We start from the raw sequence: 55,694 nt of genomic DNA on the forward strand, positions 1-55,694 counted from the left end.
GTAGTCTTTTCTTCTATTTTATTTGTCGTCTTTTTTTTTTACATCTCAAGTCACTTCACTTCTCTGAACTTGAGAAGTTATCCCTTCTTGAACTGAAAAACGTTTCCAGTTGAAGCTGTCTCCATCGTCTCGTTGGGGCCCAGATACAAAATCTTCTCCACTATAGACGCTTTGCACACGCGCCAGATTACAGCCGCCATAGCTGACCTTCTCTTGCCTTACCGATATGCCGATCCACTGAAGCAGGCGCTGACGAGCCTACACAAACGCCAATGCTACGGAGAAGGACACAGTGCAAACTAAAATGACAATAACCTGTCTTGCTGTGGTAATCATGAAGTGAAGTAAAGGGAATAAGATGAAACAAAAACGGAAGGTCAGTTATGGCGGCGCCCATGCACAGCTGCTGCAAAGCGTCTATACCCTACGGCCCACAGAAATTTGCACCAGACTCAGGGTTCCTTTTCGCACAAGAACAAGCTCGTAAGCTTTTGTATTGAGGTGTTATGGTCTTCTATTAAAATTTTGCTTTATGGTATTTCGGTACCTTTGTTTTTCAGCGTCTGTTTTTGGTGCTTCCTTGAGTAGTAATTGCTCTGTTAAACTCAGCTTGAGATCGACCGGTGGAAAGGAAACCTATCCTGCGGCCACAAAAGTCGGGCTACATCCCATGACTTTGTTTATTATCTATTATGGTGAAACGCAGCCGTTTCAAGGCGGCACTTCCAGCCTCGATAAAAACATAGGGATATACTGACGTATTGCTTGATCTCTCGAATCGCTCGCTGGGCCAAACCGTTGGCTGCTGGATGATACGGGGCAAGGACTTGAGCGAGATACCTCGTTGTCGTGCCCATTGCTCAAGCTTCTTGATTCGGAAGGCTGGTTCATTCTCCGAATTTTTAACCTTAACTTGAACATTTCGGGGTGTAGAAGAGATATTACGTTGTTCGCGTCTACTCTCCCTATTCTGGCGGCCACCATTCTAGTGCCTTAATCGATGCAGAGAAGAAAGGCTTACGTCTTTCTGACTTCCTCACACTTTTTTTTCAACTCTGCAAAATCCAACAAAACCATTTCAAAAGGCTCTTCAAGTGTACTCCGTCTTTGGCTTGCTTGAACGTAGCCCTTTGAAATTGACATTTGTGACAAGACTGACTGTATTGATTTGAATCCTGCTTCATTTTTGGCCAATTGAACCTCTTGATGAGCTTTTTGTAGGTTTGCCAGAAGCGATCATGTCCCCCTGATTTTGGGCTGTCATGGTTTTTTTGTACAATGGTAAGAATCATTGAAGGAAGGACTTGGAACATGTCAGCGGTAAATGACAAATGTTCAGTGCCCTTTATAGCTTTGTTTGGTTTACTTTTTTATGGTAGTCGACCTTAAGGGGAACAAGATGCTTTGATAGATGGTCTGCGTCGGTCAACGAGGTATCAAGAAGATTTAAAATATCGAACTAAATCTGCTGAAGCTCGTTGATCACCTCTCGAGCCAGCCTTTGTGTTGTATCAAGTAAAGAAGGCATGTCCGAGCTTGGTGGTTTGTGAGCGGCTTGCACGAACGTCTTCCAAATATGAGCGAAATAGCCCGACAGCCTTCAAATTTACCAGCGATTTTTCAGTTGCCGTGTAATTTAATTCGGACTTGCTGAGCGTATATAGCTGAAGTAGCCCACCACACGAAGTTGTGCATGAGAGGGGTCTTTCGAATTGAGCTGGAAGAGCAGTTCTCCTGTTGAATGATGTGAGGATCAGCGTTAGCTCGTACGGGAGCGTGTCTGGCAAATTGAGGATTGAATCTGATGAAATGGCTTGAACCATGTCACGGGATGCTTGCTCATACTCCTCCGTCCAGTCAAAATTCGCGTCCTTCTGTGTGATTCTTGATACATTTTTCTTCAAAGCGGAGTCACTCAATGAACGTTCGAAAGTGGCCGGCAAGACTATAAGGAGCTCACGGAAAGAATGTACGTCATTTGGCTTAACCAGTTGTGAAATGCGTGTCACAGACTCTTCCTTTGTACCCTTTGTAGTGACTGCAAATATGCGGCCGAGAAATAGCTCCTGGGGCAGAATGAACTCGCTCTTCTCAAAATTAATTTTTAGTTTTGCGGAGCTAAGTGTTGTCAAGGCTTGTAATAGATGCTGTTGGGGTTCCATCTCTGTTTCGGAATAAACGATGATGTCGTGTAGACGTTTCTCAAAACTCCAAGGTACAGACTTAAGACCTGCTTCATCATATTCTGAAGCCACGCGGGAGAGGTCTTCCAGCTGAGGAGGAGGCGGTTGTACTCATACAGCTCCAAAGGGGATGTAAACGCTGTGTATATTATTGTTTCTTCTTGGAGAGAAACCTGTCAATATCCCTTGAAGAAATTAATCCATGAAAAGTGACGGCACGTACCCTTTTGTTTGATCAATGTCGGTTTCGATTCGTGGCATGAAGAACTGAGTTTAAAGCACGGTAGTCCGGTGCAGTTTCTGAAGGCTTCATCTTTGGGTGCAATGGTGATAGGTGACGTAAACAGAGACACAGAAGGTCGGATGATGTCCACATAAAGCATGTTTTGAAGCTCCTGTTCCAGCCAAGCCTTCTTTCTGGTCGTGTTGTAGGGATATTTCGCATTACTGTCTTGTCACTGATATTAAAGGGCACCGTGAGTCCTGTAGAAGCTGGAGGGTAGGGGTCAACGCCGGACAATCCGCCTTTTTTCAAATATGTGCTGCCATTTAGACACGTAACTGGTTTCGAGGCTGTTCGACACCCAAAACGTCAGCTACAACCTGTTTGCCCATTGAGCCGCTCTAACCTAGAAACGGCTCCCCAAACATCGCATTTCTTCTCATCGTAGGTTGTCTTCGGTCCCGAAGTTGATACAAAGAAACCATCTTCCCTCTCTGCTCAGCCAGAAGGAAGAGAGAGAGAGGGTACCAAATTCATTTACTGTCGAGCCGATATTTTGCAAAAGGTCTATTCAGGATGCAACTTAGGAATTTCATCAGCGGAGGCAATAAGCTTTAACGGAGCGTCTAGGTGCTTGTCGGCAGCAGATCTGCAATCGGCCGTTTTCTCGACTGTGACTTGATTGTCCATAGGAGATGTTGATTTTCAACCGTTTCATGTCCTGCAGGGATAGTCTACTCCACTAATAACCAAACCCACAATTTCAATACTTGGACCCTTGGAGCTAACGTTAACTGTTGTCCATTCTTCATATCATGTTTTTTTGCCGTCATAACTGTGACCTTGAATTTGTTTGCCCATATAGTTTCTCAGAGTGTTTGTTTGGCCCTTTTTAATTATTGATAATGAGGCGCCGCTATCGACTACGGCACACGCCTCACGTCTATTAATATAAATGGCGATCTGTAAGAGGTCTATATAAATGACATACATAATATACCAGTTACCGAAGATTTAATACTGTATGCCGATGACACAAATGCATTTTTTTCTGGGGCCAATCTTAGCGAACTAGAGACCACAATATACAAATATTTAATTGAACTTTCATCCTGGTTGGTGGCTAACGTTTTATCTCTAAATACAGAAAAGACAGAATATGTAATTTTTTACTCAATAAATCGCGCCCACAATACACATATTGAACTGCAATTCGAAAGAGCTCAAATTGAGCGGGTCGATAATTATAAGGTTATTGGAGTATGGTTTAACAAACGCCTCAATTGGACACACCATGTAAATAAAATACGAAACGAAATCTCAAAATTAATAGGCCTAATTTCATCTGCAAAGCATCTTTTACCGGAATGGCTGAAGTACCAACTGTATTATGCGCTGATATATACCAAGGTTTACTACTGCTTTCTTGTCTGGGGTCAGACGACAAAAACAAATATCACACATCTGCATTTATTACAAAAAAAAAGCTGTTCGTCCAATGCACAATTCTGCCTATGATGCACATACAGCTCCGCTTTTTGAGAAGTATAAAATTTCGAGCTTTGAGCATCTCTACATTTATAAACTAGCACTCTACATATTCCATGACCATAGACTTCAACAACCTAGCTATCAATCTGCGTACACTAGACCCCAACCACCATTACAACACTCGAAATGACAAGTATATACTCCCCAAAATCAGGACAGACGTGGGCAGACAAACGCTCTCATTTTAAATTCCAAACTTCCTTAATACACACAGTTATCTTCATACACTTATTACGTCAAATATATCGCTAAACAGATACAAAAGCATAGTGAAAGAAACTCTCTTGCCCACAACTGTTGCAAACTGATCTGAAATATCTGGTTTTATCCTCTTTACTATCTATGTTGTTGTTGTTGTCGTTTTCGTTCTTTTTTTTTTTGTAGGTTTTTTGTGTTATGGTATTATAGTATAGTTTTATAGTATCAAAAATGTGTACTATTAAATGTCATTGATATGTATATTTTGTTATTCATTACATTTTATTTAAGAGCGCTTCTTGTTTAAGTGTGCTCTGCTGTCGACGAGCGTCATTGTCTTTTTAATATTTCATTTATGTAGCGGTACCAAGGCCTCGTCAGACCTTCTGGTTTTTTGCCTTAGTACTGCAGACAAAATGTATTGTCTGAACAGACTGAAATAAAAGAAAAAGTCAAGTACACAGTGTTATTTTGTATCTTTGGGTGAAAATGAAAACCCTGTTTTATTCGTTTTCATTTTTTTTTGTTTTTCGGAACCTTGCTGTTGCTCCTCGACATCCGTAAAGTATGCCGCCTGGTTCCGGTTGAGGTTATTGTCTGGCGTAAAGTTGCATGACTGTTCCTGTGGAAACCATTTTTGACGCTGTCGCTCAAAGTCGTATCGTGTGTTGCCTCGTGGGGTTGAATATTCCTGTCCTGGACATAACTGGAGTTCTGCCTCATAAGCGGTGCCGCTCGAGGTAGGAAGTTTCTCTGGAATGTAGATGGTTGAGCGTGTTGGATATTAATTTACGATAAGGAAAGAGGGACATTTAAGACAAACAGACAAGACAGGCTTAAATGTCCCTCTTTCCTTATTGTAAGTTTCTCTCCACGCTGTTGCTGGAGATGTCTTGGAAGTTTTGAATCAGTGTTACACTGACGTGGGATTGCAAGCTTGTACTTGCTTCTGAATTTCGCGTGGAAGTCCATGAAATATCAGGGATACCGCCGCCGACTCCGGTACTTTGGGTTCGGGAAGTTGAAGGAGCCTTTGCTGCTCACAAAATACTTAAGGAGCAAGCCGGTTTCGTACTTGTAGAAGATGGCTCGATCCCATCGGTTTTGTTGAGTTACTCTTGAAGTGGGTGAGGAAACTTGCCTTCCAATCACTTCAGCTTGCGTTCAGCTGATCCAGAAGGTGAATTTCGTATCACCTCTTTGCGATGTCGTTCAAGAAGATATGCGCATGTTCTCGGTGCTGTCTTGTCTGAACTTTCAGACTTTTTTTTATAGGAGGCGTACTCATAAAAGCCAATCCATCCTTCTGGAATTGACGAATGACCATCAACCATGTCTGAGTTTACCATCTCAAAGCAACAATGGCTCGCATCAACTCATTTTGCTCTTTTTTTTATTATTTGCAGGGCTCATCGCGTGTTTGAGGTCTCATCGGATACTCTCCGGCATGGCCATAGCACCATATCTCCAATAATTGAATGTTGTTTACCTTCACGAATCTTGAGTTAAGAAGTTCCACGGTCGGCTTCTTCGCCTTATGTTTGACCAGCTGGACCAAGTGTGTCGTGCTGACGAGTCGCGAAAAATCCGTCATGATATCGTCATCAGCATTGTAGCTCGAAAACACTAGTTCTTTGTGAGAACTGGGATCTATGTGAAAAGTTACCCACATTTTATTGATCCTGTCGGCTGCGCAAAATCTGTTGAAGTCTACAAATTATTACAAAATATCTTAACCATTCACTCGTTTGTTCTACTTCCTTTTTCGTTATCGTGGTCTTTTTCTTTCTTTTGGTTTCTTGGTCGTGTTTGTCCGTTCGAGTCACTTCAGCCTTATCGAACATTTTGTTTCGGTGGACATTTTGCCACGCGTATCGCGTGACCTATTGAACATTTTGTCTCTTCGGAAAGTTTTACTCGATGCGCATTTTGGCATTTTATCTCTTTGGACATTTTGTCTCCCTGGAAGCTTTGATTAGGCGGACATTTAGTTTTTTTGCAAATTTTGACAACAAGCGCAAGCCTATACGTGAGTGCCCCGTGCTTTTCCAGGCAGGTGATTGACAGCTGCGACGACACAGAGCGGATCGTGTCTTCCTTCTTATTCCTGGTGGCAAGCGGCGCGGAATGCCTGCTCAGCGCTTACCAGAACGAGCTGTCCGCCATCTGCGGCTGCCGTTTGCGCGCTGTTCTGCAGGGATCCATATTTAAGAAGGTGAGGCCCGAAGGGTGACCAGCTGGTGTATACACGCGAGGGCATACTCTAAGACCTCTGGAGCGTCTGCTTTCCCGCAAGGCCTTTGGGGCGCTAAATTCCGTCTCAACGTAAACCCGCGGCCATACAGCTAATTTATGATACAAAATACAGCCAGTGGACACTGTCTGAGACATATTACTTTCTTGCACGAGGTCCAGTTAAATTGATAATGATAAAAAAATGTCTTCAGAGATGTTCGAAACGTGCATATCTATGAAGAAAACATGCATAAAACATGTTTACGGCGCTTAACATGCTTGAGGCAAAACGTGCTCGAGGCAGGTAACGATGTCCTCGTGGGTCTGCAAAGAACACCCTGTCTCGTGTATGATGTACGAGCACAGCTTAACTGCGGCCCTATAGAGTGACAGCGAGCCAGACACGTCTCGCAGTCGTTGACCTCTCTCGGGCAACATGGAGTTTGACGTCCTCTTTCAACTTTGCAGATGACACTGCTGTCCCCCTCTGCGAGAGCGGCCATCTCGACGGGTCAGGTGCTGTCCATACTCGGTGTGGACTGCTACCAGCTTGCCATGAGCATCTTCAATTTCCCGTACCCGGTCTGCGGCCTTCTGTGCATGCCAATCATGCTCTACCTGTTGGCGTGCAGAGTGGGCACCGCAACACCCCTCTGCTGTGCCGGCTACCTGCTCTTCGTGTTTCTTCTTCCCATACCGATATCGAGGATGCAGAATTTCCTCTGGGTAAGTGAACGAGGCTCGCCTACAGCGCCACATCTCTACTTTTTTTTTTTTTTTTAGTTTTGCGAGGCGATTGATTATGGTTCTAGGGTTGAGCGAATAGTGGTTCGAACCGAATAGCGCTGCGTCATTCATAGCCTTGATAGTGTATGGGAAAACTAAGACGACAGGTTCATTCAATGGGGCAGAAGCTAGGGATGACGCTGTGATATTCGATTCGAACCACTATTTACACAACTCAGTGAGTATGGTCCGTTTTACTTTGAGGTCGACCTCAGCCGACGAGCCAGTCAGGCAGCGCCAAAAGTGCGTCGCCACGACGCTCGTTGTTTTTTTTGTGTGTGTGATATATCATCGGCTGAACCAATCGCGCACTTAAGGAAGCGCAGTGTCATGGTGAATTCACTGTGCATGATTGGTTTGGTCGATTAGTGCAAACACACAAAGACAATGAGGCCCGTGACGTTGTCTTTTGGCGCCGCTTGATTGGCTCTGTCGGGTTGTAGCGTCAGCTGCGGTAGGACCTGAAGTTAAGCGAAGTATAACGCCGAATCGTATGGTACCCCGAATCATCACCTCGCATTACAATAGCCAGCCGGCAACAGCCAGGCAGCGCCAGCAAAATGAGAGCCCACGGTTATACCATGTCTCGTTGTAACTTGGCAAAGGGTGGACGATAAGCCCAAATTGCGTGCTGACGGCTTCGATATGCGCTACGTATACGAGCGCAACGCGCACATATTGAAACATGACGCAGCGAAAAGTCTGATACTTCTTCGCAGTAAAAACGCACTCCGGTGTTACGTAGTCACGCTCCGATTGGCCGACCACGGCCTTAGCTTCCGCCGTACTGGCATGTTATGCGATCACAGCTTCCTGGCCTACCCAGTATTTCTCAAACTCCCCACAAGGTCCGCTTTTCGTCGTTCGACGCGCCACAGCGTATAGATGGCGCTTCACCGCAGCGTCCAAGAATGACATATTGGGTGACACCATGCTTCCACGTGACACTGTAACGTGGTGTCACGTGACACGGTTAATACCCGTCACAAAGTACCGTCCCTAAGGACTGTAACGTCACATGGCACCGTGACGTCTGCATGGCACCATTATGACGTCACCTTGACGTCCTCATGATAATACGATGGTGTCATAGTATCACGTGGCGTCACAGTCGTTTGTGACGGTTTCTCGATTTCAGCACTCCATTTCTTTTTACTAATAGTTCCGCCAGATGAGAGCGCGCGACGAGCGCCTCAAGCAGACCTCGGACCTGCTGTCTTCCGTGCGCCTGGTAAAGATGTACGCCTGGGAAGACGCCTACAAGGACAAGCTGCTCCGTGCCAGAGACGTGGAGATGAAGCCGCTCTTCTGGGTCAACGTGCTAGATGGGCTGATAGACTCCATCTACAGCGCTTCCAGCTCTGTGGTACGTAACACTCGTTCGATACGTCTATTAATGGTCAGACAATAGCAGACCTGTACGTAACGAGTTAATTGTACCCCTTTACTTTTTTCAGTAACGAAACAACGACCTAGTTACTTGTCAAGAGAAGGAACGAGTGACGTATTTCCAATACTTTTTTTTTGATAAAGTAATGAATGACGATATTTGGTTACTTCTGGAGAGGAATGTGTACGATACTACAGGTTTTCCAGCTCATTTTAATCCAAGCGACGACCAATTTAATCCCGGGGTCACTGAGTTTAATCCAAGCGCCATACAATTTAATCCAAGCGTCACACAATTTAATCCCGGGGTCAGTCAATTTAATCCACAATACATATATGCACTTACTGCGTTCAGTGGTCGTGTTTCGCTTACACATTTGGTCACTTAGAAAAATTGTTTATACAATTATATGTTTTGGGGGAAATTGATAATTTGATCACTGATGAATTACTTTGAGTTACTAGTCCCACTATTGACGAGGCTTCATTGATATGTTGGTTACTCTTTTTAGAGCGCAGCTCTTAGGCACCCATTTCCGGCTTGAGCGACGTCGCCGTCGCCGTCGGCGTAACCATGTGGTGCATGATGGGTAAATTCCCCCGCTAAATATAGCGGAAAAATTTCCTCGCTAAACCTAGCGGAAAATTTTCCCCTCTAAATCTAGCGGAAAGTTTTCCCCTCGAAATTTAGCGGAAAATTTTCCCCGCTAAATCTAACGGAACAATTTCCCCGCTAAATCTAGCGGAAATTTTTCCCAGCTAGATTTAGCGGGAAATTTGCGTCTAGTGGAAATATTTCCTCGCTACATCTTGCGGAAAATTTTCCCAGCTAGATTTAGCGAAACATTTGCGTCTAGCGGAAATTTTTCCCCGCCAAAATCTAGCGGAAAATTTGCCCCGCTATATTTAGCGGAATATTTCCGCCGCAAAATCTAGCGGAAGATCTTCCCAGCTAGACTTAGCGGAAAATTTGCCCCGTTAAGTCTAGCGGAAAATTTTCCTCGCAAAATATAGCAGAAAAGTTTCCCCGCTAAATCTAGCAGAAAATATTTCCCGCTATATTTAGTGAAACATTTCCCGCTAAATTTAGCGGTTAAAATTTTTGCTAAATTTAGTGGGGGAAATTTTCCGCTAGATTTAGCGGGGAAAATTTTTCGCTAGACAGCGGGGCACATTTTCCGTTTAATGTAGCTGGGAATATTTTCCGCTACATTTTGCGGGGGAAATTTTTCCGCTAAATTTAGCGGGGAAATTTACCCATCATACACCGCGCGGTTACGCCGACGCCGACGCCGCTCAAGCCGGAAACGGGTGCCTAAGAGCTGCGCTCTAAAAAGAGTAACCAACATATCAATTAAGCCTCGTCAATAGTGGGACTGGTAACTCAAAGTAATCACATTAGTGATTAAATTATCAATTGCCCCCTAAAAATTCTAATTGCATAAACAATTGCTCTAATTTACCAAATCTGTAAGCGAAACACGACCCGTGAACACAATAAGTGCACATATATATTGCGGATTAAATCGACTGACCCCAGGATTAAATTGTGTGGCGCTTGGATTAAATTGTATGGCGCTTGGATTAAATTAAGTGACCTCGGGATTAAATTGGTCGCCGCTTGGGTTAAAATAAGCGGGACAATCTGTAGTACGTAACCTAGTTCTCGCCCCGACTCGTGCATGTAATTGGCACAAGAAAAACAAAAAAACAAAAAAACAACCGCATCTCCACGTGGTGAATGATGTTGATTGGGGCGAAGCTCTGGTGGTGCTTGTCTGCGTAGACGCTGAGCCGCAGCATGCCGAGCCTTTCGTTCGTTTTCATCCCTGTCACGCTGCGGTCAAATGCTCGAATGCGTATATAACCACGTTCCATACACCACACATTCTCTTTCTGACATGGATGAAAACGAACGAAAGGCGATCGGCATGCTGCGGCTCACCGTCTACGCAGACAAGCACCACCAGAGCTTCGCCCCAATAAACATCATTCACCACGTGAAGATGCGGTTGTTTTTATTTTTTGCCCACACGAGCACGAAAGCACGTGCTCACGTGCTCGTGAGCACGAGCACCCGACGCCGGACATCGGACGGACATACGGACATGGCTAGCCCCTAAGGAGCTTCGCCCCTAAAACCCTAGACAAACCATGAAAAGATGTGCACAAGCTTGGTCACTATAGACCAGGGATGTGCAAATGACGGCTCCTCAGCCTCCTGCGGTTCTCCATGGGCCCACGTAGAGCTTTTAAATTCCTGGTAAACCTACCCCTGCAGGATGAAAAGAAAAGAGGAAAAAAGCAGCTTGCGTTTTGTCAACTTTGTGCCATCAGACGAACTTTGGACAAGGTCACGGATCAAACTCCCTAAAAGTGTGATTAGCTAGGATTCACCAACCATCTCAACGACGCGCCTCACAAGCACTTGTTAACAACATATTGCCTGCCTTTCATTGTTATGATTTGTTTTCTGTCTTTTTTGGTTTATCTTTGCCTGCCTTACCCTTTATACCTGAACCCTGTCTGCATAGACAAATAGATAAATAAACGCGCTTGAAGTCACGCTCTCCCTAGAGAATTCTATTCGTCGAATTAAAACACGCGCGCTAGCGCCAAAAAGTGAGGTACACGTGCCGTCATCCTTTCTTTTTCACGCGCATGCGCAGTGAAGAAGAGGGACATGCAAGGAACCGGGAAATTTGCTTGAGCCCACCTGTGGAGTGTACGCTGCGATGGAGTTAATTAAATGCGATTTTGACATTCGCAGCTGATCATCATATTCTTCGGGACCTTGGCCATCTTCAACCCTGGTGTAATGCTCCCATCTTCCGTCGTGTTCAGTTGCGTCTACATGATTTTTATAACGGATGTCCCCATGACGCAAACGTCTATGGCCTTGCGAGTGAGGAGTCAGGTAAGGTTTCTTCAAATTGTTACACACTCTTAAAATGACGTAAACAAATGTGTAATGTCTTGAACGAAGTTCTTGATCTCATTAGCGCCTACACTCTTAGAAAAAAGGGTATGGATAGTCCTCCCTTAGGGGAGGAACGGTCTTGTAACCTATGTTCCTTTAGAAAGGGAGAAACTTTCGTCCCTGAAGCAGGGGAGCAAAGTTCCTCCGTCGCTTGCATCTCAATATGGCGGCCCCGAATCGAGCAAATCGAGCCCAATAAGGCTTGACGAGGACGCTACGTCTCTTGTACGGGACGAGAGGAGCAGCAAATAAAAGCATAACACGAGCTTTCCGCGAACTGTGTTTATTTTCGAAGCCAGATTCCCGCCACAGGCGTTTCGAAAGCAGTTACTCAGTCTTCTCGTCGACAGCACTGCGATGTTAAACGGAGACAACCGATACCCAGTTACTTCGCGCACTTTGCGTCTTACCTTAGGTGTTCCTCGGTTCACAATTCCTTCGTCAACCGCACATCACTGAGAAAGGCAAACTCAATCCGCGAATCAAAAGCCGCTCTCGAAAGAACTAACTCGAAGCCGCTGATTATCGCGTAGCGTGAAAGGTTGAATCTCTAGCCACCAGATGGCGGGGTCGCGGGGTCAAGCAGAGTAATTGCAAGTAGATAGGCTAGGTGGCGCTAGGTACCGCCCCATTCATGTTCTACAAAAATAATTTGCTCTTCCAGGGCCACTACTGCACTTCAGAGCCGCTCTCCAGCGCTTGGGGATCCTCCACTATACACAGATTACGCTTATTACAAGCATCAGGTGAACATACATTGAGCACACACACGGCACACACAAATATCAATACAACGGAGCACCACACTAACCCGAATACTACACCCGCGTCAGTCAGTCAGAGTATTGGGAGGAGGAAATCAAAGGAAGTGTTGCTGAGCCGGAAGCTCAATATGTCACCTTTACTACACCCGCGCTCTGCGTTTCCGTCTTTTATACTGGTCGTTTTGAACGTACGGAACTTTTCGGTGACTCCCTAAGCAATAAAATATATTCCCAGCATGTTGATTTTTTTTCCAGCAAAGCAATACCCCTGAGTGTATTTTAAATGGCTCAGGGGATGAATCTCTTATTAAAAAGTAAACGCTCGATCATGCCGTAATTATTTGAAAGCCAATAAATCAAGCCGCTCGAATGCGGTTCGAAGCCATGAGTTTGTTTCCCCACACGGCACGTCGTAGCCTGTATTTCTATTGGTTTTTCTATTTGTGCTGTTCGCGCAAAGCTGCATTTGCCGTCTTCAATTAATCTCTGTAGAGCGGATATTCACTCAGCTGGAAGTGATGCTTCACGGGCTGAGAAATCGCTTTTCGATCAACTTGAATGCAGTCAAAGCTGCGACTAGCGGCAGGTACGGAGCTACGCCGTGGCGAGCTTGAAACCTTCTAGCGCTCATCCCAGCGCGCCACTTGGAGGGCAGTTTCTCCAGGAACCGTAGTGTATTTAAACAGCAAAATAAAGGGTAGCTTTTTTTTTCCGATTTTACCTACTCTTGTCTTTTAATGCTAAAATTAAACACAGTAAATATACGTACTTTCCGTCACGATTTCGTACTGTTGTCCTTTCCCCAGAGCGCAATCGCTGTCGAGGACGAGACAACCGACAGTCACATTGGCCACTGTACGATAGGAGCTTACCGTTCAGACCAGCGTTCCAACATGACTATCCGCACGTTGATCGATTGCACGTAATCCCTCAAGTGGTATTAAACTTTTTAATGTAAAGCGAAATGTCAACCTGCGACACCCCGCCCCCTCCGATCACGGCCCGACCAGCGGCATCAATGCCCGACAGTTTACGATCTCATCTTCTTGTTACACCACTGATACGCGAACACCCGGTCACATCGGCGATAATTCCAGTCTTCTGTTCACAACCCACGACACTGCCATCACGATGTTGCAGCTATGTTGTTGACACGCACAAATACAGAACCACGTTGAACGCCGGTTGCACTCGGCATCGGAAAACAAAACCGAACTCAGCACGGAAGGCACCCAGGCAGCCGGCAGCAAAACCTGCCTGTCTTGGACGCAGTTCCTGCGGTTTCCGTAACGTCGAAAACGTCGACACAGTTCCGCGTGGTTTCGCCAGTTTCGCTGGTTTCGCTACCGATGTTCCGTGCCGCGCGAGTCCCGCAATCCGGAGACAGCCATCCCCCAGTGTACGTGGCGCTGCTGGCACTGCTCCGGAACTTCGCTGTTTCTAGCGGCTTCGTTTGCTCGTTTGATAAAATTAGTGATAAAAACGTCAATGCAACCGAAATGTTCTGCACGTTTAGACTAGAAGACGGAATTACAGGCGGCCCTCGCTGCCGCTGAAGCTCAATCAACTCAAGAGCTCTTTATTAAACAACGTGCGCGGCCTGCTCGAAAAACGAAACCGAAAGAAGATGAGTCGGGAGGGCGAAAGCTTTCTCCCGTTTGCCTGGAGAAGGAGAAAAACGTTTCGTTCCTCTCTTCTTCTCGTGTCCGCTTGGGGGCGCGTCAGTAGAAGGGAGGAAGACGCGCCGTTGCTACTTTTTTCCTCCATTTTTTCTTAGAGTGTAGATGTCTCGCCAGCGCCCTCGCATGGTTTCCACCCGTAACGTCACGGCCAGGATCTGCCTCGCTGTGACGTCACGTGTTGTGATCCTGGCTACTCTCCTAATTTTTTCCACAAGTTTGATAGTGTGTATAAAAAGCGAGGCAGGATCTAGGAGGCGTCGCGTTCTCAGACTAACACCATCGAACTTGACGATCAATCAATTCTCTTATGCCCATCGTTTTACCAATCGCGGAAAGCGAGACACATATCGCCAGTTTTTGGTCGCGCTCATAGAGAGATTCATACCGATCGGAAGGCATTGCCGCCACATAATATGTAGTAAGCCGTAAATCAGGTATATTCGTCGCTGATAGAATGAGAACTATAGGAAGATTCTTCTGTTGTCTGCCGCTTCGGTTGGGACGAGAATCCCACCAACGATGACGTCATGTGCTGGCCTTACATTCTATACTTGTTTTAATTTCAAGAACCGTAGTAAAAAAAAGTCCGGCTCGTTGCGGAGCATTACTAATTTCAATCCTGATGCGAAGAATTAAGTTATATGTAGGAACATTTTAGATTAGACACATCTTATCTTATCAAGACGTACTCACTTCATCGCCAAAAAGCATCTCTTCTTCCACCAACAACCAAATATTGTAAGAACTACTTCGCGCGGCGTATGAACAATGCGCAAAACTTCCTATTAGAGCGCAGCTCTCAGGCGCCTGTTTCCGGCTTGAGCGGCGTCGCCGTCGGCGTAACCGCGCGTTACATCATGAGACGTTTCCCATAATGACGTCAGACGTGACGTCACGTGTGACGTCACGAGGGTCGAGAGTGACGTCACGAAGGTCACGACGAAGGTACCGACCTTCACAGTGAAGGTCATGTGAAGGTCACAACCTTTACGAGTGACGTCGCGAGGGAGGAGGAAGGGAGGATGAGAGGAGGAGGATGATGAAAATGAGAAGAGGAGGATGGGGAGAGGGAGGAGAAGGATAGAAGGGAGCAGGAAGAGGAGAAGGTATGGAGGAGGAGGGGCATACCCTTCTCTCTGTACCCTCCCCTCCTTCTCAAGAGTTACGCTCTAATTCGGCATTACAGGGAGTTGTAAACGTCTTTTTTTTGTTGAGGTGAAAACGAGTATAGGTGATATTGGTTGGAGGCCGGATATACGAAAGAGACGCCACGCCGTTCTCACCCTGTGACTACTGTTACAAGAAAGGTTAGATAAAGCGACAAAATAGACCTTTTTCAAAAGCCCGCGCCATCGCCTGTCCGCCATTGCTTGATCCTGTACTTTGAGCATGTGTTGGACACTAGGGTTGCGACAGAGTTCGGCGTGGACTCGGTTCAGCCCGTATTGGAAACGAGTGCTGCTCCAGCGCTCGGCGAAGATTCGGATCCAATCACACGCCACGTGTCCAAGCAATGGCGGCCGCCAATGTTGCTCGATGGTCTTTTGAAAAGGAGCGTAAATACACGACACCATGTAATCAAGTACTTACCGGGATCTCCTAGTTCGAAGGTAAATTAGTCAGAAAAGTAGCTAGTTGCCACCGAAGTATCCAGTTTGTTAGTTGTAGAAATTAGTAGAAACGTCGTGGTCTTTACTTTCCCTAACCACACTAAGTTCACCAAAAAAAGAAAAAAAGGAAAGTGTTTTCTAAAAGTTCTAAACAGAAAGCTATATGAATTTTTATATTATTTCACCAGAATTATTGTTTGGAAACGCGTCTCGGGTTCTTAAAAAAATTGGCGGCGACCTCTCTCTCCAGAGTCCTATAATTCATAAAATTCAGTATTTAAGATGCTATCGTTTAAAATTATTTAGAACACATTGAACCGTCGTTTTGGGCTGTAAAGGGAAAACTTTTTTTTTTTTTTTTTCTCAATTTCCCCGGAACATTGAGCGGGAAAACTGGGTTCATGGGCCGCCACGTAGCTTCAATTTCCCCTTTTAATTTAGCCAGGAAACTGAATTGATGTTAGGTCTCGTGACGTCAGGTCACGCGACATCAATTTCCCTGCCGACTTTGGCGGGGAAACTTAAAGGGGTCCATGAAACGATTTTCCTACTTCTTCCTCCTTAGCTTTAACCCTCAACTCAAATGCGAATTGTGAAATCACGTGGTCGTGACATTCCTTCGGCACCGGTGCGATGACTCCTAGCTTCCACCGTGTTTTTTATGCACACCATAGAACTTGCCATTCCCCAGTGACGATAAGCTCCGTCAGGGCACTCATTGGTCACGAACGCGAATCCCAATATGCGTCGACGGATTGATTGTTGACGAGCGCATACGTCCGAGTGACGCAGTTCTCGTGTCCACTGCGTGAGCTGGGCTCTGCTGACGTCAGTTTGGCGCCGGTGACGCGCTTTTGGAACCGCGGATGTATCATAGTGAAAAGGCGGAGAGCATTCGAAGGCAAGAAGGTACAAAATAGTCCGCTATATTTTCAAATGTTCGTACCGAAAAGCTGGCTTCTGACTTTCTAGCCTCTTTCTTTTGGCCTACTAAACGATATTATGCGATTAGTAAAGTCCCAATTTAAAATCATTCATCCCAAAACAAAATTCGTTTCATGACCCCTTTAATTTGCGTAAAAATAACGTGACGTCGCGTCACGTGACATCAATTGATGTCATGTGTCCTAAACTCCCATCATATGTTTTCCGCTAAATTTCTTTTGCGGGAAATGCACGGAAAAACAAACAAAATTCCGATATTCCGTTAAAAAAAAATCATGCTTTAAAAGTAACGAAACGCACTGCCCTTTGTAAATCCGTCGCAGCTGATAAAAACGTATAGTACTATTTAACAAATCTCTACGGTAAAGACAAACGCCCGGGCGCGTGAGCCCAGCTCAGCAGTGTGCTTTTGTTTGTGCCAGAGCTTGTGCATCAGAGGCACTTTCCAAAGCCACGCGCTCGTGCACATGCCTTTGTCTGCACTGCGGATGTTTGTGAGATGGAGTGTATATAGACGCTTTGCAGCAGCTGTGCATAGACGCCGCCATAACTGACCTTCAGTTTTTGTTTCCCCTTTTTTCGTTTATTTCACTTCATCATTACCATAGCAGGCCAGGTTATTGCCACATCAGACTAAATACTGTAGATTCAACTGTGTCCTTTTCTAAAGCATCGGCCTTTGCAGAGGATCGTCAACTACCGTTTCAGTTGCTCGGCATCTCGGTAAGACAAGAGAAGGTCAGCAATGGCGGCTGTAATTTGGCGCGTGTGTAAAGCGTCTATAGGGAGTATTCACTGGCGGCCATAGCTGTGTGCGCGAATGCTGAGCGCGTGCTGACGGCGAGCTTCCACAGTTCTTTTGCAACGTGCATTCCGCACCATCAAGAGTGCCGGTCTTAGCGGCCTATTGATGTGAGCTCGTCCTGAGCATGCGCTCTAAATAGCAGCCACAAATTTGGCGTTCAGTGAATACTCCCTACATCCACTGTCTGCATTTTCACGGATGTGACCGCAGCGGATCGAATCGAGATTCGACTATTTTGTTTGTTAGTACACGCTAAAGAAAGCACGCGCGTCTACTTTCCCGCACAACACTCGGGAGCCAATCGCCGCAACTTACGGAGTCAGCTCAGTGAATGCCGATGCCGAAACATATGTTTAGACCAAAAAACGCAGTCTGAGTTGTGACATTAAGCAATGCAAGCGAGACGTTTTGCATTGTTCAATGTCACAACCCAAACTGCTCTTTTTTCCTAAACATAGTATGCTTCGGCATCGTCATTCGCTGAGCTGCCTCCGTAAGTTGCGGCGATTGGCTCCCCGAGTGTTGTGCGGGAAAGTAGACGCGCGTGCTTTTTTTAGCGTGTAGATGGGTAGAACAGGAATGAGTGAAAAGACAGGCTGCCTGCGATAGGTCCCTGCTCGATTTGATGCGCCACGATCGCATCCACGTAAACCCAGCCGCTAGCTACATTTACATGAGCGCGATCGTAGCGCATCGAATCGAGCAGGGACCACTCACACCCAGCCTGTCTTCCTACTTCTTCCTCTTCTACCCAACTGCTACCAATCAAAAGAGTCAAATCTCGATTCGACGCGCCACTGTCGCATCCAAGTAAACGCAGCCGCTGACAGCTTTAGAAACGCGGGGCGTATCGAGCTTCGAGCTTCTTATCAACGCTCAGCGGCCAATGAAATTGTGGCAGGAACCGATAATAAGCCAGAAGAACGCATTACCAAAGCAAGAAGCGTGAACGTAATTAATTGTAGATGCTCAGTTTTTCCATTGACTGTGTGGAACGCAAGATCGTCTGCATTTTGTGCGGGGGTTGTTGCTGTGACGTCGGAACGCCGAGTTTTGATCGGCTCCGTATGAAAGGATAGTGGCTAGACCTCGTGGCAGCTGTAGTATTGAGATCTACCCCCTATCCTTCCAATCACAGCCAATGAGAGATCGGAGTTCTGACGTCACCGCAATCCCTGCGCAAGGAGCAGACGAACTCGCACACAGTATGGTCACTGGAAACTATTCAAAAACGCAAAATGACGAAGGAAGAAACGCAAACAAAATAGTCACGCCCTGTCTTTTGCTAACCGGTCGCCGACTACATGTACTCCTGCGTCGAAATAAGGCTCGCGTGAACTTTGTTTTTGCTCATATTGCATTAATGTCGGTTGTCCGTTACCTATACTCCGTTTCGCAAGCCCGACTGCGGCCAACGCTACGCCTTGGCGCAGCCCATCAAGCATGCGCCAAAACTGCATCGTCAAAAGCGCTCTTTTTCTTTGTGAATGCGAACGTGGCGCGACTCCGCGCTTTGTGTATGCGTGAAATTGGTTTAGCCGTGGAGAGGGCAAACGCCTAAAGACGACAGGCGCCGTGACGACGCTGCACTTTTGGTGCTGCTTTCTGATTGGTTCCGTCGGATCGGGCCTAATGCGAAGCGGAGGATAGATTTATTGTTTTCATGCCTATGCGGAGGGCAAGTCGTCTGCTTTTTGTGCAGGGGTTGCGGTGACGTCAGAACGATGCCGAGTTCTGATTGGCTTCGATTGAAAGGATATAGTGGGTGTACCTCAATGCTAGATGCCTTGAGGTCTACCCACTGTATATTTCTTTTCAATGAGCCAATAAGAGCTCGGCATCGTTCTGACATCATCGCAACCCGTGTGCAAGAAGCAGACGAACGAGAGCTGCGCAAATCCTTACCTGCTTCGTAGTAAGAGGAACTGTACTGATTCTATCGTGTCGTTCGTTTTGAAGACGTCTTTGTCGCTGAGGAGGATTGTGGAATTCTGCACCGAGGAAGAGAAAGAAGAGGACCAGGTCAGGTCAGAGGACATGATGCTAAAGCACAAAGGTATATTACGGTCGAGAGGCCGCTTTTGAAGCTCTTGGAGTTAGTGACATCACATGATAATGAGCAAGAAAAGGTTATGTGTAAGCAGCACCTACGTTAGATATTCCTAAGGTATCGAAGAAATGCTTTTCTGATTAAGAGGGGATTATGCGTCTCCTCTCTAAGTGGGACTGCAAGTTAATCATGCCTAAAGCTGCAGCACGTACCATTTGCAACTCTAACGTCGAACTAAAATTACTTGATTCTTACTTGTAAGTTACGAATGTCCTCATTACTTTCGTTTAATTTTTTTGCAGAGTTACCATAATTTTTTTTCTTATTTTATTTAATGTGTAGAATTAAGACTATGAGATATTTCTAAGCACAGTTGGCAAAAGTCACCTATATTTTTGTGTCAAGGGACAATTTGATAATAATTATCATGGTGATGATAATGATGACGATGATGGCTATGAGGATGATGATGATGATCAAGAATCAGTTTTATTTGGTATCCAAGAACAGCCATCCTGCCATTAGTGCTGGCACACCCATAAACTATAAAATATAAAAAAAAACGCACTATACCGAATACAACATAGTGATTAAAACCAAAATATAGTAAAAAAAAAAACTCAAAACGCGCATTTAGGAAAACATGTGCATAATAAAAAGGCGTCAGTTGAACTGACACACCCGGAGAGAAGTGAACCCACACTGACAATCAGCACGAAACTTTACCTAAAATGCAGAGATGTATAAAAAGACGACTGTCGTAGTGTGGGCATACCTGAGATTGTAAAACTCCCTTCCGAGAGCAAGCTAGGAGAGTCAATCAAGCCGTGCAGGGTCCCAGACGATAGACTGCAGATCCGCTTTCGCTCGATGCTGGTGCGGCATCTTGACATCTCGATGAGTCCTGAATCAACCTCACCCTTTGAGCAGCCTACACCTTTATGTGCAAAAAGATGCCTGAAGATTGTCTTATCACGTTCATGCTTTCTTGCGTCGTGCTTCGTGATTATCGCTCCGAACCCATAGATACGAGCTAATCAGGCAACAAGAAAGCCGAAAGTCTAATTAGGAAGCAAGACCGGTGAGGCTGCTCGCACGTCACACTAAAGACGCGTGTTTGATGCAGACATGATGCGACAATCATCTGCAGACGAGGCTCAAGCCTGTTCGAACTATGAATTCCCTCTGTACATATTTATGCTTTGAACACATCTGCAGACAAAGCTTATATGGCCAATGGTAGAGGACCGTTCTACAAGGAAGAAACATGGCTCAGACAGTGCCTGCACGCTGTCCCTTGTACGACGCATACCTTCCCATCGCACATTCATTGCATTTGACGAAATGTACCAAGTAAGGCGATTCTTTTTACCCATGTCCTGAGCCACCACATGTTTTTATTTTCTTCAAAAAAGGAGAGGTGCTTCTTTCCAACTGTGATTTCACCTGGACCAAGCCCACGGCTGACAAAGGTGGCGTGGGGCTCGACGACGTGAGCCTCCACGTGAAGCCCGGGTCGCTGGTCGGCGTGGTCGGGTTCGTGGGCAGCGGAAAGTCCTCCCTCCTTGCCGGCATCCTCGGGGACATGCACGTCACGAAGGGCAGCGTCACGTGCGCTGTAAGGGGACACATTCCTGCAGCGGATGACTTCCGGGAATTGCGCGCGCCTTGTGGGAAAAGCCGACATCGTGAAAACTACGACTCGGGGACTAACACCCCCGTGAAGATGGCAAACTAGATGTCATTTCTACCGAATTACCTTACTTGATTAGCCAGTCGGCTCGCCATCTTGATCCCGAACGTCGTACGTGCACCAATCTCAGACGAGGGTGGCACGCGCTAGTTGTTCACTTAATGTCATTCGATGGAAATGGCTGTAATTTTCCTGCGTGGTAGGAGTTTGATGTATTTTAGCGGACCGTAGTATCCTATATACGATTGCAAGCAGGACATTCAGTGGCCACCATGCCTCTGCTCGCGCGGGCAAGTACATGCAATTGCAAGCTTGCCGAAGCTGTGCTTACCCGCATTCTGCATATGCTTGCACGCATTGGGTGCCAGACGGTTGTCATGATTGCAATTGTTTATAGACAATTGCAAGCAAGGCCACTAATCGCCACCATGTCTCTGCTCGTATATACAAGCTCATGCAATCTCAAGCTTGCCAAAGCCATGTTCACGCCGAAGCTGCTCGCGCTCGCGCTCAATGGGGTACCAGTCGGGGCGCTATACACCTTTGCAAGTGGGATCCCGGCTTAACCTCAAACCGCGCGCCAAGGTGAGGCGGACCTACTCTCCAGCCAGGACGTTCGCTGGTTGTCGTACAATGTTGCCAAGCGTCTCTCGCCGAAGCATACACCACTGAGCGCAGAAAGAAATTGAAAGAAATAACTATAAAACGTGCACGTGTCGTCTTCGACCGCGAAAGAGCACGGATAATTAAATAAAATGCCTAAACCGGTAACAAATCGAAAAATTTCTAAAATATCTAAAGTCTTAAGGCGCTCTTCAGAATGCGCCACAAGTCGCATGGCCTTTGCATCAACGATGGCTGCGCTCGCGGCAGCTCTGGCTTCCACAACATGCAGGAACAGAGGCTGCGATCGTTATAAAGTCAGCTCCAACCCTGAAAGATGCCCCGTCCTACAATATGTGACGCTACGATTCTGTGTGGATACCTCCTCCTGCGTTCCGAGACAGTAAGTGTGCCGCTAACGTTAGCCATCGGCGATGCAGCAAACGGCACCATCTTGTCATCGCGCACCCCACTGACGTGCCCCTGGCGCACCCCAGCATGGCGGAAACGGTACGGGGCGCCAGCATCGCTCAAAATGGCAGCGCACAGGAGCCTTTCTTGCAAACGTGTATAGTTGCAGTTGTCTATGCGCGTTTCCACTGTCTACAAAAATCACAGTCCACGCGTGCTAAATCACAGTCCAGCCAGCGCCCGTTCGCAATTACGGCGAGCCAGGAAGTGCGCGTGCGTAACGCACAAGCAAAGCAATGATCGCGCCCTCACACACGTTTATCGAAAGGTGCATACTCGTAGACAACTTTTTGTGGCATTTCGTAAGAAGTGAAAAGTGCGCGTGCATAGCTTTGGCGGGCGCTCAAATTGCACAAGCGCACGTGCGCCCATTCTTTTGACTCATAGACATAGAAACTGACCCGAAAGTGTACACCTTTTCCATGAGGGCGCACCCATCTTTAATGTCGTCACTTCTGGTATGCGGTAAAACTCTTTTACTTGATCTCTCCACGCCGTTGGAAGGTGTTTACAAAAAATGCATGATTGTCACACAGTCTTGTTTTGCCTTACGTTGTCTCCTCAAAAACTACCAGAAAAAAATACTTTTAGTACGAGTACATAGTAGGAAAATGCGCATCAAGTAAAGTACAAGTTACTTAAAGTACTTCCTAACAATTTCGTATACAATATATGCTGTATAAAACTGCCTGCCGTCACTGATATAGATGAAAACGGCGCGACGTCTCTCTCCGATGCTCGGCCTCAGTGCAAGCGTTCGCGGCCTCCCGCCATGCCATAGCCTCCTTTATACTCACAAAGCCTGGCAGTTCAACGACGGAGCCATAGAGTGCCCTGTCGCAGATTTGGAGCGCGAGGATCTGGTAGGACAGAGCATCAAAAAGCCATTTTTCGAGGAACCTGGACGTCAGCGCACAGCTTTTGCAGCGGCGAGGACCCGAAACACGTTTGTTCGCTCGGGAAAACTGTGTTTCGGCGTCTCGCCACAGCGGGGCGCTAGTCACGTGGCTCTCTTCTCATCCGTTGTCTGCCGCGCCAAATTTTTCATTTCGGCGGCCGCTTCTCGGTCCTGGCGATCTGCGAGGCTTTGTCAGTGTATAGGAGGCTATGGCCGTGCATTGACTGCGCGTGCTCGCTCGATGCTCGCGTGACGGCATAGTCACCGACAGGTTGAGAACGACAGTGAGAAGTGTCAGTCGCACCGCCTCCAGCGCGAGCTTTTTTTTACCTTTCATAACGCTTCAGGGCTCTCGTGAGCTTCGGGGGTGCAAGCGCAGCTAAAGCCCAATGAGAGGCAATTAGCGCGTGCTGGAGGCTTCCAAAAGTCACGCCCTGCCCCGCTCATCTTGTCAGTGACTATTAGCGGCGAGATGTTTTGGTGGCGCCCTCCTGTGGTTCCCCTTTGTGACGTCATTACCTTGCGAACAACAAGTTCGATGGTGTTTGTAAATAGCATGGTGGAAGCCTGAAATCATTGCGCTCTCAAAGCAACACTGCCAACACCGTCAAAATTAAAGTTCTTTCATTCCTCTTATTTCCGTCGATGGTATACCCTTTCCGACGTCATAGTCAGCTTTTCGGCCAATCGTGGAAAGCCGACCACAGCGACGCTTTCGGTCGCGCACGTCGCCAATAGGCTGTTCTTTGTTTGGAAGGTGAGAGGAGGACCAGAGGGAAGGAGGAACCAGGAGAGATATCCTGCCAGCTGCATGCTCTCCTTGTAATGCATGTAACTACGACCAGGAGATAACGTCTGCACGTTCTAGATTGCTTCCGGATTCCCTTCTCTGATTATCATAGACAACTTAATAAACGCAGGGCGTCTTCACTCCGCAGCCAACGTAACTGCGGCATTAGACACATTCATTAAGCTGTCAGTTATTCCGGATCGCTGCTGGATACTTATTGACAAGAAACGTATGTTGCATTTCAGGGCCGTATAGCCTACGTGCCACAGATCGCCAACGTGCATAACATGAGCGTGCAGTGCAACATCCTCTACGGAAAGCGCATGCACCCCAAGAACTATAGCCGAGTGCTTGGCGCCTGTCAGCTTCACCAGGACGTGGACACATTTCCAGCCGGGGATCTCACCGAAGTGGGAGAAAAGGTTTGTACACTGAAAATACCCCTCGTATAGATGTTTTCTCGTTGAGTTTACTCCACCTACCGTAATTGATTTACGGAGAAATCAAGTTTGAAATGACAGCTCAGGAGGAGGAGAAGACCTCTGTTGGACCCTCGCAAAAGAGTATCAATTTTGGGCCTAGTCAAGTATAGTTCGAGAGTCGCTGACTGTTGAGTTCTTGGTTGTTCTTTTTTTTTTTTTGTGCTTAGTGTGCGATATGACCGAGTGTCGGGTTCATCCACATTTGCCTCAGTTATTTTTTTTTCTTTTTCCTCTGACTGCAGAACTTTGTCGATACGGAAATATGTAGTGGGTGTCCTATATTTTGTATTTTCTTTGCTTAGATCGGGGGGGGACCATGCATCCGTTCTATTTTGTTTGTTTGCATCGACCATTAATTCGTTGTATATACGTTATTTACATCGAGCATATATTCGTTGTATTTTTTTTTTTTTTGCATCTAGCACGCATGCACATGTATTTTTGCTGGTTGCCTTACCCTATACGCGCAAACAGGACGCTGCTTTCGTTGGCCAGCACAATTGACTTTGTCATTTGTTACTTGTTTAAAGTATTATTATTAATATAATTATTAAGAAGCACAGGGTATGGTGCGTCCTGATTACCTTAATATCGCTTTTTAGCCTATCAGATTGCCTACGCCTGTGTTTGTTAAAGTGTGACTGCAAAAAAAAAAAGGGTATTTTTAAACAGCCTAATTGGGACAAGCATGTGAAAAGATAATTTTTCCGCGAAAAAGGAATTTTTTTGCAGCAATATTTATTGCACGAGACTGATTTTAGTTTGCGGCTATTTCGTCCATTATAAATCGCGCGCCACAAAGTTGGTATTATACGTCACGGAGTGACGTATAACGGCCACTCCGCGCGTGTCGAAAGAGCGGTAGTTTCAAATCTGGAGAAGTTGTGATTTGACTAAATTACGTCCTGTGGCGTAAATATTGCTAAAAAAAAATGTTTTTTTGTAGAAGATATTTTGTGACATGCTTGTCCCAATCAGGCTGCTTAAAAAACACTTTTTTTTTGTTCGCAGTTACCCTTTAAGGCGCCAGTAACTACACATTTTCGTTTTTGTCGGAAACGTTATGAAAAACAAAACAAAAATAAACATTAAGCCTCGGTCACACTATGTCATTGAAAATTACAGTCTGGAGAAAAAATCAGAGGCGTATTACTTCCTTGTATATGACGGTCACTTTGGTAATATAAATACTGTCTGCTATCATATGCGAATTGTACATTCATAGGGGGGGGGGGGGGGTACGGAAAAAGATCATTAAAGATGGCTCGGGGGGCGCGTGTGCTGAGCGGACGCACGGTGGGCAGTTGGTGCCGAAACATCGTTGCAGTCGGTGCTTCTTTTTTCTTTTTCTTTTTTAATTTTTTTACAACTGGCTCCACGTTGGGCGCCACTTGTGGAGAATGAAAAGACGACCACCGACTGCGACGGTGCTCAGGCTCGATCTGTTCCCCGCGCCTCGAGCTTGTTCGAAGCAAACGGGCTTTGATCATGCTTCAGCAGTGTGACTTCCGGTAGATCGTTCCGGCCCATAGAACGAGCTGTTGCATCCGGAAAGCATTGTTCGAGCTTTTGTGTGACAAATAAAGTACCGGGTGGTCCGAATCGTCATGACGTGTTTGTAGAATTCATGTGGGTACGCAAAGAGCGGAGTGACTGGTGTGCGCTCATAAAAGACTCGAGCGCGGTTTTAGTACCCCGTCTCTTTTGCAGGGTGAGACGTTGAGCGGCGGCCAGAAGCAGAGGATCAGCCTGGCGCGGGCAGCCTACAACCAGGCGGACGTCTACCTTCTTGACGACCCTTTGAGTGCTCTGGACGCGGTGGTTTCGAGGAAGGTGTTCAAGGAGGTGATCGGCAAGAACGGCATCCTCAGAAATAAGGTCCCATCACGTCCGTTTGTTTTCTTGTTTTGTCCACTATATATACAAAGAGAATTTAAAAAAAAAATATAGGAAAAAGAGTCATAACGTGTCAGAAAGATTGTAATAAAAACAATTACATAAAATCCTGAATGAACGCTAGCTCTCTCATGGTGGAGAGAGGAGAGGGGAAAAGGTGACGTAGGTGATCTTTCGGAGGGGGCGGTCTTTTTGGGGGTGGGTATTTTTCCGGGATTTTACGGTATTTGTTTACGGGGCATGGTTTCTCAAGAAATAAAAAAAAAAATACAGACTTTACCGTGTCACCACGTTACTTTGAAGCTGGGGTCACAATGACAATACATCATACAAAAGACAGTCTCCAAACGCGAGTCACCGCAGTATACGGGGTTCGAAAGCCCCGTGGCAAGTTTTCGCCTTGAACTCATTGGCATGTGGCGTTCGAAGCACGAATCTCGCGGCGACTCGCGTTCGAACTTGCATGCAAACTCTCTTTTGTACGATGTATAAGCGGTGTGACCCCGGCGTTACGATGGCTTCACTAGGTATGGGATTCTTGCGACTTGTCTAGTTTTGAATGCGAGGTACGTGTGCCATCGCTGCGGCATCCGAAACGCGGTGCACTTGCCAACAGCAAGGCGACCCTGTTTCCGCGCCCTGCCTGTCGGCCAACCGTCAAGATCGCGACATCCTACAGCATGACATGCCTGTCCCTGCCGCTTGTTGCCACTTCGGAGTCATTTTAACGTCAGTCGGAGACGCGTTCCGTGCATCGTACTTTTAACCTTCGGCGGCACTCCTATCTATGAATGGAGATATGCATGCTCACGGTTGTACCGTTGAAATTGGGCGGTGACTTGCGCCATCTTGCCAGTGCCTTTTAGCATCAGTTAACCTCTATCTAGCGAGATAATATGTTAACGTGACACGTGCGCATCCGCACGTTAGAGCACATCAGCACACATTCGCACGCTAAGTGTGGAAGTTCTGAGTGTCAAACAAAATATGAAAATCAGTACTTGAAACAAAGTGTTTCTGCTATGTCTTCTTTTCTTTTCTTCAGACGCGCATTATGGCGTGCAACCAGGGATCATTCTTGGATCAGATGGACAAGCTCGTGCTTGTTCACAACAGACGCATCATCGTTTACGACACTCTGGCGGATCTGCTGAACGATCCCAGGGCTCCCGAAACACTTCGCCAGGGGGCTGTGACGAATGCCGCAGAGAAGAGCAAAAAGGAGTTTCCGTGAGTAGCTAGCGTAGCCCATCGTACGCTCACGCTTCTTGCTTTACGGATCGTCTCTCGATGTCCTTGTTGTCTGATGCCGTTGGCGGTATGGACCAACTCAACTATCTGACATCAACGCCAAAGCGGTGGCGCTGCTGTCGGCACTGCGCATACGCAGGTGCCTCAGGCGAATCTGGTTTCTGCTCACGCCCAGCGCCCCCACCCGGTGCGGCTGCAAACGCGGGCCCGTTTATGAACAGTGTTTTGTTTTATTTCGTGATGCACCGTGACCACGGAGGCGCAATAAAACTGGCTGCTCAGATCGGTCTCTTACAGTGCGACAAGCGTAAATATATCTTAAACCTAAAAATGTAAAAACACACAAAAAAAGCACTAAAAATTGGGAGGAAAGCTTTTTTTTCTTTCCCCTTCATAAATAAAAAAAATGTATAAAAACAAATATCCCCCTTAACATTTTCAAACGCACTTCAACACTCAAGAAAGAATGCAGGAATGAACTTGATGCATATATATGCGTCTCGTGAACTTGAAGTGTGCTCGCGCTGCCGAAGGCGGGACGAAGGCATAGGGTTCGTGCTGGAGGCTGGCCATTCGAGAGAGACCACCATGCTCGTCTTGTCCAGTCATACATTATTTACATTGTTATTCTAACGTAGTTATTGACTGGAATCGATACATCGCAATCTTTTTGACAGGCACGATCTAATCGCGATGGGTGTTGGCGGAATCTCTCTGAGTCCCACTATTCCCCCTCAGAGCGACAAAGAGAAACAACCGACGCCGAGGAGTCTAAAACAGGCGCAGCGTGCCGATGCCTTTGGCAGGCTTGCGCTTTCTCGGTACTCGTATGATGAGCACGAGTAATTGCGAGGCTGCCGAGATACCTTTGTGTGCATGCTGCACATTTTTGAGACTTGTCGACGTGTCGATTGCTTTTCTCTGGCACTCTAGTGGAACTCTGGCATAATCATTTGCCACGACGGAGCGAAATTAATCTGGGCAGCACTTTCTGAGAGAAAGTGCTTACCTGCTTTTGTTTGACGAATTGAAAAGCGGTACTCTAATTTTCCAGTGGCCGTGACATGGAAAGGAGCGGAGAGGGTGCGAATGGACGGACGACTGTCGACGAAGTGGCCGAATCTAAGAAGGTACTGTTACGCAAAATGACTCGTTAAATAGCGTGTGCAAAATGTACAAAGTTTTATGTTTCATTTTTTTTTTTCATGTAAACGCAGAGCGCCTGGCAGCTCATACGTGCCTTGACGAGAATGTCCGGACCTTGCATCGCCATCGGCTTGCTCGCTTTCCTGGCAAGCGCGGTGGCTCTCGCGTGGCAGCTCTACTTGATCAGAGCCTGGACCAGGGCTACGAGCAGCAGTGGGTCCACCGAAGCGTTGGGGCCGACTTGGATCTGGGTTCTTGCCGCAGTCTGCGTCGCCGACGGTGTGTGACCTCTTTCCTGTTGGGCACGCGTGCTCGCCATATCCTTGTTTGTTGGTCTCACTCCCATTTTGGTCAGTGAATTGACGACCAAGATTATGGTCAGTGCACGGCTTCAAGGGCCTGGCCTTTCATGTTCGCTCTTCTCATTGGTTCTTCCGCGTTGTTATCGGCTATTGACGCAGTCTGATTGGCTGTGGAGCGAGCAGAATAACCTCGGGACTCTCCACACCCTCTTAAGTCGCAAATGACTATAGCACGTATGGGGAGATTGTACCGTAAATACTTACTGGAATTAAGACAACTCATGTTTAGCAACCAACTTTACAAACTCCAGTGTGTCTACTTTTCCGCAAAGCAGTTGGGAGAGCCAATCGCTCCAATCCACGGAAGGAGCTCGGCCAATGACGAGGCTGGACATACAGTAAGAGTTGAGAAATAAAAGCAGTCTCTGCTCTGACAATGAAGATTACGTAAACAAGTGTTTCAGACTTACTCAATGTCAAGCGCAGGCTGTTTTTATTTTCTTCGTCTTTTTCTTTAAAGCTTAGTCATGTTTTAGCCTAGGGGTCGGGAGGAGGTGTAGCCTCACCTTATCTCTCTTTGTACATTTGTAGTTGCGTTTTATATTTAGACAGCGAATTGTTTGTCAGGCTTAATGGGTGTCTGGTGTCTTAGCCAGTGGGGTACTACGACTGCTAGCCTTGGGTCTTTAACGCGCATCAAGTTTTAGTGATTGCACGAGCGCATGCCGGTACGGTGCTCATCCCGATGGAAATGGGTAGAGATGAGGATCGATCCCGGGTGTTACCTGGGTTCGATCCCCGCTGGGGCTGATTCACAGATCTGCTTCTGAGTGCGACAGACTGCATCGGAACCGCTTGTGACTGCTTAGCGAGCGAGAGAACATACTTGCAATTTACCAGGGACCCCTGAGCCACTTCCGCCCCGCTCATAACTAGCTCCACTGAAGGTTTTACAGGCATGATATATGGGAAATGGCCGCTTGTAACACCGTCACAAACATCTCAGGCATCGCATCGTAAGATCGCATCGTAAGTGTGCCGGGTCCATGGTGAAAGAACGATGCGTCAAAACGTACGCAGGTCGAAAGTGCTCCAAGCCTACCCAATAGATGTCGCCAGTGTGTATTTATCGTCGTTAGTATGCCACAAGTGGTTCCAATGCAGTCGGTCGTATTGAGAACGTACATTTATGAACCAGTCTTCTTGATGGCGCAAGGAGCAAGCCTTGTCATCTTGGTGGTTCTCAATGAACGCCTCTGGTCCAGTGGAAATGGGTGGGTGAGTGCGTTAACGTACTGCAGTTTGGTGCACGTGGATCGGAAGCTTGCTTGGCAGAACCCAGGGATCCTGTGATCAAACTCCACCCTTGCCCGTTTTGATATGGGTGAGCAACGTACCGGCGTGTGGTCGTGTACCCCTACAGCTTGGCGCACGTTAAATACCCCAGGCAAGCGGTTGTATACTGCACTGGTTCTCATCTACAGCAGAGACACCAGACGCCCATTGAGGCTGACTGCCTTCTTCCGGTCTAGACGTACACATCAGACAATCTCCCTCTGTTCCAGTCATGTGCAGGGTTCTCGGAAGCATCCTGATGGCTGTGGCGATGCGGCGGCTCTCTGGCTCTCTGCACCGCGACATGCTGAGTCACGTCCTGTCGAGTCCCGTGCCTTTCTTCGGGTCGACGCCGAGGGGCCGCATAGTGAACCGGTTCTCGGTGGATCTGGACCACATAGACTCGCGGATGTACCTGAGCGGCAAGCAGTTCATCCAGAACTGTTTCCTCGCTGTCGCGAGGGTCATCGTCATCGGCTCCCAGTCACCGTTCGTCTTGGCTGTCGCCGTCGTCTGCATTGTCGGCCTCGTCGCCCTCATCGTAAGTTTCACCAGTACCCCTCTGGTCCAACTTGACCTTGAGCCCAACTGAACTCCGACTGGCAATGTCCCTAATTAGTTGAATCCTCAACTGGTCTCGGTTGATTCTCACCTGTTCTCCAAACAAGATTGATCCGACCAGTTGATTCCAAGCTGGGAATGTTCACTCTCAGTGACTCCCAACTGGCCCCAGACGACCCCTAATTTGGTCTCAGTCTATATTTTTTTTTATTTATTGCATACTACAGGCCAAATAAATGGTCCAGGCAGGAAGGCCAGAAAGAAAAAAATACAACAGCTTGTCCCCTGGGCTGGTCCCAGATGAACCGCTTATGTTCCCTATTGATTTGAGTGATCATTTCTACGTTATACGTCAGACTCCGCCATTGTATAATTTTCAAAGAAGGCTTCGCGCATACTCTGACAATAGGACCTTATTGTGCGTAGTAGGATTGGTGGCCTAAAACGAAACATCTCCACGTGGTGAATGATGTTGATTGGGGCGAAGCTCTGGTGGTGCTGATGATACTGATTTTGTTCATAGGTAGCGCTGATGATGCTGATCTTTTTTATTGCTCATAAATAGTGCTGAGTTTGGTAACCCCAGCTCTTGAGTTAATACCACATCTCAGAGCCCCCTACTCCCCCTGCAGTCGTGGCCGAGTGGTTAAGGCGATGGACTAGAAATTCATTGGGGCCTCCCCGCACAGGTTCGAATCCTGTCGACTGCGCAAGCATGTTTTCTTTGCAAGACAGATAGGATGGCAATCGATGTGAGCACGGACGCCGGGCAAGGCTAGACCCTAAAGAGCTTCGGCCCTATAAGAGTTTACCACAAGTCCGTTGCATCAAGGCTGAGTCATAATTCTTTGGCAAAACGACCGCCGCTAATCTGAGTTTTGGTCAGAGGCCTTCGCTTCAGTGTGATATTCAATGCTTTCCACAAAGGGTTTCACCCCCCCCCCCCCCCCCCCCCCCCCCCCCGCCTTTTTCTGGTTCTCCCGGTTTCCTCTTTTTTTAAAGTATAGAATGCTTCCTAATTGAGGCCCCTATATACACCAAGAATTTGTCCGCCCGTGCGTCTGCGCGTACCAAAGGCGTGTCACCACTATGGTGACGTAACGTGACCACTTCGCCTGACGTCAGGTCATCTTGTTTGGGAGTCGTGTGCTGTAAAGGGGGGCCAGGACCTCCGTCAAGCTGCTGTAGCAGCTTTTTGTCTTGGCCCTCCGTTTCAGTGGTGAAACAAAGTAAAGATTTATTATTATTATTATTATACGCCAATTAATGAGAATTACGTTCTTTTTCACTGTCTAAAACGACTGCTTAAGGGCTTCTCAATCTCAACAAATGAAAGAATATGGTTTTTTAAATACCCCATTCCATTCATTAAAGGTAGGATTCTGTGTTTTCGGAGTTTATTTCTCGTAAAATTCGGAGAGTGTTTCTCCGAGTATATTTTTCGTTAAATATTCGGGGTTTATCAAAATCTGCCGTATTTTCCCGACTATAGTCCCCACCCGGTGTATAGACCGCAGAAATACAAAACCTTGTAAAGACCGCAGATGTAGATATTCTGCAGGGGTAGGATTCAACACCTAAACATGCATAGTTCGCGGACTGTTCACCAGAAAATACGGTATTTTTGATAGAATCTCAATTCTCTGAAATTGTGAGTTTATTTTAGAGTGTTTTCAATTTTTACATTTAAAGAAATATAAATCCGCGTACCATGACCCCTTTTCCTGAAGAAAGCTTGAAGATCTAAAAGGCAAACCCCCTTTTTGTCATTAATTCAAAATTTAAGAAAACGAAAAAAAACTTATGTGGCATTTTTTTGGAGGGCATTAACCCTGTACTCTCATTAAGTTTACTTGTAAAACACCGTTTTTTTTTTTGTCCTTCTGATCTCGACATTTTTAGTTCTTCGGATGAATCCGAAGTGATATAGCATTTTCCGGCGATTTCTTTTAGGACTTTTTCAGATGTGTTCGAAGTCACCGAACATTACTTAATATACGTATTAAAAATACAAATCACTTCCAGTTATTTTTTTTTTTTTTAGCGTGATATGATTATTTACACGATTCACATGATCTAACCATTCAGATGCTTGACCAATACCCTCCTTGGATAAGTGTCAAAAAAAAAACCTCCGAAAACAAGAATACAAGCTTCTTTTTCTTTTTTTCGTAGCGTCTGTCCCTAAAAGCGTCGCACGCCCCGAAGTTCCTCGAGGCCATCCACACGTCCAGGTTGCTGTCCCACGTCACGGAGACCATGGACGCGCTGAGCAGCATCCGGGCCTACGGGGTCCTAGACCGCTTCTGCGCCCACTTCTGTCGCCTGGTGGACGCCAACATGCGCGCTTACTGGGTCTTCTGCATGTTCTACCGCTTCGTGCGTCTGGGCACGTCCCTGTTCGGCGTCATCATCGTCCTGTCCACGATGCTGTTCGCGGTTCTGCTCCTGCCGCCGGGCGTGGAACCGGACCCCAGCACCGTGGGACTCACCCTGAGCGCCGCGTCTTCGGTGAGACGCACGCGAGGGCGTAGACCGGGGCCTTTAAAGGCCGACGACCAGACTCTAGATTCTGCAAGGCAGAAGATCCCCCTCACCATGATGGAGGAGGAAACAGGCAACGGTGAACAGGGTGGAAGGGGGAGAGAAGGAAACGAGGGAAAAATGGAAAGCGCGAACTGGTCGTCGGCCTTTAAGCCGCGGCCATGTACGGCTCCCACATCGTGCAAAGGACACGCGGTCTTCGCGGCAGACACGATGAAAGAAGTACTACCTGCTGGAACGCCTTAAAGGCCGACGACCAGTTCGCGCTTTCCACTTTTTTTCTCGCTTCCTCCTCTCCCACCTTCTACCCTGTCCATCGTTGCCTGTTTCCTCTTCCCCATGGTGAGGGGGATCTTCTGCCTTGCAAAATGCAAAAGACAGTCTGCAGACTGTCTTTTGCATGACGTATTAGCAGTGCGACCGGGACTTTAATGACCCGTAACAAAGATGGGCGATGTCTATTGAGTCTTACAAACGAAACACTTGCAAACAAAATTTGTTTCTTCGATTTCTGAGATGTTTTGCAAGGTGCGTAGCAGACCACAAATCAATCGTTTATAAAGCTTGGTTTACTTGAAAGATACGCGGTTTCTACGTGACGTCATCGTACCATGCTGCTAGTCATTCTGGTCTTTTTTTCATTTGTCCTTGCCTAGAAAATTAGAAACAATGGTCGAATACCTATGGTGCAGCAGGTGTACGCGCGCTCAGCAGTAAGGCCACTACAATGGCCTCTGAGGTCGCGTCAACGCAAGCCATGTATAGGGAGTATTCACGAGACACCCATATTGTTGGACATTGTTCGCATCGTATTCCCAGAACTAGCCCCCATTTACCGCCTTTCGAAGACAATCGTACTGATTGTGTGCGAGGGTCTTTGAACAAGTATCTTAGTCCGTTCCTCGCAGGCTGTCAATCCAAAGCTGTATATACCCGTGCGCTCGCCCGCCTAATTCCGCACCGATCAAAGCTGGCAACGCGCGGTGTTCGCTTCTTGTGGAATGCCAGGAAAGGTTGTCCTCGAGCATCGTTCTGAGCATGCGCTGCGAACAACGCCCAACGAAATGGCGCCCCGCGAACACCTGCTATAGGATGTGGGTAGCATTGCTTCTCTTCTGGTGGTTACCATCTGCCCTGTCCTCACTGTCAGGAGAGGAATAGCAGTGAGGTCTTTCAGCTGACCCGCCTCTTGAGCATGCTTTTTACCTTCTGTGGCACTTCGACTCCTTTTGGGCTTTCTGCGTGCACGCGCATCCAAAGCACGACGGAGGGCAGCGAGTGCGTGACGGAGGCTGGGTATTCGAAATAGACATCCTTGAAATTCTTGTTCTGTCTTGGACAGACAGACATGAGGTGAGAAAAGAAAAAGAATGGAAAAATATTGTGCCTCAGTCTGCTCCAGTGTTAGCATTGCAGACTTAATCCAACTGAAAATAAAAATATTCGCAAGGTCTTTTATGTTATCCCTAAGACGACTTGAAGGTGACAATCCAAGTGCCGATCCCGGTGATAGCGAACCTCGAAGACAGCGCTCTCTCTGAACACGCTCTTTTCGGCGCCGTTAATCTCACGGCATGTCGCACGCCCGCTCTTCACCGCCGCCCGAGCGAGAGCGTCCTCCTCTCCGCTGGGTTTGCGCCGCGTGCGTACCTCCGCCGATTCTGGCACAAGTAACGCCTTCTCGTGGTCCAATGGCGAACCCTGGGTTTTTGTACCTTTCGTGTCGTCGACGTGTTTTCGCTCAAGGACTTTGAAGGTCGACTGAACGATGAGACATATTGTATAAGGCCTTCGCCTTAGTATGTATCTAGCGAAACCGCCTCCACTTGACCAGGCCCAGCCCGCTCAGCGGCTTGTATTTGGTGCCAATTAAGTCCCACCTCCCTCTTCTTTCTGTCATATTTCGTGACTTACAATGTGATTTGATATGGCTTGTGTTAAAGATTGGTGCGATATTTCTAGTTTTCTTTATTTGTTGTCTGGTGTTAGAGAGGCTGCTGGTTAATTTTCCTAGTTTCGCTCGGCTTACTGTAAAAAATCAAAAAATTAAAAATTAGGTACTTCCCCCCCTCTCTTCTCTCTGGGAGAGTTGGTCTTCCACTCCCTCCTCCCTCTTCTTAATCATCCCTCTTTCCCAAGAAGAAAAGGGGGTGGGGGGGGGGGGGGGGATTGTGGTTGTTTGGTTGCTCGAAATGTCGAAATGAGAGTAAGAAGTTTTTCTTCCTTTTTTTCCCTCCCTTTTCCTCTTTTCTTTTTCTTCTGTTTTGTACGGACCGAAGTGAAAGCGAGCGTGGGTCCCTGCACTTTAGTAGTGTTTTTTTTAAAGTTTTTTAAGTGGTTTATTTAGGAATCTTAGATTACTTGATGTTAGAGGATATCTGGTTTATTGGTTATAGCCGCCCTGAGATTCTCTCTCTCTGGGACAATAGGAACTATACATCTTTGTTCAATTTTTACTGCGGAATAGTACGCGCAACTAAGTATCAACAGGCAAAAACAGTTCGTCTGGCCGTAATGTATATAGTTATTGATTGGACACTTACGTGCCTTAAGGGCGATTCACACGTTTGCCTCGAGTCCGACGGAGTGCGGGGTTGCTATGGAAACAGCTGCGTCGGCTTCACACAAAACAGGGTACAAACCGGCTTTGTTGGAGCCGATGCAGCTGTTGCCATAGCAACCGCGCACCCGATCGGACTCAACGGAAGTGTGTAAATCGGAGCAGTCCATCGTGCTCTTAGTATTTTTTGTGCTTTTTTCTTCCTCAGATTCTCCAAGCAATGGCTATCATGTGCATAATGATGTTCACATCTCTCCAGACTGTGGTATCATTCGAGCGTTGCATCGAGTTCACCGAACTTCCTCAAGAAGTAAGCAGATATCCGCCTGAGCCCTGAAAACGAAGTATTCTTAGATGCTTGAACTGTCACGCAACATAATGTTCGCTTTTTTCTTGTTACAAGCGTCGACAATGGGAAGTGACCGTCGTAGTGACTCATGTTAGTCAGTTCGTAAAATAAATAATTATCAATTCGCATTTTCAAGCTCTAAGTTAGTAACCAAACGAGATTTGTTACTAATTACTAAACTACTAATTTACAAGCCTGTCTCGATGGTGTAACTATTTGCACGCATTCATGCGTACTTATGAAAGACTGCAGTTTGCGCAACACTGTGTGATTGCGTAATTAATTTTTTTTATTAGAAACAGTTTATTTAAAACTGTTTCTCGGAAACAGTTTTAAATAATATATATTTTTTATTTGCCAGTTTTCTTGTACGTGTCGCCCTAACAAAGAAGAGAGATCAGTTGCTTTCCCTCTTGTTAGCTTAGCAAACAATGTTTTTATTTTCTTGGAAACTGTCTTAACAGTCATGTTCGTCCAAAAGGCATGGTTGAGACACCTTTCGTTTGGTGCATAAACCCCAACATAATGCTACACTGTACGGTTCCCACACGCTACAAAGAGTCTATAAGTACACTTTTCTGCAGAGCACTGACGCGGCCACTCACGATGAAGAATGAAATGATCACAGCCAATGAACAAACTCAGAATACAATTTGAAAAAAAAAAAAAAAAAGCGGTGTGCGCAGGGGCATTTAGCGTAAAGCTTCATTTGCTCAATAGGGAGTTTTAGGGAACCGTGTTAGCACATCCAATAAGGTACGATGGGCCCTCCGGTACGAACTGCGCATGCGCTACCACAGGAGGCTCGCATATGCGCAGTTCCGTATCGGAGGGCACATCATACCGTATCGGATGCACCAAAACGGTTCCCTAAGACTCCCTATAATGTCCCTGCTAGACATGTGCGGTACTCATTTTACAAGTAATCCATTATTCTTTTTAGTAATTTTGTAATCATTTAATCACAATTACTAGGAACGAATCGTAAGATTAATTTGATTAATTTTGGGGGTAAGTTTGTAATCTATCAACTACGTATGTTAGGAATTAATCGCGAGAGTAATTTGATTAATTTCGGAAGTACTAAAATCACTCGGAACAGTTACAATGTGTTTTTTTTTTTTTACTCTTTTTAATGACGCTTTTTTGTTTCTACAAGTTTCCTACCAAAGAATGTTTTAACCTATTCTGCGTCAGGAGGAGAGGGTTTATAAAAGTTCATATATTGAAAAAGTAAAAAGTTTCTAATTTGGTGATTCTGATCCAATAATGGACAGTTCGGAAGACCCGTTTTCGAACCGGCAGAAAAATCGGTTGTTTTGAAAAGCCGAAGTAACCGAAAAAATAACGGTTTCATTCTCAAGTAACGGTCAGTTACTTTTCTACTGAAATGATCGAGCAATATATCTGAACTCTTCTTAACAGCGAGTAATTGAAAATTGGAATTAATTACCTTTTTTTTTAACTTATACAAGACGAGTCCCTTCCCTATAATACTTCTAGGTCTAATGGGATTCTGAGCTGTGTCATTGGTCGGGATTCAGTTGTTTGGCGTGATCACCTGTCTCGTCGTTCTACGGAAAAGTTACCTCGCAGACTAGAGTGTAAGCACTTTTGTATTTTTTTTTGTCTTTGTATAGAATTTTCTTTTTGCTGCTTAGGGGGTTTTATGTTTGATCTGTCATGATCAGGTAGTTTTAGTCCTCCGTGAGATTTTCATTTTACCTGGCATGCTGGATGGTCCGGCCATGGAGTGGGGGGGGGGGGGGGGGGGGGGGGGGGGGGGAGTGTGTTGCCTTATCAGGCATGCCAATGTCTTGTGGCGGCCCCCAGACCAACTGTATTCCACGTGGTTGTCTGAAAAAAAACTTTGATTTGATTTGATTTGGATCAGAGTGAAGTGGAACCCGGAGCGGAGAAGTACGACTTTAACCCGGACCTCCCGAAGGCAGCGGAGTGGCCACAAGAAGGCAAGGTGGAGTTCGTCTCGTACGCGACGTCGTACAAACCCGGAATTCTCCCGGACGTGCTCAAGGGCATCACCTTCACCGTGAACCCTAGTGAAAAGGTGAGAACCTGGGATTCAGAACATTATTCCCGTTTACACACTTGAATCGCGTTCTTGTGATCTCTAACGACGATAAAGCACACTGTCTCCCTGACCGTGAAACTGCATTTCACCCGAACAAAAGTTTTTGCCGGGAACGACGGGGGGGGGGGGGGGGGGGGGGGGAGAGAGTAGGGGGAAGGAAGAAGGGGAGATAGGCATTACGTCACTTTTTTAATGCCCAGTCACGTGCGAGTTTCATGGTTAACCCTCCGTGGCTTTTGAGGTATCTGCGAGATCAAATATACGTACTACTTGTGAGAAATTGTCGTCTATAAGTCATTGTCTATTGTCCAAAGTCATTGTCTATTGTCAAAAGTGATTTAGAGCCATAAAAACAAAGAATGATGTGCGAAAAACATAGAATTTATACGAAATCGCGAAGTGTCTCAATGATGCTCGATAGATGGCGCTGGTATGTCCTTTCGTCGTAAAAAAGGTTGAGAGGTTTTAAGGCACACGATCGTCAGCACTCATAAATATGTCAACCAGCCTTAGCTCATGCAGGTTAAGTGTACCGCACTGGAGCCGCGAGCATCCACGAGAGTGCCGGATCGGGCAACACCCGAGCATGTCATTATCGCTTAACAGCCAATGGGAACGCGGCATTGGCAGATAAGAACAGCGAAAAACGTACCCAAAGCAACAAGCGTTAATATAATAAGTCGCACGTTTATTAAATTATCGGCGACTATAGTTGGTTCAAAGGTGTGTTTTTCAAATTTTTTATCCAAGGACAAGTGCTGGGGGTATTCCATAACCTTTTAAGTGCTCGGAATCTGGATTTGGTGTCCTTTGGAACAAAGTAACGATCATCCCACTTACTGAAATCCTTGCTTGGTACTAATCATTTTGCAATCCTGCGTTCATCAGTTCAACACTCTCTAACAATTGCGGTGCAGGTAGGCGTTGTGGGCCGCACGGGAGCTGGAAAATCTTCTCTGGTTATGGCTCTCCTCCGAGTCTTGAAGAGCTCTCAAGGCTGCATCCGAATCGACGGCCTGGACATTGCCGGCGTTCCCCTGCGGAAACTCCGCTCGGGCGTCACCATCATACCTCAGGCAGGTCGTTCTTCGTGCCGCTCTGATTGGCTCACAAAAATCGCGCCGAATACACACCTTTATAGAACCACAGGATAAGCTACGCTTCGAAGTAATAGCCCTCTAGCTATCGCGTTGCTTAAAAGCGGATACTATAGGATAGGGCCAGCTTGAACTTACCCTAGTACCAGTGGGCATGCTAGCTCAACTCAAGCCTGTTGCTTAAAATTGTCGTTGGATAATTGTCAAACCGCAGGAAATGCTTTTCCGTCCTCCGGAAATGCTAAAACAGTCCATGACAGTGCAAACCGATATCACGTGAGCTTTATGACCTTGTATCTGAGGTTATTGAACTCGCATTTCCGAATCGTCAGAAAGGCCAATTGTGCCCGCGTTGCACTAGGCAACAAAATGGCGGCGCCCCGTAAGACAGTTGGAGAATGCAAGGTCCATTTTCTGAACAGCAGTTTACAGAGAGGCTCTGCTTGCCTCAAGCTGAAGAAAAAGAGAAACCTAAGAAAATATATAAAAGCTAGTTGATATGGTATTGTATGTTCCCCCTATCTTTTTTTTCTTGCACGCACGACAATATGGGCAATAGGATGTAGAGGGTAAAATATGCGTTACTCTTTTCTGACTACTAATAGATGCATTGACATAATATTCAAAGAAACCACGAAGGTAGTATGTGCCGACAAGAAAACTCAATTAGGAACCATTCGGACGTATATATGAGCTGCAGTTGACGCTACCAAACAATTATAATCCTCTTAATAAAATGTAGGCTTCTAGTCTTCAAGGAGCTCTCAAGAAAACAAACAGCTCCACTACAAAAAAAAAATATATATATATATATATATTTTTAAATTTGAGTGGTTATATTTATTTGATTTAAATTAAAGGTATAATTTAAATCACATTATTTTGATTTAAATCACCATAGCCAGAAAATAGTGGCCTTTTATTACTACATGCATTTTTAAACATTGCAGATTGATAACAATGCAGAAGAAAAAATATATTTGTTAATTTAAAGTAGGGTTTAATTATCTACCCCACTAGCACAAAAAGAGCTTGTATTTTTTTAGTTATCTTTTTTCACCCTCTGATCTGCTTGCACTAAGACATTAGTGATTTCTAGTTTTGTTTCTTTCTCTCGCGTTTCCATTTGCTCGTAACAGGACGCGTTACGTAACTAAAGAAGGAAGTGGAAGATAGAACGAAATATCAATGATCCGATTTGTTCAAGAGATCAATGCTTTTTGTTCGTGCTCAGACCCTGATAAATATTGCTTGCTCCTAGGATTTTTCTTATTTCAGTACAAAACAAACGAACAGACAAAGCACCAAATGATAGACAAAAGTTAAATGAAAACGTTTTTAATTTATTTTCGAGGTGGAAGGTCTTATACAAATAGTCATGATAAAATTAGTCTGATTTAAATCATGATTTATACCATATTGATCTTTATTCTCCACCCTGGCTAATATCCTGAAGCAACTTCTACGGAATCAGTGTTGTATAAACCAAACGTAAAATTCGTAAAAAAAAAATGTTGCTTTTGTGTCTAGTAACTTTGAGCTGCAATATGGGATAGATATTTAATGTAAACGGCCAGGGTATCTTTCGTCACTTGCCCTTCCAAACTACTGCCATCCCTCAGTGAATCAGCTCAGCTATATGTACATAGTTAGACTGAAATAGGATCTACAAAGACGTAAAGATTTTGAACAAAAACCGAATATAGACGCTTATTTTCAAAGTTTCGACAGTTAATGTGCTCGGCAGCTTTGTGTTCTTTCTCTCTCTCTCTCTCTCTTGAATTCAATGATTACGCAACTGCGGTAAATAGGAGCCTCTGGTATTAATTCGTGACGACGTCTCCTATCACGCTCGCAGTACAGACGCTCTACATACTGCGTATCACTCTGACAATTTGACAGTTCGACTTATCAAAAGGCACCAAAAGTACAATCGTTGTGACACTCGTCATCTTTGGGCGTTTGCTATATCTCCGACAAAACCAATCAGAGACAAAGGCATGCCCATGATTTCGAGCTTTTTTTCTTTCTATGCGTGATCAGTTTAGCCGGTTTAGTGCTGTGACAATTCACTTTTGGCGCCAAGACTATTAAAATATATTGAAATAGAAAAAAAAAACGATTCTTCTTGTTTGATCTACTTCACTCCTTATCGCCCCTTTCCTTCTAAAAAAACAAAAAAAAAACAACAACAAAAAACAACAGGACCCAAGCCTGGTGCGAGGCAGCCTGCGTGAAAACCTGGATCCTACGGGGTCTCACACGGACCAGGAGATCTGGGCGGCCCTGGAGCAGGCTCACCTCAAAGACGTCGTGGCGAGGGACCCTAAGGGATTGCTCCTCGACACCGGAGACGGCGGATCCAGCTTCAGGTGCGAAGAACAGTCGAGGAACTGACCCGGTGTGGGGAGGCGCTGCCATCGAAATAACTTGGACGGAAGCTTGTGAGCAAAGAACGAGTAGTTGGGTGTATTGGACGTGAAAATGTTAGAACTTTACCGAAGCGTCGAAAACGGTACTAATTCATTAAGAAAAAAAAAAGAAAAGCACACACGTTTGTTAAATAAGAGCTCACTCACAACTGGACGTTTATTTTCAGCGAAACACCGGAACGAGCTGGGGGCTTCCGCTCCTCGCTCTGAGATTATAGGGGAATCGGCTTGCCCATTAGCGGAATCGCTTGTGGTCTTTGCATAAGACGTAGAACGTGACTATTGAATTGGACTACAGGACCATTACAATAATAGCTTTCTGCGTGTGCTAACATTTTTTTTCTACTGGGTTGCGGAACTATGCTCTGAGCATGGGCAGTTTCGAGGAATATCAGACGCGACTCACATGTCCTCAGCGCTATTTCTCTGGGAGATAAGCTCTTGCAAGTCACACAACCCACCATTTGCGCAGGCGAGTTGGAGGATGTTGATCATGATGTAGAAAACCCGAGACTCTGGTAAAAGCAGGGAAACTTGGTCGTAGAAGAAAGACAGGGGAAGAGAACGTCTCAAACTCAGCTACTGCGTTTATTTCCTCAAAGTCTTATATACCCACAACGTCGGTGGTCGGTGGTTAGGCTGGGGGTACAACGTGGTTGCGGGTATGTAAGACTTTGAGGAAATAAACGCAGTAGCTGAGTTTGAGACGTTCTTTTCCCATGTCTTTCTTCTTCGACTCCGTTTTCCTGCTTTTACCACAGTCTCAAGTTTTCTACATCATGATCAAAGTCAGTTGTGTCACTATCACGCTAATTGACCGGCCCTGCTACCCACCTTTTTTATATATATTAATAATCTTGTCAATTTTAGTGCGTTATATATATATCTCCTATTACATACTAAATAAGCCATTTTGTTCTCTTCTTGTGTTTGTGTCTGTGCCGCTCTGCCCCGCGTTTCAGAGGGCAGGAGCCAATACCACATAGAAAACAAGGCATTTCCCCACCCACATACGTAATCCCTAGTCGATCCATGCAGCGCCCCTCAGCTCACGTTAGCGTCGTCCACAGCGTGTCTTGCAGGGTCTCACAATGAGAGCGACACTATAGCACGCGGTGACGCCAAGACGAACGCGTCTGTCGCTTTGGCGCGTCTCTCACTAACTTCAGCGTCTTCGCCGCTAGGGCGCGGCGGAGATCCACTGACGACAATGTAATGGTCTTGTCTTCTATGTGCAGGAGCGCGTCAAGCTGGAAACTAGCGTTTTTTTTTTTTTCTTTAGCCCCTGGTATACGTGTGCTCAATATAGCAAAATAAAACTTTTTTTTTTATCTCTGCAGCGTGGGTCAGCGTCAGCTGGTGTGCCTGGCCCGAGCCCTGCTGCGCAAGCCCCGGCTCCTGGTGTTGGACGAGGCCACGTCGCAGATGGACGGCGACACGGACCAGTTGATCCAGGCCACGCTCCGAGAAGCGTTCGCCCACTGCACCCAGCTCACCATAGCGCACCGTATACACACCGTGCTGGACTACGACAAGTGAGCGCCTGGGCAGAGAAAAAGATCCATTGGTGCATCCTAAAGCCGGGGTCACACTGCTCATACATCATCCAAAAGACAGTCTACAAACACGAGTCAATGCAATATCCGTGGCTCGAATGCCCCGTGTCAAGTTTTTTCCTTCAACTCGTTGCCATTCGGCATTCGAAACACGGATCTCATAATGACTCGATATCGAATCTGTATGCAGATTGCCTTTGCATGATGCATAAGCAGTATGACCCTGGCTTTAGGGAATCCGTTGCCATGACCGTTGGAAAACGCCACAAACGTCCCCCTTTGGGAAACGGTGAAGCTGATCACATCACTTTACTTTTTTTGGCTTTCTCTTTTGGCTTCCTCTTTTGATTCTTTTATTTCTTTCTGCTTTTTGTTTTACTTCGAACGGGGTGAGTGTTAGCTTTTCTTAAAAAGGGATGTGTGTGGCGCTTCCCAAGTGTCTTCTAACCCATTCCCTAAGAAGCGACCAATGATCCATTGGTCGCTTCTTAGGGAATGGGTCTCTAATTTTTTGTCGTCTACTTGGTCCAGTGCTAGTACTTGGTTCACACTCCACTTTTGTAGCGCAAACCAAGGCATACGCGCTCCGCACGCTTGCAAGTTCAGACTCGCCCCAGCATCCGCGCGCGCGTTGGCTTCTGCCCCGTGACGTCGTCTCCCTCTCGCCTTTGTCCTTCACTACTCTCCTCTTCACGTGGCACGCCTCCCTTTCCACTGTTTTGTCCAGAGACGGACGCCGTCAGCTTTTCCCCGTCATGTTGATACTATCGCTAAAACATGAATAAAAAGAAACTGTAGTACGTTACATGTTAAGAAGAGCAGAACATGGTCCTTCCACGAATTCCTGCCCTCTTTCCACATTACCAGATCGAACGCTGGAGCGGGAGCGTGGGCTTGCCTCCTCTCTAGCGTTCGCCCTGATAGAGTGGAAAGAGTGGAGGACTTTGTGGGAGGAGATTGTCTGGCTTTTCTTAACCTGCGATAGATTGTAGTGCGAAAAATACGCTCCACATTCTGTCTCCCGACTTTATCCGCGGAACTAAAATACATCTAACTTCTGTGTTTTCTTTTTTACAGGATTCTTGTGATGAGCGACGGCCGAATTCTGGAGTATGGGACGGTTTCAGATCTCCTTTCCAATCCATCGTCTGTGTTCAGAGACATGGCCAGAGACGCTCTTATTCAGACGGACTCGGAGAAGTAGACGACGTCTTGAGGCCCATCCCGACCGTCGGAAGACGACTGCCAGTTAGTGTGCCATAAAAACAGCAACTCAAACCGAAAAAGAAAAAAATATATATATATATATTTACGGGTCGGTCACGGTTATGATAAAAATAACGGACTACAAACCTTTTTCGTTTACCCTCGTCCCCAGCCACGTTGTTGACAAGTCCAAAATGAAGAATAAAAAGGAAAAAAACAAAAACAAGCAAGACTTTTCAATTAGGAACAAGTAAAAATATATCGAAAAGGCCAAACACTAATGATACGCAGTCGCGATTGAAACGGGAGCTTCTCTCAGTGGCGTGGAGAACAATGTTTTCCCGCATCCCAGAACTTTCGCGATTCAAGATGGCGTCGCTCGCATAGAAAAGGCATATAACCATTAGGCGGTTTCACGAAACGCGTTTTCTTTTCTCGGTATACGGTGACTGAAACGCGTCTCCGATCAGTGTGTTTAGCGTCCCATTCCACTCACGCATCAAAAGCGGTCTCGAAGTGGCAACCAATGACGTAACAAAATCCGCATGTACCGATCCCGTTCATTGGCCGCAGAAGTCCAGGCAGAAAGCACGAGTGGCCGCGAGTGTCGCAGTCGTCATGGCGTCCCAGCTGCTGGCTGCAGAAGCTTCCGTGGTCTATCAAGCTGGAGAGGGACCTGCAACAGAACAGGACTCCGCCACATCCACCACCGCTGCTGTGACGCCGCCAGGATCGCAGTCGGCGACAGCATGACACTTTCATGACGTCATCGGGTGGATATCGAGGGACCACTTTTTGGGACGCGGTGAACACACCAGTCGGAGACGCGTTTCAGGCGCAGTACTACTGAATAGACCACATGCAAAAAGAAGCGCAACTTAGCGTAGTCAGATCAATTATCAAATTTCCTCCATATTGGAGAGTTTCCGTAGTGATGGTTTCGCCCAAGAGAGATTAGGGACGTTTAGTGAATCGTTACCGTGTTCTGCGTACCCCACTACCGGAGCCTTTGAAGCATGCTTTTAAGCAAGCGCCCCACGGTGACGGTTTCACTCGGGCGCGCGCTAAAAAGCATGTCTCAAAGGCTCCGGTAGTACGGTACGTGGAACACGGTAACGGTTTGCTGAAAGTACCCAATGCATGGTCGCGGAAAAGTGAGAGTCGTGGGACTAAAATATGATTTGCTGCAAGTCCAGTACGAACGTTTCACGGAACGTATTCGATAAAAAAACTGTTCACTGACCTGCAGACCTATGTTGCGCTTTTTGGACTCCCACGGCGGCTAGGAAGGAAGAAGTGACGTCAACAACGCAGCAAACGCAGCTTGGATGTTGATTAGTGAGAGTCGATGATGACGAATTTCCGCAGAAGAAACATCCAATCTGCGTTTTCTCCGTTGTTGACGTCACTTGCTTCTCCCTAGTCGCCGTGGGAGTTCGAAAAGCGCAACATAGGTCTCAATGGATGGCCCAGTTCACTGCATGCGTGACGACGAGTCTTGCGACCTCATTGCTGACAATTCCGTTTCCAGAATTTCTCGTTCAACTTTATTTTCTCCTTTGAACCCAAACTAAGCAGCAACCCATTGGGTGCACAAATAAATTGTCCTTATATCGTGAAACCCGAGTTAAATGCAGAGGCGTCTCGTCCACAACTGGAAGATGTGAAAAAAAAGCAGTATGGTGGCTTCTCATGACATGATGATGATAGCTATCAAGACTTTTGCATATGTTCTTTAAGTTTCGATTGTGGCAACATTACAATACAAATCCTTCATCAATTCAATCTTTTGAGTGAATTAGGGCATCGTACTTTACAAGATCGATGTTTTGTGGAATGTTTAAGAATATGATCGATCCAGTTGTCCAACGCAAAACAATGTTCGGAAATCAAACTAAGACCTTCAGAATGCCATCGGCCACACAGTCCCAAAGCAAGCGTGTGAACCTACTGCGGACCACAAGTTCGTCTGCTTCTTAAGCAGGGGTTGCGGTGACGTCAGAACACCGAGTTCTTATTGACTCCGATTGGAAGCTGCCAGTGACAATGCGAGTTGCAGTTGGGCCCGATATATGAAAAAATGTAATCCTTGTACAGTCACCACACTGTCTGCAGATTTTGCTTGGGGTCATGAAATGATATCGGGTTGGAATGTTCGTGATTTTCCAAAGGCGTACTGATCTATAGTCTGGCCCAAGCCTAGACCTTTTGCAAAGATCGCACTGTGCGCGCTGCCATCTTTGTCTGCCGGGATGCTGAATGCCTTGTGAGCATGGGCTGTTGCTCTGCTATGCGATAGATCAGACTCTGCGCTTGCGTTCACAGCTCAGTGACTCAGCATTTTTCACCCGGGTGATAAGAAATGCAAAGGTCTATACTCGCGCAGACCGCCACTGATTCAGAAGATTCTTTGTCGCAGTGAAGTTGCGAGGATAAAAGGGGACTATTTCTTTCAGTCGTGCCTTCGGATAGCTTGATGACGTAATTGTGGGACCGAAACCGCCCGCCTGATGACAGTGGTGTGCGGCTGGTGGATTAAAATTAACTGTTGGGCTAGTTGGGTAAACATCTTAATTACAAAAGCTCAAAGGACAAGGACAGAACGAAGGTATGATCGGGACAAGCGCTCGTGGATTGGACTCGAAAATTGCGTGAGTACTCGACTTGGGCTCGTAACAATCGACGCCTCGGCGGACATTCGTGTAAGCGGCTCGTGTCCAACCACTCCGGTGATGAGAATAGCCGAACTCTAACAATGCCTGGAGCTCTGCACGCATTTTCTACTTTGCCAACCCAAGCGCGTCTGTGATTTACGTTGGCGGCATAGGATTGGTAACATGACACGTGACCGCTTGTTCTGGCTCCGAGTTGAGGAGATGACCGATGCTCACATATCTCGAATACCTTTGGCGACTACCACTGCCTAGAAAGAAAAGCCAAGGCCAGTTTATTCATATATGAACGTTAGAAAATGATTCTAAGTACTATTTCGCGAAATGTAGAAAAATCGTTTCATGGCCTTTTTAATATAAAATGCTTCGCCACTGATTCGGCTGCCTTGACCTGCTCCGTTTTCAGGCCCCACTCGCTCCTCTTGCAAATTGCTTTCACGAAAAAAAAAAATATATATATAGCGCAGCATAACTCCGCCGCTTTTACAGCAGGGGGAGTTATGGCAGGGTACGCCACTTCGTAGCGAAGCGGTGCACTTCAATGCGGAGCCAAGTTCGTCTGCTTCTGTTCAAGGGGTTGTGATGACGTCAGAACGCCGAGCCCTGATTGGTTTTGAATAAAGAATAGTGGGCAGACCTCAAGGCAGCCATATTTGAGGTCCACCCACTATTCTTCAAGCCAGAGCTTATCAGAGCGCGGCGCCGCAACAGCAACCGCTCCTGCAAAAGGAGCAGACGAACTTGCGTATCGCATAGCGAGTTTTTTTTTTTTTTTCATCTCTTTTCTAGCAAAAACAAAATATCGATGTGCCATTGAATGACCCTTCCTTTTTCGAACATTTTCATTGTCTGCATCTATATCTTCCGAGCACCACTTCAAAATAAACTTGCCATTTGATCTCAACCTCTTGGAGTTTATATTTTTGTTTGGTTTGTCATTAGTTGTATAGTTCTGAAACGCTCTAATAGATCGGTTACAAGTTCTTCTTCTTTCTAGACTCGGTTTTAGTTTCAAATAAATTGCTCAATATAATGTCGACTTTGTTATAAGATACGGTTAGCAACAAAATACTGGATCCTGTCGGTATTTGGTTTTGGCTGCTGTTCAGTTTTCAGCTCCTGTCTAAAGGACATCTGAAGCAGCAATGCCTTCCAAGCGTAATTACGCCTGGAAGGCATTGCTGCTTGAAATGTTCTTCAGAACAGGAGCTGTTCGTAGTTTAAACGTCAAAACTCTCCTGGCCCTCCTCGCAAACGCCCGAACGATGTGTTTTGGTATTTCAAAACCCTACAGTCGCAGAGGTCCTTGAATGTACAGATCACGGTGAGGCTTTTGAGAAACCAATCGACCGTCTTCTGTCCTGCCAATGAGAATTGGATTATGCCCAACCAATGGCTGCGCGGTCTTGGCGAAAAATATGCTGGGGTCTTTTTTTTTTAGCAATAATATTATCGCGTATAGACGCGATATTATTCGCCATTCTCAGTAGGGAGTTATTTTAGACCTTTCTCGCCTCTCCGCTACGCTATCCCTGAGGGAGGGTGCAAGCACGCCGGTAAGGGCGCTGTGAGGCAGAGCGCGGCAGAGCCGTTCATACTGAGATAGTTTGGCCTTTTTAAGAAGATATTGACAGCCTGGCAACCACAGAAGCGTAGTCTGACAACCGGGGGATGACTACTTCCATCCGCCATTTGGGGGCTCTGACTCATGGAACTCTATGCGATTTCTCAGCAATAAAGAAGACAAAGAGGTAACGCCATTTTGTGCTATCGCGAAATGAGCTGGTTCTAGCGGGCAACAAGCTCCGCCGATTGGCCGAACTCTCTCAGTATAAACGGCTCTGGAACGCGACCATCCGACGGTTGGCAGAGGCCTGACGGTCGCAGCAAAGACGCTTTATTCGACTTCAAAATGATCGTACTCTTCGTTTGCTTTTGTCTGCTGGGTTGTTAGAAAAAATAAGTTCAATCCTATCTCAGACCCCAGTAAAAAATTGTGGCTTGGGCCAACGGCAGAAGCTTATATTCGAAGCGAAAATGCCGTTTGGTAGCGGTCAGTGACTTAGACTCGCTTCTTTAAATGTTTTGTTTCGTTTTGCAGTTACAAAAAAAAAAAAAAAAAAGAAAATGTCTTCTCACTTTACGTATTAGCATTAATAAAGCGAAGTTTGAGTATGATCTGAAATGCGATGCTTCTCTCTTTATTTTAATTTGAAAGCTCTTTTAAGTATTTTTCAGCAGCTGTACGTTTTTTAAACCTCTAAGTGCCTAGTTTTTGTTCTAATTTAAATATATATTTTTATTTTGCATAAATTTAAAAAAAACTAAGCTTTTTTTGACTATTTACAGTCAAACATTGTAGACCAGAAAATGTCCCAACTAATTTTATTTAGTTGGCCTGCACTGTATGAAAATAAACACCAAGACTGGGAAGATAAATGGAGCAATTTCAACTGCTGCACGACATTGTGAAAAACCGCGCAAACAAGACACGAAACAAAGTAGAAGACGGACACAGGACATACGTTGTCCGTCCGCCTTCTACTATGCGTCCCGTCTTTTTTTTCACTGTTTTTCGTTGTCGTTCAACCAACCAGACCAGCAAGCTACCCTGTTTCAACTGCTCTCTTTATTGAAGAGCAATCCCACTTGGAGAATTTTGTTTTTGCTTACAAGTCGCACAGGTTACACGTTCTTCTCAGGCTTACCTTTTATTCTCTGCATCAGATTTAGTTTTTCTGTTCAGAAAGAAATCCGATTGCAGCAGGAGCGAAGTATCTTTCAGAAGGTACAACCAACTATAAACAAAAGCTATAGACATGCACTGCGTACACACTATAAAGACGAAGCTTACGCTCTCTGGCATTATTCCGTTTGGTACCTCGAACCTGTCACCACCTGCCACCACATCAGCAATTACACCAGCGACATCATCGTCCTTTGCATTGCAGGTTCCCGACAATGAATATCTCCAGCGGTATTTAGTCGTGCCGCACCTGATCAAGGACGCCTCATTGCCTGCTCCATCGTGGTTCAGTGAAACTGTCGTACAGAAGTCGAAATTATAACCGACTTTCAACTGGCAAACGCCGACAGGGCACCCGCTTTACTCGCCCTACAAGAGGTCAATCGTCCTTCAGTTCCACTCCCGGGCTATGGCGGGTATGCACCACATTCAGATCCGGCAGAACCCAGCAAGACAACTCTCTACGTTCCAAGTAGCACTCCCACGTATAGCCAGGCACTAAACCTTGGTGCAGCAGCACCACTAGAGATACTGGACGCAGGGTGGATTTCAGCCCACGCCGCACCGTATTGATATAATCGATATACGTCGCTCCAGAAAACACCCGCCACAAGAAAGTCGGGTCGAGGTGGATCTTAGCTTCGTAGAACACTTAAAAAATATACACCCCGAAGATCAAATCCTACTTTGTGGGTATTTCAAATCCAGGCATTCCGCCTGGAATTACACTACATGCACTTCATGGGGCAAAGGAATCATGGAGGGCTCAACTGCTTACGGCTTGCAGCTCCTAAACACACCACAATCACATACTCACTTTGGTCAGATCCCCCCGCCAAGCAAATGGGACTCTTGACCTAATATGGGCAACCAGTACCCGAATATGCCAATGTATGGTACTAGACTAGTGCCCTGGCAGCGACCATTTTCCCATAGGCATCACAATTCTGAACGGTGGGAATGCCACCAGCCGCAAAGACCGTAATGCACGACCAGCCTACGTTTCGCACTAAGACAGATACCGGGACATTCTCAGCAATACACCCCCAAACGCAGACATGATAACCCCATCCAACAACTTCATACTGCTAAACAGACAGCCACTAAAATGCTACGCGTGCCGCCAGACCATCTGAGCGGGAAAGGCACTTACTAACACTGTGGAACCGCCTCCTTCGAATTCTGTCTGGACACAAGAAAAAAGGCAGACCGCGACATCTAGAGATGTGATTCCGCAAGACGCAAACCGAGATTGAACGGTACACCACGGAGCTAGCGTCTGAACAGTGCATGACGCAGATTTGTGAAGCCGCTAACGGGAATATGCATCAATGTTGCGGAATGGGCACCCGATTCCATTCCAATTTTATTCCGGGGAATAAAACTTTCCGACAATTCGATTCCTTTCAATTCCTTGGAATGGAGACACTCAGCCCATTCCCACCCCTGGAATGGCTGAACTTCACAATTCCATTAATCTAATTCCTACATGTGAAAAAAGGGCCAGGGACAACCACATTGTGTTACTAGAAAAAAAGCTGACTAAAGCTGCTGACACCAAACGCGGGGACGTCTGAAAATGTATAAAAAAGCTTCCTCAATGCCCTCTTTCTACTACGCCGAAGGGCGGTCGCTTAAAGCGCTTCGTGGCACACGGTGTAACATGCAGATATCGATCGCTTGACCGAGCGTAAAAAGGTCGCGAGTCGCAACAAACGCTAAAATTAAAAGCATGCACCGATATTTTTCGCAAGCAGGCCCCCCGCCCGCCCCGCCCGCCCCCCCCCCCCCCCCCCCCCCCCCCCCAGGTACATGGTTAGCGTGTTGTCTGCTTGATAAGGCCCTAAAAAGGTCTGGTTCGTGCATGGCGCAAGAAGCTAGCTTGCTTTCTGCTTCGAGTACTTGCGCAACAGCACCGCAAGTACGCTGTTAGAAGCGACACCGCGTGTATGGACCTTTCCAACAAACGCCTTCTGCGAGCTGCCATCTTTTCTTACTGAACTGTTAAACGCCTTCTGAGCATGTGCAATAGCGCCTCTTGCGAAAAAATCGTACGCCGTGCCTGCGTAACAGTCCAGTGACTCGACATTTTTCGCCTGGCCGATAAGCAATGGAAAGGTCTATACCTGCCCCAAATGACTGCGGTTACGACAGAAAACCGCTGACAAAGTGCAATTGGTACACGGCGCCTGCACAAGCGACTGTACACCATAATATAGAACCTTCCCTAGAACGTAAACTCTTACGTTTGCTGAGCGATTCTTGTGATTTCTTAATATATTCATTTCAATTCTTTATTTTTGTTCCAAGCAAACGCTAGAAGATCGGCTGGGCTCCAACTTAAAAGAAGGGAGTCAAACCGGTCAATATTCTAGTTCGGTTCGGGTTCTAATTCAGTAGCTTTGCATTTTGTTCCGGTTCGGTTCTGCAGGTTCAGTAATCCCTTTGAAATAACGTTTCGGTTACCGGTTCCACCAAACGCGAACCAGTTCAAACCGGTTCTCAAAAATACATCCACACCTCCCAGTCGTTAACAAGAAAAGCGAGGACAGCAAAACAAATATGGGCTTTATTTCTTTTTCTGGTCTTGACTTCTTAACGCAAAGACCGTTTTATGAAAATTATGTGGTTATGCAGGTGCTTGGAAAGTACGAAAGTACAGTACTCACATGTGACGTCAATCAGCCAGTACGCACGGCGACAGTTGTTACCCAGGGTAGATGACAAATCTAGTCAGTGTAGTAAAACTGCTAGCCCGGGGTCTTTACGGCCTCACGCACTACTGATACACGACCACGCCGGTACGATGCTCATTTGGATTGAAATGGCAAACTACCCACGCCGCACGCCCGAACTACTTGCTCAAAAGATTGAATTGAAGAGGAAAAAGACAGGGAAGGCCAATCAAAAGACGATTAATAAAAAAAAGACGACAAAAAATACAAAGGGCGATTTGCTGTTTCTAGAAAACGAACGCACAAAAAGGAATTTATTCAAGCAGCGTCCAAGGCACTTGGCAACTGGCGACCGGCGCCTTAGTGTCGCGCCCTTCGCGGCTTCGCCTCTGTGCGCCACCGCATCTCGTCACATCACAACAAAAGCGCCGACAGCCGTCAACTTCTTGTTTTTATTTTGATGTTTATGTTCGCGTTCTGTTTCCTTAAGGAATATTGATTATTAGCAAGAACAAAAATTAAAGGCGTTTACAATTTTCTGTAACACCGAATTAGAGCGCAGCTTTTGAGTAGCAGGAGGTGATGGTAAAGAGGGGAGAATATGCCCCTCTTCCTTCCCCGCTAAATATAGCGGGAAAAAGTTTTCGCTAAACTTAGCGGGAAAATTTTACCCTCGCGTCGTCACGTGAGGTCACTAAGATAAATTTAGTGGGATTTTTTTTTCTGCCAAATTTTGCGCAAAAAATTTCCCCGGTAAATTTAGCGGGGAATATTGGCGCGGCTTCAAAAGCTGAGAACGCCGGTTCGCTACGAGCCACGCACGTGCGTGAGAAGCCCCCTATAAAAAAAAAAAAAAAAAAAAAAAAAAAAAAAAAAAGTTTTGACGAAAAGAAAAAAAAAAGTAACAAACAAGCCCCCGACAGTCTAAAGCCGCGGTTTGCAAAGTTTCAGAATCTCGTCCATCCAGTAAAGAATGAAAATTTATACAAAAAGGGAGACGGGGATTGGAAGAGGGAAGAGCAGTGTAGCAACAACGAGTTGAAAGTAAGGCGGCGGGAGTCGGGTTAACAAGACCTGCTGCTTCTTCGCCTCGAAGTTAGAGTAGCACAAGTTACTGTTAGTGGCACCAACATACGAGCTAGAGAAGAGGGACGTGAAAAACTCATAACGATAAGAGAATAATTTCATGGACAATAAAAATCCCCAACCTTGACTGAAATATGTAAGCGAATGTGCTAGTGGCAAGGAGGGACCCGAAAGGAAAACCTCAAACCTCGACAGACTCCTAACCAGCTCTGCTTCAACCCCCGATGCCCCGGATGGGAATGAGAAATAAGAAAGACCCTTAGAAACACGAGCAACAGGAAGCGAACGAGACGAAGAGACCGATTCAACTAGGACAGGAACAAAAACGGACGCGAATATAGCCCTCATCTATCAAATTATTTCTCAAAGTTTTCATGAAATCGTTTAACAGTCTACAAACCCGTTAATCCCGTTCGTTCTCAGCGGCATCTTTCCTATTTCTCCTTTTCCTCCTTTTGAGCAGGTTGGAATACACTCTCTCCCCTGTCGCTTTGGGCTGTACTGTTGTCCCCGTGGTCGAGGGGGGGGAGGGGGGGGGGGGGGGGGGGGAGAGAAGCGCCGGCGACGCAAAATCTTGCAAAAGTAATTGTAATTGTGCCTGAAATTTTGCAATTACTGACGCTAGAAAGTAATCATATTGCAATTATAATTTCTTTTAGCTGAAAGTAATTAATTACTATTACAAATTACCAGGAAAGTAGTTCAATTACAGTAATTTAATTACTACCCAAGTGGGACCTGCGGGACTCAGAGCTAGAGCGTTGTGCGATGGTTGTACGCGACCACCATAGTTTTCGTCATCTAACCTAAATTTGTACATCCGGCTTTGTTAAACTCAAATGTTTTTTTTGTTTTTTTTTAATTACCAAAAGCCCAGTTGTCAAGACCGCGTATATTTTCCAGAATAGATTTTATTTTAGCTTATTTCTAACAAGAGGAAACAAAACCTGAAAGTCAGTTACGGCGGCGTTCATGCACAGCTGCTGCAATGCATCTATAGGTACCTTTTCCTTGTACTCTCGTCGCCAGTCACCTGAATTGAATTGAATTTATTTCTGCCACATTGTTCCGAGGGCACCGGACAAAAAAGCCTCCATCAGGAAGCTTGGGCTGGGTAAGGTTGTAGGTACATGACATCGTTTATAAATGAAAGCAAAAGGACACAAGATTACGTATCTAAACAAAGCAGACTTGTACACATTACTGAAAAAGCAACCGATTACAATTACTTCACTGTAAAAAAGTAACCGATTACAATTAAATTACAGCCTCAAAAAGTAATAAAAAATTACTCTAAAGTAATCGATTACTTCCCACGTTACTTTTCCTTCAATTTTTTTTTTTATTACGGTAGCATAATCCTGGGGGTCTCGCGCTCAGTTGTTCCGAAAAAAAAAATGAAAGAAAACCTTCACCGTTTGTACTTAGAGCTGAGAGAGTGACGCTAACACACCCCCAATCCTTCTCGTAAAAAATATAAAATAAAAAAGAGCGCTGTTTAAATACATTACTCGCAAGAGGCTGGATAACGTCCTTTTTCACACCCAGACGTAGTCTCCGGTGTACCAAAAAATGCATACAGGAAACGAAGCATAGTGAAGCTGCCTACTAATCTCTAGGTCCCGTGTTTAGTGGTTTCGAAAAAAAAAATTAAAAAAAAAGATTCACCGTTGTTTAGAGTTGAGTGACTCCAGCACATCTAACCTCTCCCCCCTCCCTCCCCCCTCCAAAAAAAAAACAATATTGAGAAAAATTGTATTGGGTAATTGTGTAATTGATTACAGCAAGAAAGTAATTGAATTACAAGGATAGTTACTCCTTCAAGGAAGTATTGAAGCGTTACAAAATTA

General features: G+C 46.1%; 1 protein-coding gene across 1 annotated transcript; it reads left to right on the forward strand.

Moving 5' to 3' along the window:
- Nucleotides 1-6,279: 6,279 nt before the first annotated feature.
- Nucleotides 6,280-44,767, forward strand: LOC8053837 (multidrug resistance-associated protein 1). The gene is made up of 19 exons (XM_040213816.3): nt 6,280-6,370; nt 6,859-7,116; nt 8,339-8,542; nt 11,336-11,482; nt 19,311-19,407; nt 20,817-21,019; nt 24,102-24,278; nt 26,049-26,216; nt 27,280-27,464; nt 28,540-28,615; nt 28,703-28,910; nt 30,499-30,809; nt 33,005-33,340; nt 36,142-36,243; nt 38,177-38,350; nt 39,292-39,450; nt 41,677-41,843; nt 43,244-43,438; nt 44,537-44,767. Exons 2-19 carry the CDS (start codon nt 6,859-6,861, stop codon nt 44,661-44,663), a joined length of 3,294 nt encoding a protein of 1,097 aa, XP_040069750.2. The 5' UTR covers nt 6,280-6,370; the 3' UTR covers nt 44,664-44,767.
- The last annotated feature ends 10,927 nt before the right edge of the window (nt 44,768-55,694 follow it).

This window comes from Ixodes scapularis, unplaced genomic scaffold (assembly GCF_016920785.2).
Source record: "Ixodes scapularis isolate PalLabHiFi unplaced genomic scaffold, ASM1692078v2 PGA_scaffold8__174_contigs__length_109621045, whole genome shotgun sequence".
Classification (NCBI taxonomy): domain Eukaryota; kingdom Metazoa; phylum Arthropoda; class Arachnida; order Ixodida; family Ixodidae; genus Ixodes; species Ixodes scapularis.

Bases quoted from the DNA above. Each gene is read 5' to 3' on its own strand.
- LOC8053837 (XM_040213816.3), top strand. From the start codon at position 6,859: ATGACACTGCTGTCCCCCTCTGCGAGAGCGGCCATCTCGACGGGTCAG. The intron at 8,543-11,335 runs GTACGTAACACT...TGACATTCGCAG, and splicing joins ACAGCGCTTCCAGCTCTGTG to CTGATCATCATATTCTTCGG. The intron at 38,351-39,291 runs GTGAGAACCTGG...ATTGCGGTGCAG, and splicing joins CCGTGAACCCTAGTGAAAAG to GTAGGCGTTGTGGGCCGCAC.